Source organism: Rana temporaria, chromosome 5 (genome assembly GCF_905171775.1).
Source record: "Rana temporaria chromosome 5, aRanTem1.1, whole genome shotgun sequence".
Classification (NCBI taxonomy): domain Eukaryota; kingdom Metazoa; phylum Chordata; class Amphibia; order Anura; family Ranidae; genus Rana; species Rana temporaria.
In genome coordinates, this window is record NC_053493.1 from 301,684,489 (window position 1) to 301,756,577 (window position 72,089).

Below are 72,089 nucleotides of genomic sequence, written 5' to 3' on the forward strand. Positions count from 1 at the left end.
ATGCTCCGTTTGGAAATTACCCGCCGTGCTTTGCGTGAAATTACGGCGCCCCGACGTGTTTTTTGAACGGCGACGTGCGTAACATACTTTCGTATTCCCGGACGTCTTACGCAAAAAAAAATTTTTTAAATTTGACGCGGGAACGACGGCCATACTTTAACATGGCTGTTCTAAATCTAAGCCATGAAATAGCAGGCCTAAGTTTGCGACGGGAAAAGCCGACTAGCGGCGACGTAAGAGAATGCGACAAACGCGTGTACCTTCGTGGATCGCCGTAAACAGCTAATTTGCATACCCGACGCTGGAAAACGACGCAAACTCCACCCAGCGGCCGCCGGAGAATTACACCTACGATCCGAAGGCATACGAAGCCGTACGCCTGTCGGATATATGCCAAAAGCCGTCGTATCTTGGTTTGAGGATTCCAAATCAAGATACGACGCGGCAAATTTGAAAATACGCCGGCGTATCAGTAGATACGCCGGTGTATTTCTGCTGTGAATCTGGCCCCATATGCTCAAGTAATCTAGAGCCTAGCACAATTGCCTCTGGAACTTCTTCTTCTTCAAGTTTTTGTACTGAAGACAAATATTCAAAGTATTAAATGACCATTTACAATGCTCTGTCATTGTTGTTATTTTTTTTGCCCTGAACATTTACAAACTTGATATTTTGTAATACAACATGTTATTTTTATTTTTTATTTTTTTAACCACTTGCCGACCGCCGCATGCCGATGTATGTCGGCAGAATGTCACGGGCAGGCAGATTGGCGTACAGGTACGTCCATTTGAATCTGCCACCCAGCGGGCCTCTCGTGTGCGGCCGCGGGTCCCGGGAACTCCATGTGGTCAGCAAAAGCAGAGCAGAGGAATGCCTTTGTAAACCAGGCATTCCCCGATTCTGCTTAGTGACACTGTCACTGATGACCGTTCCCGTGATCGGGAATGGTCATCAGTGATGTGTCACGTGTAGCCACGCTCCCCAAACAGTTAGAATCACTTCTTAGGGAACGCTTAACCCCTGCAGCGTCACCTGGTGGTGAACCCCTTCACTACCAGTGTCATTTGTACAGTAACCAGTGCATTTTTATAGCACTGATTGCTGTAAAAATGACAATGGTCCCAAAATGGTATCAAAAGTGTCCGATGTGTCCGCCATAATGTCGCAGTCATGATAAAAATTGATGATCGCCGCCATAACTAGTAAAAAAAATAAATTAATAAAAATGTCATAAAACTGTCCCCTATTTTGTAGAAGCTATAACCTTTGCGCAAACCAATTAATAAACGCTTATTGCGATTTTTTTTACTGAAAATATGTAGAAGAATACGTATCGGACTAAACGTTGGATAAAAATGTTTTTAATATATATTTATTATAGCAAAAAGTTCAAAATTTAATTTTTTTTTCAAAATTTACTTTTTTTGTTCATAGCGCAAAAAAAAAAGATCGCAGAGGTGATCAAATACCACCAAAAGAAAGCTCTAGTGGGAAAAAAAGGACATCAATTTTGTTTGGGAGCCACGTTGCACGGCCGCGCAATTATCAGTTAAAGCGTCGCAGTGCCGAATTGCAAAAAGTGGCCCGGTCTTTAACCACCAAAATGGTCTGGGGCTTAAGCGGTTAAACAATAAGGGCCAGATTCAGGTAGAATTGTGGCGGCATAACGTATCGTAGATACGTTACACCGCCGCAAGTTTTCATCGCAAGTGCCTGATTCACAGAGCACTTGCAATGAAAACCTACGCGCCGGACCTACTGCGCATGCTCCGTTTCGAAATTCCCGCCGTGCTTTGCGCGCAGTGAAGTCATTTTTTCGAACAACGACGCGCGTAGCGTAATTCCGTATTCCCGTATTCCGTTTTCATCGGTTAACCGATGAAGCTGACTGATGGTCCGTCGCGCCTACACACCATCGGATAAAAAAAACAATAGAGTCAGAAAGCGGTGACGTAAAACACACGACATGCTGAAAAAAACGAAGTTCAATGCTTCGAAGCATGCGTCGACTTGATTCTGAGCATGCGTGGATTTTTAACCGATGGACGTGCCTACTAACGATCGGTTTTGTTCTATCGGTTAGGAATCCATCGGTTAAATTTAAAACAAGTTGGCTTTTTTTTTCCCGATGGTTAAATAACCGATGGCGCCCACACACGATCGATTTTGACCGATAAAAACGGTCCATCAGACCATTCTCATCAGTTTAACCGATCGGGTGTACGCGGCATTACATAGGAAACCATGTTAAATGGACTGTAGTGCAAATCTACAAAAAAATGCAAAAAGCACTAAAACTGCATTAAAGCGGAGTTCCGGCCACAATTGCACTTTTTAAATATAAATACCCCTGTAATACACAAGCTTAATGTATTCTAGTAAATTTAGTCTGTAAACTAAGGTCCGTTTTGTTAGGTTGTTACAGCATTTAGACACTTTATAAAATAGAAATTGACTGGGGCCATCTTAAAGCGGGGGTTCACCCTGTTAAAAAAAAAAAAAATGTTTTTTTTTATTAGACCATTACATTCGGCATCGTAGCGCGAGCTACGGTATGCCGGTCTTACATTTTTTATCCCCGTACTCACTGTGCTATCGATGATTGAAGAATCCGGGGAATGGGCGTTCCTATGGTGAGAGAAGGTGATTGACGGCCGGCCCTGGCACGTCACGCTTCTCCGGAAATAGCCGAAATAGGCTTGGCTATTCACGGCGCCTGCGCATAGCCTGTGCGCAAGCGCCGTGAATAGCCGAGACCTACTCCGGCTGTCTTCGGGGAGCGTGACGTGCCAGAGCCGGCCGTCAATCATCCTCCCTCTCCATAGGCACGCCCATTCCCCGCGGGAGTCAGAATCTTCAATCATCGATAGCACAGTGAGTACGGGGATTAAAAATTTAAGACCGGCATACCGTAGCTCGCGCTACGATGCCGAAAGTAATAGTATAATGATGTGAAGGAGGGTGAACTACCGCTTTAAGTGTGGGCATCATGAAGCCAGACTGTATGACTTCCTGGATTTCAGCCTTGTAAATCTCGCACATGCTCAGTGCTGCACAAGCAGTGTCAGATCAGGTTTCAGCACCTGTGCTGTCCAAGTCACATGATTCTTTGAGACTGGGGAGTGCACAGACTCCTGGAAAGTTACACCCACTACATTCCCAGGAGTCTGTGCGGTGAAGCTTAAGCACCTAGGTGCAGGAAGTGGGAAGATTAACTATTCTGCCTAGCAACAACACTTTGAAGGCATCTAAAAAATAAAAATAAAAATTCGTAAAGGACTAATGAATTTTTTTTAAAACTACTGATGTAATGTTATATTTATGGGTGGAACTCCACTTTAAATAGTGAAAGTTCAAACTGAGAAGTTTTTATAAATGCAATCGTGTAGGACTTGCCATTTTCTCAGATATAATTATTGGTTGCATTCACTCTGCTTGGTACCCCACAAATGTAAAAATATTTTTATTGAGATATGTCATTTGCATAAAATACCATAAACATTTCAACATCAGTATACATGAAAGGTAAAGGAGAATGTAAAAAGAAAACAGTATGATAAACACTAAAGTTACCATGAAGATCATCGATGACAAACATGTGACCATCTTTTTGAAGCTTCAAATGCGTGTATCAACATTTTATTTTTACATGTGCCATAGATAATATGTAAAAAAAAAAAAAGAGGACATTACAAAAATGAATCTAATGTAGGCCATACATGAGTCAAAAACAGAATTTTCGTTCTTGTTGATCTCCAGGTTGTTCGTTTTTCGCATCACATGTGATTTTCATGCTGCGATCAAAGGTGCCTGATACAACATGCTGATTTTTTTTAAAAACAAAGCTAACGATGGCACAATCATATACGGCATTTACGTTTTTCCATCTACGGAATGTTCTGTTTTTGACTATTGTCTATGACAGGGATTTTAGCCCTTTCCTACACTACTAAAAAAAGTGACTTTATTTCTGTAATTATTGCTGTTGGGGAGTTCCCTAACATCCTGTCTCATAGAACAGTGTTTCTCAACCTTTTTCCAGGCATGGTGCCCTTGAAAAGTATTTTCTTTCTCCAGGGACCCCACCAAGGCTTGGTTCACATTACTGCATTTCGAGGAATGTGAGCAAAATTGCATGCATTCCTCACATGCAGACAAATGCGTTGCTCTTCAGCAGACGCACAGGGGTGCTATTAAAGGAGTTGTAAAGGAAACATTTTTTTGGGATGAAATGACTGTTTACAGGGTATAGAGACAAATAGTTAACTGATTCCTTTTAAAAATGATTAAAAATAGATAAAAATCAATCATATAATGTACCTACAGTTTCAATTTCGTTTTTGCATGCTGTTTCCTGCTTCTGTGATGTACAGAGACTCAGAGCCAATACAGGGCAGTGATGGTTTGTAAAACGAAACTGATTGGTGTTGAGGGGTTTTAGACACAAAGTAATCACACCTCCTTGATTAGTGACCACAGAGAGAAAGCTCCCATTACTTTTTTCATCAGGAAACAGACAACCAGGAAGTGTTCAGAACAGAGAAGGATTACAGCAACATCAGAGCAAAAACAAACAATGAGGACATGAAACCAGGACTGCAGTAAGGTAAAGGAAGCTATTTAGCTAAAAAAAAAAAAAATCCTTTAGTGACCCCTTAATTCTTAATGGTATCTCCACGTAGAGCAAACACAGAGCAATTTGGATGCTGCACGATTTAAAAAAGTGTTGGAGACTTCTTTCCCTATGTTTCTGCAGTTAGAGCAGCCCATAATTCATTTTAATGCCGCGTACACACAACCGTTTATAATGTCATGGAAAAAAATGATGTTTTTCTCGACTCGATTCTTGTCAAGCCTTCCTTGCATACACACGATCGTGAAAAAAATGCTCGAGCAACACGTACGACGGCACTATAAAGGGGAAATTCCATTTGAATGGCGCCACCATTTGGGCTGATTATGCAAATTTCCCTTCTCATAACTTGCTTCTGAGCATGCGTGTTTTTTTTCCTGTCGTTAAAGCCTACACCAGACCATTTTTCATGACGAGAAAAACGACAACGTGAAAAACTACGAGAAAAAATAGAGCAGGTTCTAATTTTTTAATGGCCATTTTTCTCATCGAGAAAAATGCTTTGGAGCCTACACACGACCGTTTTTAATGACCCATTTAAAAAATGGCATTTTTCTCGTCATGAAAAACGGTTGTGTGTACGCGGCATTAAAATGAATAGGCTGAACTTGAAGAGAAGATATGGACAGCCGCACGTCAAAAAACTTTAAAAAGGTGGCCTTTAATGGTAAAAAGGAGAAAAGGCTCTACAAAGCACAGCAAGCAGTGGGGTATATAGCTGATGCGTTTCGCACTGTGGTTCAGTGCTTATTTATAGCTATGAATAAGCACTGAACCCCAGTGTGAAACGCGTTAGCTATTTCACTGTGCTTGCTGTGCTTTGTAGTGCCTTTTTTCCTTTTTACCATTAAAGGCCACCTTTTTAATTTTTTTTTGGTGTGCGGCTGTCCATCTCTTCAAGTTTTGCTTCGTACATTGCCGGCACCCATTTGGTTCTGAGAGGACACTGATTGCATAGTGCACTCTCCGGGAGCGTCAGTCTTCCCCTCTCAAAATGAATAGGCTGCCCCCACATGGAGCACGCAGCCACACAAATGTGAACCAAGAGTTCATTCACATGAAAAATGTTGTTCCTTCTATGTTTGATTTTACAATACACATGTGCAATACAATAAGTTTGATTTTCTCAAACCAGAACCACATTTACAGTTAGAATTTAGTTTGATGGAGACGAAATTTGCAAACAATAGTGAATTTGACACCATTAAAGTGATTGTAAAGGTTCTTTTTTTTTTACTTACCTGCTCTGTGAAATGGCTTTGCACAGAGTGGCCTAGATCCTCCTCTTCTGGCATCCCCTGCCGACGCTCTCTGTTAATTTTCTTCTCTGTGTGCCACTATAGGAAGCTGCTTCCTATGGTGGGACATGTGTGGGCTTGATTCCAAGCTGCGCTGTGCTTGTCTATTAACATACACAGTGCGGCTCAGCTCCCTCATCACTGGGTTTGATTGACAACAGCAAGAGCCAATGGCTCCCGTTGCTCTCACTGAGTCCTGTGAGGGAGAGAGAATAGTTGCTGAAGCTAGACTTAGGGGCATGCCCACCCAAATGTTAGTGGACTATCTCGGTACTGATAAGGAATAATAAAAACAGTTGCATTAAAAAGGATTTATTACAGATAAAAAATACAAAACAATCATACAGATCAAAGATTGGACGAAATCTCTACTAGTTTCGCTGGAATAGCGCTTCTTCAGGAGAGCCAATCTATAAAATACATAATACAATAAAGTCATACGATACAGTTCAGCAACAATAAAAATTACATAGAAAACAGTAGGGGTAGCTTACCCGATGAGTAATAAAACAGTTGCGGAAGGCGGACCGCCCAAATAGTTTCCCCCCGCGGCGGACATGGGGGATAATGCGCCGATCTCTGGGTAAAGGACATACAATTGATTGAAAAAACAATATAAATATATAAAGATATGAAATTTATAAATATAAACTATGGTCAGGTGGGTGGAGGGGGGCAGGGAGGGGGGGGAAGGTGGAAGGGGAGGGAGAGGGAAGGGAGGGAAAGAGGGGGGAGGGGAGGTAAGAGGGCAGAAAAGAAGGGGAGGGGGAGGAAAGGGAAGGTGAGGGAAGGAGGGGAAAAAGGGGAGGGGGGGATGGAGGATAAGAGGAGAACCGACCATGGGGGTATAATTGGGGGTAGAGCTTACCACCGCAATAGAGTCTGTGGGTACATTAGAAGAAAGGGCCAAATAAGGGAGGGAATCCTGGTGTGGTGCATACAGGTGGACAGGATGGATTAAAAGACGCTTCCTGGTGCGAGTGCCTAGGGGGTCATTGGGGGTGCTATATGCAGTCTCACTGGTAACTAACCAGTATAGTGTCAACCATAAAGGTAACCATATTTGTGACAGGGAATGCATGGTAATGCATGGACTCAAATTGATAGGCACCTATAGGTATCCCCGGGGCACTGCAACCCATGTCAGTCCTCGCTAAACACCAGGACGAGATCCATGCTGCTCATCCATGGGCAGAAGCCCATTAAATGAGCTTCCTAACCAAGAGACATTCAAGCTTCCCCGCACAAAGCAGGTGCGCGATTAACGCCGCTGCACCTGTGCGCTCGAACCAGTCTGGGGGCGGGAGGCCCCGAGGTAGGGAGGAGCAAGCGGGGATGAACTAAGGGGGACATCCCCACCAGAGGAAGCACAGGTCCGCCGCTGTGGGAGGGGCGGGCAGCTGGAGACCGCACCATATACCCAGGGGATGCTGATAACAACAAATGAGAAAAGAATAAACAAGAGTAGAGACATTCTTAATACAGTGATAAAAGTAGTGGGGGTGTAATCCCACCACATGATTACTGTTATTGTGGCAATATGTGACATAGTCACCTAATAACTGGTAGCAGGGCAAGAGGAAATTCTAATAGGCATGGCTGAAGGCATCATTAAAAATTTTAAATAATTATAAAATTAATAATAATTATAAAATTATAAAAAGTGACCAAGTGAATAAAAACATAACGGTGAGAAGAGGTTAATTTACATACAGAACCATGAGTGCTCAGAGTGTGAAAACCCATTAAGATAGGGACATCACATACATCCCTAAGTCCATATTAGAATTAAAATAAAAATTTGAGACAAGGTGCTAGAAGATGCTGCAATAAATATGCAGAACAATAGGTGAAGAGTAAATAGTTAAGAGTAAGTGGAGTGCATACCCGAGAGAAACATTGTTGACAAGGTAAGAGTGTAATTATGTTACTGAGTCACAAGATTATGACGAAGAAGTGCACTAGATAATTAATAGATGCCCAAGTAGGAGAAAAGGACCTTAATGTCGAGGTGCATATATATAGCAAAATTATAAGCGTAATAAAGAAGAAGAAGAAAGTCACTGTGTGAACAACGCCAAAATGAAATGTTCCAGGAGAAAAAGAGGAACCAAGAGGGAGGTGCAGCTGCATTAATGGAGCTAAATGTGTGGGTAACACATAATAGTTCCCATACGGTTGGAGATTAAGTCTAATCCGTTGAGACGAATAGCCTTAGATTAATCCATCCTGTCCACCTGTATGCACCACACCAGGATTCCCTCCCTTATTTGGCCCTTTCTTCTAATGCACCCACAGACTCTATTGCGGTGGTAAGCTCTACCCCCAATTATACCCCCATGGTCGGGTCTCCTCCTATCCTCCATCCCCCTCTTCCCTTTTTCCCCTCCTTCCCTCACCTTCCCTTTCCTCCCCCTCCCCTTCTTTCCTGACCTCTTACCTCCCCTCCCCCCTCACTCCCCCTCCCTTCCCTCTCCCTCCCCTTCCACCTTATATATTATATATTTCATATCTTTATATATTTATATTGGTTTTTCAATCAATTGTATGTCCTTTATTCAGAAATCAACGCATTATCCCCCATGTCCGCCGCGGGGGGAAACTTTTTGGGCGGTCCGCCTCTGCCTCCGTTTTATTACTCATCGGGTAAGCTACCCCTACTGTTTTCTATGTAATTTTTATTGTTGCTGAACTGTATCATATGACTTTATTGTATATGTTTTTTATAGATTGGCTCTCCTGAAGAAGCGGTATTCCCGCGAAACTAGTAGAGATTTCGTCCAATCTTTGATCTGCATGATTGTTTTGTATTTTTTATCTGTAATAAATCCTTTTTAATGCAACTGTTTTTTATTATTTCTTATCAGTACTGAGATAGTCCACTAACATTTGGGTGGGCATGCCCCTAAGTCTAGCTTCAGCAACTATTCTTTTGCCCCCACCCTTCCTCTTAATAAAGTAATGCATTAGGGTAACAAATCTGAAGTCTTTACAACTGATTTAACCATTAGAAATCTTAGGCCCCGTACACACGACCGGATCTGTCCGCTGGGATTTATCCGCGGATCAGTTCCAGCGGACAGATCCGGTCGTGTGTAGGCCCGAACTGACATTTTCCAGCGGATAAAAAACCAGCCGACGGATTACCAGCGGATAAAAATTTCTTAGCATGCTAAGAAATCTATCCGCTGGAATCCTGTCCTTCGGACTTATCCGGTCGTCTGTACAGACTCACCGGATAATTCCGCCCGATCCGATCCCTCGCATGCGTCGAAGTGATTCGACGCATGCGTGGAAGTATTTACCTTCCAGGGTCGCGCATGTCGCCGCGTCATCGTCGCGGCGATGGCGCGGCCACGTCACCGCGGATGTTTTCCGCTGGGATTTTGATCTGATGGTGTGTACAGCCATCAGATCAAAATCCGCCACCGGACATATCCGATGGAAACCGTGGAGACCGTTTTCATCGCATATCCGCTCGTCTGTACGAGGCCTAAGAAACACTCCAAATACAATTTTTACAAACACAATTCTACTGGTGTATGGCCAGCTTAAATTGCCCCTAGTATGTGTGTGTGCTTGTTAGGTAGGAACTAGTGGTGGCCTATCCATAAGGTCTACAATCTACATGCAGGGCCCCGGATGCATGGATTCCAATGAGGGGAGGGGGGGTTGAAGCACCGGGCTAGAGCCAGAGGCAGATGCACGATGAGGACACCGCCATGATGCCGGGAAGGAAACACGGGAGAAGCTGGCCGCCCGTCGCCCAGAAGGAAGTGCTGCCTGAGGTAAGTGTTGCGGGTGACCAACCGACCTTAGATTGTTAGCTCCTTGAGGGCAGGGACTGATGTGAATGTACAATATGTAAAGCATTGCATACATTGTCGGCACTCCATAAATATGTCTAATAATAAATAAAAAAATAGGTTTGGGCTGGGCATTTGCTTTTTTTTCAGTGGCAGCTCAGCATTTGGAGTAGACAGAATAAGCAGTCTGTGAGATGGTTGAGTTTAGTTGAGTTGAGAGGCATCTTAATATAGCGCTGTCTTACCCCGAAGGGTCCTGACGCAAGCCAGCCATTGACACCAGTGAACAATCAAACATGTATGAACTGACCATCTCACACTTATACAGTATGAATAAAGAGATATGCTGGCCTGGCAACTGCCTTTGTGTATCTCTGACACCCTAAACAGGACAATGCAAGACACACAAGTATTCCAGCGTAGAATGAGACAGCAGGGCCAGGATGACATTTGCAGGCAGTCTTGGTGCCAGCTTATCTTAAAGAAAGCAATAACAATTGCTCAAGGTCTTCCAATCTGCCTGATCACTTTCTCAATGAGTGAGGTCATTAGGATCTGTTGTGTGCTAACCTACAGACATTAGATTTTCTCTTTAACCAACCAAAAAGAGACTGTCATCAAATCTTTATAGTCACCTGGTTCTGAAAAATTAATTTATACTGAAAATGGTGGAACAAAAAAAGTCACGCAGAGCTGGAGGATCCCAATATAGATCTGTGGGACAGTGCAACTACATTATTTATGCATCAATTGAATACAAAAAGTCGTTATTATAATAATATTTTTTTATGCTGGGAAGAGTAAATCCTAACAACAGTCTGGTATGCGTTTTGCTCCTGGTACAAGTTGACAATTGCCATAATTTTTGATCTTTTCCATCACAATGTAAGCCGTGTTGTAGTATTTTAGTGAAGTTTGCAAACTTCCCCAGAGCCTGCCGGCTGTTACATCACCCCCGCGTGCGTTCCAGTTGTGCTCACACAGCACAATGCCAGGACTTATGCAAATTAACTTATCAGATGGTCAGTCAATATCTTAGAAATGATTTACTGGTCAACCAAATTACACATTGCCATTGTGTTCATGGGGTAAAAGCATTATATTCTTTGTAAAATGTTACATTTTATAGTTAAACTAACTTGATCTTTTAAGATGAATTAGACTTTCTAATAAGTGCCATATAAAATTTACAAATATATGTATATATATATATATATATATATATATATATATATATATATATTAAGCTCAAAACCAAAAATTGTATATGTTGCGGCTTACCATTGATTAGATTTGGTAGCTCTTTTCATCTTATACACCTCTTGTATTAGACCCCTTTAACACTGGGGCCGCCTGTGCATTCGCTGTGAAGCGCTACTAGTTTTTGTGGCGCTTTACAGCTGTTTAAGTGGCGCTTTTTGACTGCTAGCGGGTAGCTTTTAACCCTAAAAAAGGGGTTAAAAATTAACATGCTGCGGTGCTTCCAAATCGCTTTTCAGGCATTTTTCATTCATTGCCATAGGCGTGCGCACAGGGTGTGTCAGGTGTGCCTGGGCACACCCTAATCACCCCATGCGCATGAGCATTATCGCTCTGTGTACCTGCAGGAGGATGGGAAAGATCTGCCTCTTACTGGCTCTGCCAATCTTTGAGGGAAAGGGAAAAAAAGAAAAACAACTTTGGGGATAAAGGATTTACATAAATTAATAATAAAAAGCTGCTCATTGTCAGTGTTAAATAGTATGTCTCAATCCTCTAAATGCTATATCTGTAGGATTACTTGTTCTGTTAAAAAACAACAGACTTTCTGACAGGATCAGCAGGTGAAAATAAAAAAAAAGAAAGTCTAAAAATGAAAACGAAAGCAGCCATCACATCTAAGAATTGGAAAGCTGCAATATAATAAATGTTTGCTTTTAAGTTTCTTACTGCTTTAACCAAATTCCACCTCTCCCTCACAGCATAATAACATATATTGTTGATCAGTTGTTATGGTATAGCACTTTACACAAAATGCTTTGCCTTTTTAACCACTTGCCGCCCGCCAATGACAGATTGATGGCGGCAAAGTGGTTGTAGAATCCTGACTGGACGTCATATGACGTCCTCAGGATTCTGAGCTGCTGCGCGCCCCCGGGGGCACGCATCGCGGCGATCGTAGTTGCAGGGTGTCAGTCTGACACCCCGCAACACCGATCTACGTAAAGTGTCTCTCACGGAGACACTTTACCACGTGATCAGCCAAGTCCAATCACGGCTGATCACGATGTAAACAGCAAAAGCCGGTAATCGGCTTTTCCTCACTCGCGTCTGTCAGACGCGAGTAGAGGAGAGCCGATCGGCTGCTCCTCTGACAGGGTGGGTTTGTGCTGATCAATTATCAGCACAGCCCCCCCTGAGGATGCCCACACTAGACACTGATTGGCAGGCATTGTTTGGCACTGATTGGCATCCATTAGTACAACACATTAGTTAGTGTCCATCTATGCCCATCCATGCCGCCCATCTATGCCCATCCATGCCGCCCATCTATGCCCATCCATGCCGCCTATAAGTGCCCATCCATGCCGCCTATCAGTGCCCATCCATGCCGACTATCCCTGCCCATCCGTGCCGCCTATCCCTGCCCATCCGTGCCGCCTATCCCTGCCCATCTGTGCCCATCCGTGCCACCTATCTGCGCCCATCTGTGCCACCTATCCGTGCCGCCCATCAGTGCCCATCCGTGCCACCCATCAGTGCCGCATATTGGTACCCATCATCAATGCCACCACATCAGTGCCACCTCATCGGTGCCCATTAGTGCCACCTTATCAGTGCCAGTCAGTGCAGTACCATCAGTGCCCATTAGTGAAGGAGAAAACTTACTTATTTACAATATTTTATAACGGAAACAAAAAAAAATGTTTTTTTTTCTAAATTTTCTGTAATTTTTTTTTTTTTTTTGCAGAAAAAAAAATCCCAGAGGTAATTTAAATACCACCAAAATAAAGCTCTATTTGTGGGTACAAAATGATAACAATTTAGTTTGGGTACAGTGTAGCATGACCACGCAATTGTAATTTAAAGTGCAACAGCACTGAAAGCAAAAAATTGGTCTGGGCGGGAAGGTGTATAAGTGCCCTGTATGGAAGTGGTTAAATATCTAGCTAGCTGATTCTATTATATTCTAAAATGGGGAGGTACAGTTGTTTACTACTGTAGTATATAACAAGAGTGATTTTTAATTGAATTACAAGGTTAAGAAAGGAGGGGCACCCAGCATGGAGCCAACTCCCTTATCAGCCAATGCTATATAATGTAGATTTAGATTATATAAACACATTATAAAGTAAAATGTTTTAGGGTGGTACACGGAGACTGATTGTGGCAAGAGACAAGCAAATAGGGTTTGCCTGGGAGGTTGCAGCAAAAAACATTTCTGATCTTTGGACGTTTGTTGGAAAATATCTGTGGGAGCAAAAGACATTTCTTTTTATTCGCCAAAAGAGAAAAAAATTGTTCATCATGAAGAAGAACCGGAAAGGAGGTCATGGTGGATCTCAGTAGAGATACATATACAGTAAAACCTTGGTTTGAGAGTAACTTGGTTTGAGAGCATTTTGCAAGACAAGCAAAACGTTTTAATACATTTTGCCTTGATATAAAAGCGATGTTTTGATATAAGAGTAAGGTCATGTCACAACTGAGTTTAAAAGAGAAGAGAGGAGCCTCTAAATTTAGCAATATATTTACATTTAATGAAGGTACAACATTAAGCAACTTATTGCTACACTTGGAGGTGCCTCTCTTCTCTTGTATACCCTTTAAAAAAATGCTTTGATATACAAGTGCATTGGATTACAAGCATGTTTCTGGAACGAATTATGCTCACAAACCAAGGTTTTACGGTATGGGCAAATGTCCCAGCACTCTGCATTTATGTGACATCTGCGGCCAGCCTGGCATCCTCTTTTCATTGAAAGCTGACAGGATGGTGTTTGTTGGCAGCATAGGTGTGCGCACAGGGTGTGCCTGGACACACCCCGTGTGGCACATATCCCCCCTGTTTAGACCCCTGATATTTCCCCCAAATAAAAAAAATCAAATTTTTGCTGCTAAAAAAATTTAAATTGTAAAAAAAATTATAAAAATAAAAACTACTGACACCATCCACTGCCCTGCTGACACCAATCTCTGTACTTATGGCACCATCCACTGTTCTAGTGACACTGTCCACTGCTCTGCTAACACTGTTAGATTATATACACATGCACACACACGCATATGTGTTTGAACTTTGGGGTGCACACCCTAATGCAATAGGCTGCCCACACCTATGGTTGGCAGCAGGGGTCAAGTCCTGTGGAAAAAAGTGTGGGAACTCCCACCCAAGATCCATTCCCCAACCAAAAAAAAAATTGATACGCTCATATGCATATATATTTCACAGAAAATACTGGTGCTGGCCTGACTGGCCTCAGGGTGCTTGCTGGCTGGTCAATCTATATATATAAATATATATTATAGCAGGGTACAGTGTGTCAGTGTCAGGGCAGAATGCGTGTGACGGTGTGAGGAGAGGAGACGCGGGCTCACCCTAGCGTTGCTGTGCGACTCCGCCTCCGCGTGATGTCACACGCAACCGGCCGCGTACTGAAGGACAGGTGGCAGGCGAGGTTGGAGTCTGGAGGAGGAGCTCCGAGTCTGCTCGGCTCAGTTCGCCTGCCCCTGACAGTGACTCGAGTCGAGTCCTTCACCCAGCATCGCCGCTTAGTGAGGGATCGGCTCCGGCGGCTCAGCTGCTCGAGGCTGCTCTAGTCCTGCAAAGGGAACGGCGTTCCTGCTGTGAAAAAAGTGCAGGGATGCTTTTCCCACTCGTTAATGCAGATGTCGAGCCCTGGTTGGCAGACATTGATAGAACATCTCCAGGTGTCTGTGCTAGTCAATGCACCCCTAAACGAAAACAATCACATCTTGCTACCTTTCATCTATGGATATAGGACAGGTTAGGAAAGACAAGCTCCAGATAAGGGATGAGCCGAACACCCCCCCCCCCCCCATTCGGTTCGCACCAGAACCTTCGAACGGACCGACCGTTCACGCGAACATTTAGAACCCCATTGACTTCTATGGGACTCGAACTTTCGAATTCAAAAGTGCTCATTTTAAAGCCTAATATGGAAGTTATTGTCGTAAAACGTGTTTGAGAACCCGGGTGTTGCCCCAGGGAACATATCAGTATCAATGGAAAAAAAAGTTTCAAAAACGGTCTTTTTTCTGGAGCAGTGATTTTAATGATGCTTAAAGTGAAAAAAAAATAGAGAAAAATTCCTTTAAATATGGTACCTGCTGGGTGTCTATAGTATGCCTGTGAAGTGGCACGTGTTTAGAACTGTCCCTGCACAAAATGAGATTACTATAAGAAAAAAGTCATTTAAAACTGCTTGCGGCTTTAATGTAATGTCTGGTCCCTGCAATATGGATGAAAATTATTGAGAAAAATAGCACAGACACAGACAGTACACACACCACATAGCTTTAGGTGCACACTGCAGAGGACACGGGCAGTACACACACCACATAGATTTAGGTGCACACTGCAGAGGACATGGGCAGTGCACACACCATGTAGCACTGCTTTAGGTGCACACTGCAGAGGACACGGGCAGTACACACACCACGTAGCTTTAGGTGCACACTTCAGAGGACAATGACAGTACACACATCACGTAGCTTTAGATGCACACTGCAGAGGACACGGGCAGTACACACACCACGTAGCTTTAGGTGCACACTGCAGAGGACACAGGCAGTACACTACGTGAGAATACTGCAGCTAGCACAATCACCTGCCTGCCTGTCAGTAAATTAGGAAGAGCGGATCTAGCTAAACTATACAGTGTATAAATATATATACAACACCTGGGATGCATATACAGTATATGCATCCCAGGTGTTGTATATATATTTATACAATTGTGTACTTAAAAGTGGGTTATGCCTGTATATCCTCTACACACTGTGGGCCAGATCCACATACGTGTAGAACGGCGCAGCGTATCAGAGATACACTACGCCGCCGTACCTTACCTGGCGCATTTTCGAATCCTCAGCGATTTTGCGCCGTAAGTTACGGCGGCGTAGTGTATTTCTGGCGGCGGATTTGAAATTGGGCGGGTTGGGGGCGGGTTTCATTTAAATAAAGCGCGTCCCCGCGCCGAATAAACTGCGCATGCGTCGTCCCGAAATTTCCCACCGTGCATTGCGCTAAATGACGTCGCTAGGACGTCATTTTTTTAACTTAGACGTGAGTTACGTCCATCCCTATTCACGGACAACTTACGCAAAACAAAAAATTCAAATTTCGACGCGGGAACGACGGCCATACTTAACATGGCAAGTCTATGTATACGCCGAAAAATACCAGCTTTAACTATACGCCGGAAAAAGCCGACTACAGACGACGTTCGAAAATGCGACGGCCACGCGTACGTTCGTGGATCGTCGTAAATCGCTAATTTGCATACCCGACATGCAAAACGCCACCCAGCGGACGCCCAAGTATTGCATCTTAGATCCGAAGGCGTACGAAGACATACATCGGTCGGATCGAATCCAGAAGCCGTTGTATCTTGTTTTGAGGATTTGAAAGTACACCGGCGCATCAGTAGATACGCCGGCGTACTTCGTCTGTGGATCTGGCCCTGTAACTTTAACTGACTAGCCTGCCTGCCTGCTCTATCTACCTACAAAAAAATACATTCTCTCTCTCTGTTTTCTCTCTCTTAACCACTGCAACACACTACACAAGGCCGACCTGCAGGTGGCCTTTTATAGTGTGGGCGTGTACTAAACCCCCTGAGCCATAATTGGCCAAAGCCACCCTGGCTTTGGCCAATTATGGCTCTCAGTTTTTTGCGCGCTGTGATTGGCCAAGCATGCGGGTCATAGTGCATGCTTGGCTAATCATCAGCCAGCAATGCACTGCGATGCCGCAGTGAATTATGTTCCATGACACGCCACTCGAATTTCGGCGCAAACGGCCCAAAACGTTCGTAATTCGACGAACGATCGAACATACGTTGTTCGAGTCGAACATAAGTTCGACTCAAATACGAAGCTCATCCCTACTCCAGATACCTCCATCCGACTTGGTTTTCTAATTTGGCCAATTATTTTCCCTGATGATCCTCAGCCAGAAGTACCTACAGGTCACTCATAGACATGATATTATCTTCTGATCTGGCCAAGTGGCCATAAAAAAAGCCAAACCAGGGACTGTCTTCATTTATATGTGCATCTAGAGACACGAGTTCCCCAGTCTCAATGTGGTTGTCTGGATTAGGCAACAATCCCTCAAATCAACGGACACCCTCATTTGCAAACCTTGTCTCCTCCTTATGAGCACCATGTAGCCACTGTAGCAGGGAGTCTGTTTATTATTGCTTTTCTTTGTTTTTCATGGAACATTTGTAACCATTGAACCCTGTGCTCTGTTTGTTTATTTGCTCTACCTGGCCAAAAAAAAATCTGCAAGGTTTAATAGGCACCAGGAGAAATGATCATTGCAATGCTCTTGTGTTCTAGCAGTGCCATAAATACTACACAGCTGCACTGTATTAGTATTTAGTATTATTATGTTACCTTTTATTGTATTATTAAACTGAAGTCAGATTTTATTTGATTTATGTTTTCTTACCTGTAAAAATAAAGAGATCACAGGGTTCTGATTGGCTGATAGGGGAAACGCATATATTTTCTTTGTACTTTATCTAAGAGCAATTTAAAAAAAAATGCAATTTATTGTAATTTTTGACTGCAACCCTTGAACTTAGCATCAAAAATACTTTTTTTTTTTCGGTAAAAAACACATGATCGCTCTTTTATCCTCTCTTCACATTTTGCAATTGCTATTGTTTATGTTTTAGTATCAGATCTGTGTGGATATTTCTTTCCTTGGAAGAAGTTCTTGCTTTTGACCTAATACATTTCGATTTCACTGTATATTTTATATACTGTAACTTTATCCTACAGTTTTTTTATTGTAATGACTCATTTTATTTGAAATAAACACTGGGGTAGATTCAGGTAGGGCTGCGCACTCTTACGGAGGCGCAGCGTACTGTTTTAACGCTACGCCTCCGTAAATTACTTGCGCTACGCTTCATTCACGAAGCAGTAGCACCGTAATTTGCGCGGGCGCTCCGTAAAACTGGCCGGAGTAATTTAAATGATCCCGTAGGGGGCGTAGATCATTTAAATTAGGCGCGTTCCTGCGCCGAACATAGTGCGCATTCTCCGTCTGGAAACTTTCCCGACGTGCATTGCGGTAAATGACGTCGCAAGGACGTCATTTGCTTCAACGTGAACGTAAATGGCGTCCAGTGCCATTCACAAAACACTTACGCAAACAACGTAATTTTCAAAAATCGCGACGTGGGAACGACGGGTATACTTAGCATTGGCTGCTCCTGCTAATAGCATGAGCAGCCTTACGCAGAAACGGACGAATGCAAACGACGTAAAATGCGAACGCCGGGCGCGCGTACGGTTGTGAATCGGCGTGAGTATGCAATTTGCATACTCTATGCTGACCACTACGGGAACGCCACCTAGCGGCCAGCGTAAGAATGCAGCCTACGATACGACGGCATAAGAGCCTTATGCCAGTCATATCTTAGGCTGCAGTCGGCGTATCGAGCTTTCTGAATCAGGAGAAGTTGATATGCCGGCGCAACTAAGCAATTACGCTGCGTATCTATGGATACGCAGACGCAATTGCTTTCTGAATCTACCCCACTAACTTGAATGAAAAGAAAAAACACATGATCACACCATAATGCTAATATTATCCTAAATAATTTGTTATTACATGGCACCCCCTGCAAGATGACATGAAATGCTCACATTTTGTCATCTGCTAAATTGTATAGAGGAGAGGTGCCAGTCCTATAGATGTGCTAAAGCGCTGAGTAGCAGCAGTCTGGGTGCTGTGATGAGAGATAATGTGATAATTTCTCCACTCAGGTAGACTTGCACCAAAGGGACAATTACATTACTGATCACTCCTGCTGGGCTCTCCCTGCTGGCTTCATTCACAGAGGCTTTGGTGTGGAAAAATAAGCAGCTTTCCTGACATTTGCCTCTTTCTACGTAATATGCTAATGAGCTCAGCAGACAAGCTAATCAGCACTGGCTATATATATGTGGATAGCTGGAGATAAGGCTCAGGTCACCTCCAAGTCAGAGACCTCTACAGGGGATGGATGAGCAGAGGATGGACTGGAACTGCTGCAGGACAGACATGAAGACGACCTATCTGATCCACACACTGCTCATCCCAATAGCAAGGAATAACAGGGGCCCATTTAATAAAGCTGGTCATACACTATGCAATCTGATTGTACATGCTTTGTACAATCTCAGTTTAGACTTACCAAAATTGTGTAGTATAAAGTCATATCTAAACAATCCAATTACATAGCAAAGAATCATGCAGGCCCTTTATTCTACATGGTAGCTGGTAGGTCTAAAGAAGATTGTATAATCCAATTGATTAGTGTATGGTCAGCTTAAGAGAGACATTTTTCACCAACTTGATATTATTATTATACAGGATTTATATAGTGCCAACAGTTTGTGCAGCGCTTTACAATGCAAGGAGACACTACACCAACAGTACAACTCAAAACAAGAGGATTAGAGAAGCCCTGCTCCTGAGAGTTTACAATCTAAAACTTGAAATCGGGTTCAGGTGTGGATCAGTATGATTATTATTATTATTATTATTATTATTATTATTATTATTATTATTATTATTATTATTATTATTTATAATTGATGATGATGATATAATAATAATAATAATAATAATAATAATAATCATTATTATTTATATATGGTGATGATAATGGTGATATAATAATAATAATAATAAATATAATTTATTTATTATTATTATTATTATTATTATTATTATTATTATTAATAATACAAATAATAATAATAACAACTTATATACTTAATAATATAATAAATAAGTATAATAGTTATTATTCTTATTATTATTAATAATAATAATAATAATAATAATAATAATAATAATAATAATAATAATATTATTATTATAAATTATATAATAATCATTATTATTTTTATTTATAAATGTTAATGGTGATACTGATATAATCATTTATATAATATAATAAATTAGTATAATAGTTATTATTCTTATTAATAATAATAATAATAATAATAATAATAATAATAATAATAATAATAATAATACATCATATTATTATTATTATTATTATTATTATTATTATTATTATTATTATAAATTATATAATAATAATAATTATTTTTATTTATAAATGTTAATGGTGATAATGATATAATCATTTAAATAATAAATAACTAATTATTATTAATTATATTATTATTTATAAATGGTGATGGTAATGATGATATAATAATAATAATAATAAATATAATTTATTTATTATTATTATGATTATTATTAATAATACAAATAATAACTTATATACTTAATAATATAATAAATAAGTATAATAGTTATTATTCTTATTTTTTTAATCCAAAAACAAGTTTATTAATCACAAATTTGACACTTACAGTCCAAAGTACCGCAATCATAACCAATATAGCAGTTATTATTCTTATTAATAATAATAATAATAATAATAATAATAATAATAATAATAATAATAATAATAATAATAATACATAATATTATTATTATTATTATTATTATTATTATTATTATTATTATAAATTATATAATAATAATTGTTATTTTTATTTATAAATGTTGATAGTGATAATGATATAATCATTTAAATAATAAATAAATAACTAATTATTATTAATTATAATAATTATAATTAATAATATTACTATTGTTATTATTATTAGCATCGTCATTTATACATAATAATATTTATTATTGGTATAAGGTTATTTCTGATTGCACATCTGAAATAAAGAGCTGCATTTAAAAAAAAATTAAAAAATAGTACATCAGATTATTTGGGGTTTATTTTCTAAATGTAGACGGTTCACTTTAGTTTAGAATAAGGAAAAGCTGTGTTTACTTCAATAATTCAACCTTGTACACACACAATTTCTGTTTTTTTTTTTTTGTTTCTTGGTTTTTGGGTGTTTTTATATCTTGCACGTGATTAGATATTTATAGTTAACACCGTTTCACTGTATTTACTAAAACAAGAAAAAAATAATGAATGTTCCCTTTTTAATGCAAATACTCAATGAACAATCTCTACTCCCAATCCACAATTTGCAAGGTGAATGTACATTTGGTGAAAAGGGTAAAGCTTTGTTCACTTTGAATTCCCAATCACGGAAAAGAAAAAAAAAATGTTTTTGGTTGAACTTGATTCACCTTATTCACTAATTAGGGGAACAGTCAACTCTGCTAATTTAATATTCTCTATTTATGTAATAACACGACCCTAAAGTTATTCTGGCACAGTGTTTTCAGATGCAGATAGCAACATTTACATACTGAACTGATTCAAAGGTTTTCCTAATTATTTTGTTTTTGTTTTTGGAGACAAGTGCTTACTATATTAATTAGAGTATAGAGGACTGTGTTGGAAAATTGCCGTTTGCAATAAAAATGGGTCAAAAACCTGAAGGATGGGGAAGAAATTAAAGACGAGAGAAATTTGGGTTGATTTGCTCAAGGAGTTCATCTTCAATCAAAAAATGCGTGAATATTTTTTTCATTTATCCAATCACGTGAAAAGCACCTGAATATAATATAATATAATATAATATAATATAATATAATAGAGCATTATGGTGTGCGTTTAATAAACGGTGTTATTTCTTGCAAGTGAACAAAAATTAATTTTTCACATGATTGGATAATTAACCTGAATATTTAAGCGATTTTTTTTTTTAAAGTCAAGATTATCAATTTATTAGTAAAAGTGTGCAATTTAAACTTGGGAAAACATTATTTGTCGCAAATAAAAAAATGTTTTTCATTGTTAAAAAATGTGTCTTTCTATCCTGTTTTCTTCTGTTGCTGTTTGTTTTTAGCTGGCAAGGCATTCGAAGGTGTAAATCTTTTTTTTATTGGGAATCATTGTATTACAAATACATGATAGCCATGTAATGTACATTATCTGTGCTTATAAACTCCAAATAAATATTTTTATAGGGCCACATAAATTCACACCAAAAGCAGCTTGTCGGCGTGTCTTCTGGAATTAATCCCCCACATGGCAATATCAATCAGAAAGGCATGGGCACACAAGGGTTAAAGCTAATTCATGTGAAGGCTCCAGACAGAGAGGGGAAGAAGATGCGCTATGACGTCACCATGCTGACATCGACCAGACAGCCGAAAATATGGAAAATCAGCGGCTTTGCTGCGCCCTGTCTGTGTGTATTGTGGCGAGCAGAGTGGATTGCTGGCTGATTTATGTTGGTACAATGTTATCTGGGGGAGCTGATACAATAAGAAGAGAATTGTGTGCCTTGGAATTCACTGCCTGGCTAATTAGACCTATTTAGACAGCCCATATTCAACAATTAAATGTTGATTGTCTTAAAATAATAAATTACACCGGTTTACTGGCTTTGTATTCACAGAAAGGTCTGTCTGGGCATCCTTCATCAAAGAAAGGGGAGAAAATCAAGTCAATAAAAATATATATATTCCACCAATCTGAACTGTAACTGGGTGGAGATGTATCAATTGTTATAGCTCGATTAGTAATTACTTTCCCAAAAAGAGGAGACAGTTACTATACAAAGGGATTACTTTTGTTTAATCGGAGTCACTTAAATCATTCTCCTTATAGTTTAATATTTTCTACCACTGCTACTACTTTTACTACTAATAATAATAATATGTTTTAATATTTCAAATCATCTATGGTAAAAAAAAAAAAAAAAATACTACTGTTACTACTACTACTACTACTACTACTACTACTACTAATAATAATAATAATAATAATAATAATAATAATAATAATAATAATAATAATGATACATTGTAATATTTCGAACCATCCAAATTACAAAAGTCTATTACTACTAGTACAACTACTAATAATATTACTTCTACTACTAACAATAATAACCATAATATATTTTAATATTTGACCATCTCCATTCAACATGACTATTACTACTTAATAATAATAATAATAATCATTAATATTTGTATTATTGTTACTATTATTATTATTATTATTATTATTATTATTATTATTATTATTACTACGATTGTTTCGTTTTCCTTGTCTGACTATTACTACTTAATAATAATAATAATCATTAATATTTGTATTATTGTTATTATTATTATTATTATTATTATTATTATTATTATTATTATTATTATTATTATTATTATTATTATCACGATTGCCTCGTTTTCCTTGTAGAAAACTTACTGCTCGCTATCTGAAATAAAAAAAACAAAAAACGGAAAATAAATTAGAGACTTCTAGAAATTGATTAAAATAAGACATTACAAATATGTTTACACTGCTCGTGGCGAGCAAATTCATATTATGCCATAGAATTTCAAATAGGAATCGTAGAGAATAAATGTCTTGATTATTAAACTAATTAGAAATCTTGTTATATTATTACATAATAGACAGCTAAGGTTAGCAAGAGCAACAATTGTCAATTTACTCTAAAAATGTAAAATAATATTTGCAAAGAAGTTATAGGCAAGGTTAAATTTTAACTTTTAGCAATTGCGGTAAGAAAGGTTAAAGTACAGGAGAAATAACGTATATCTAGATCTATCTATCTATCTATCTATCTATCTATCTATCTATCTATCTATCTATATACATATATAAATATATATATATCTAACTCTATATATATATATATATATATATATATATATATATATATATATATATATATATATATATATATATATATATATATATATATATATATATTACATATCTATCTATCTATATATTTAATCTGTCAATATATGTATTAATATATGGCATGTATATCTATCTATATATCTAACTCTATATATATATATATATATATATATATATATATATATCCAACTCTATATATATATATATATATATATATATATATATATATATATATAAAACTATATAAAACGATATATAACTATACATATATATATATATATATATATAAACTATATATATATATATATATATATATATAAGTGTGTGTGTGTGTGTGTGTGTGTGTGTGTGTGTTTTATGTATCTGGTAAGAGTGCTACTAACCTTAGTACAGGATTACATTGGACCCCCCATTGATCCCCTGGTAAGGAGGGCATGGCCCCTAGAGAGGAGAATGCTGGGTACTATGGCAGAGCTGGTGACAGACCTGCTCCTGATAACCTCATTCAGGGGACACTCACATCTTTTTATTTTCACTCACTTTCCTGCTCGGACAGTATCAGTGTGTCCACAGAGGAGATAACCAGCAGCTAAAAAGTGCTTTTGCTGGAGGTGTCAGGGGACTAGCAGCCTACCTGTGTGACCTGCCTTTGACTTACCTGTTCACAATGAGAAGGAGGAGTCTATTTACTGACATGTACTACTCAAATAGGGACCTGTGATCCAGCCTGGGTCCTATGTATTTTCTTTCTCCTGAGATCACACCATAGCTCATGTTTCAGCCTACAGGACAGATATTCTCAGCGATTTGGATATATGATCTGATGATTGGAGGCTGTTTATTCTTCCATTTAGCAGGTAAGGATATAGATTTATTTTTTTATTTTTTATTAGTATTATTATCTGTGGGGCTGCTGTGAGTTGTAAAGCTTTGATCATGTGTTTGAGAAGAGACTCGTGTTATTGTAGCCCCCCCCTTGTTGGATAGATCCATGCACACACCCCATAGTGGGCTGCCCACCCTCCCCATGCTATGGCCATCAGTCAGCCTGTCTCTGCTGCCTGGGTGAGGCCAGTGCAGTGTTTACAGTGGGGCTCCATGTAAAGTGCTAGGACTGGCACCCCTGGTGAGCGTTGTGTTTATTTAGAGCTGCATGAATCCAATCAGCAGTTGCAGCAATCTGAAGGCAGAGAGCTGTAAGAGGCGCCTCCTCCTCCTCTTCCTCCTCCTCCTCCTCCTCCTGCTTCACATTGCAAAGAGACAGAGGAGCCCCACAATCGCCTCTGCTGCCCTGATCTGCACTCTGTACGATCGCTGGATCTCTCTGCACCATCAATGGGCTCTGCCAGGATATAGGTTAGCACATGTCCTTTTTACTTTTCTATATGATCTGGGGATATGCTGATTTCTGATCTAGTAAGTTGAGTTAACTCTTTTGCAGCAGAGACACATTGGGAAGTGAGGGGTTAAGACTGGATGCAGTACCTGGCCACCTGGCTGCGGTGCCAGGCACCGATCTGTTGGGAAGTCAGTGTGCCAGCTCTTTGCTCAGCTCTGTTGATAGTGGAAATGTGCCATTTGTAAGGTGTGTTGCCTGAAACACGCAGGCAAATGTAAACGTTGGGAGGCCCTAAGTAAATGGTGCTGCCTGGCACATAGTTGCTGATGGAGGTATATTGGCTTCCCCTGGCTCTCCCCTCCCATAGATCTGAGTCAGAGAGAGTGTGTGGATGGGGCCAAGCACCTCTCCTACACAAGGAAGGGAAAGGCACAGCAACTTCCCAGAGCTGCAGGATATGGTATATAGAATATGGTATATAGAAAGTACTACAGAGCTGACTTCAGACAGACTCAGGATTGGGGACTGTTGGTGACAATTCACTTTGTAGCCTTGACCATGAGCAGTTCTCTTGCTGAATGGACTTCATGGGGTTAACCTGATGGGATTGTCATTTGATGATATTTGCTGTCTGATCCAATAATCTGCTCCTCTATTCATACTGGTGATGAGATTTGGTGTCTGGGTATTTAGGTGTTGAGGGACTTTTTGTGTAATATTTGATGTCTCCTAATTTGGTGTCTGATCCAATAATCTGCTCCTCTATTCATACTGATGATGAGATTTGGTGTCTGGGTATTTAGGTGTTGAGGGACTTTTTGTGTAATATTTGATGTCTCCTAATTTGGTGTCTTCTTGCTTTTCTCCATGGACTGTCTCTAAAAGGAAGCACGCGTTTCGGTGCCCATTCCTCTCACCTGGATGGACCATCCTGGGGATTCCTGGTCCGATGTCAAAAGACTCAGCATAGGAAACACCTTGTACTCTTCTAAAATCAAAGAACCTGACAGCTCGTCCTCATCTCCATCGTCTTGTTCTCAGGGGGACCTGGGTTCCAGCAGAGCTCACCAGTCGGACAACGAGAGGAACCAGGCTCTACAGGAAGGCAGGTCGCCTACTACTGCCCACCACCTGGGTCTTACCCATTTCTCCACCCTACCCAACCCGGAAGACGTCATACTTTTCAGGGATTTAGATCACATCAACAAACTGATCTTACCCAACAGAGACTCAAGATATAGTACTTTGCCTGAATCTCAAGGGGACATGTACCAAACCCTGACCATAACTGCGACTCAGGGGCCTGTCAGCTATGATGGCTCACCTGGAAGCTTCATGCACTCCGCTGCCAGCTCTCCGGTCTATGTGCCCACTACCAGGGTTGGATCTATGCTTACACCCATCTCCTACCTTCCTGGCAGTGGCCATTCCCAAGGTTCCCACTCTGTGAGCAATCACTCAGTGTGGTCCCAACCCGCATCAGAGACCTCCTCATATAACAGCAATAGCCCACATGCCTCCAGCAGATACCATTACTCTCCCAGTCCACCCATGGCCAATGGGACCAACAGGGACGCTGGTTACAACAATGGCATCACCGTGAATGGCAGAGATCAATATACTTCCTTGGCTCGGCCTATAAACGGATCCTATGCTAGTCCCTACTCGTCTTATATGCCACCTCCTCTGCCTACAGCCTGGCCTTCTGGACCCTTTGACAACTCCATGCTGCATAGTCTTCAGAGCAGACCAGGGGGCATCCCTATGAGAGGACATCCTGGAGGTAAGGACAATGTATCCAACAATGTATCATTATCGGCCTTGGGGGTTAGTGTTTCATATGGATCTTTTCCTACAATATAAAATGTATATCTAAAGATATAGATATGTCCCAAAAAAAAAAGGTACATCATTTAAGTGTTGAAGAGTTAAAGATCTGTCATGGGGGAATTACATAAGACTGATATATTTATGTACACCTACATGTTTACTATTTACGAAAGTCAATGAGCCTATACCGTCTTTCAAATGATTATCACCACATATATATATATATATATATATATATATATATAAAATAGCCTGCTAATGGACGAACTGAAATAGGTATATGTGATATATTTATTTATATATAGATAGGACGTGAATATTTTTGAATATTTAATCTCATGAAGGCCACGCTAAGAGATCTTAGGTATTATTGGGGATAAAATGTTCATCATTAGATATTAAGCTTTTTGGTTAAACACATATTTCGTTATGATCCGAGTTTCGGTCAGTGTGCACTTCTTTCTTCGTGGCATTTTCTCCATGTCACTGTATATATATATATATATATATATATATATATATATATATATATATATAAATATCTCTCTCTCTCTCTCTCTCTCTCTCTCTCTCTCTCTCTCTCTCTCTCTCTCTCTATATATATATATATATTTATTTATATATATATATATATATATATAGATATATCTATATCTATCTATATATCTATATCTATCTATCTATCTATCTATCTATCTATCTATCTATCTATCTATCTATCTATCTATCTATCTAATAGAGAGTTTCATGTTAAAATGTATACCTGTCCCAATTAATTTATAGAATTATATTTAGTGAGAATAGAGCTATGGAATTATCGATGTGTGTTACTGTATTTACAGTGAAACGAGATACATAATATTTTTTATTTAATATCTGAAATTATTACTACTACTATTACTCCTGCTCCATCTGCCAGGCTCCAAGGCATGTTCTTGTGTCTGATGAGTAACTACAAGTCTCAGCATGCCAACCAGATTATCTCCAGTGTCATATCATCTCCAGATCTGATCTATACCTTAGGCTGGCCATACATTATACAATTTTCTTCTGTAGATTTCCTTTAGATTTACCAAAACCATCTAATAGGAGGTCAAATCTAAACACTTTAAAATTTGTGTGGAATCAGGCAGGACCTTATACTACACAGTTGAAGGTAAATCTAAAGGAAATTGAATAAGAAAATTGTATGGTGTATGGCCAGCTTTAGGCACTATTGCCTATCACCAGTCATCCAATTTTTAGAATGGGAACATTGGTGAAGTATTAAACACATGGAGGATGTAACTGTCCAATGACACGCTATCCTTCATCTGCTGTGTCGCCATGTCACACCATGTTATCAGATGTCTGGGACCACTTTAATAGAAGAAGACCCTATAGAATAACACAAGGAGTGGAGAGTAATCCCTGTCCCAGCGGTGTCACTCTCCTCCAATATGTGTCACATGGCTGAGTGCACTCTCACTTCCTGCTGTCACCCTGACTGGCCTTCCATTGCACTCTACAGGGGCTGAGCTGGCTGGAGGAAGGAGAGTTCAAGCAAAGCCCTTCCCTATAGCACACAGTTAACATGTTATTTAAGCTTTCTATGAAATCTGAATAGTAGCTGCTCCAGTTTAACTTGATCTCCAGTTCTAATCAATCAGCTGCTATGTTTCATAGTTAAACAATTTCCGTATGCAGTCTGGTGATGTGTGGCCCTCCAGCAGAGGCTAAGGGCCAATAGTGGTCAGTGGTTATATGATTGATTGTTTCCTTTACTCTTCACCAATATTTATATCGTTTCATTTGGATTTTGCTGCAGGAATACCATTTTAATTTTACAGGAATATTACAGGTTTATGCTAAGACAATTTTTAATTTTACCGGATCTGCGTTTCTAATTGCTATAAAGCATTATTGTTATTTTAAGGTAGTCAGTTTACAATCTAGTGTATGTATCCCCTGTGTAGTCTTTCTTCATTGTGTGTGGACTTGATCCAAGCAACCCAACATGGCTGATTTATTGGAGCAAAGAAAATTGGAGGTGGTCTTCTAACCAATCCGATTCTATGTTTCACTTTTCCCTCTGAAAATGAACAGCTGATTGGTTGAACCACAAGAGCTCTAATTTCCTTTACATTGTATTATTTGGCAGACTCATTCTAATGTTCATTAATTATAAATAGTAAGGATAGTCCACTGAACCTGCCAACTGTACCCAATGAGTACCCACTGCTGAGCATTTGTGGTTTAAGGCTTGAAAGGAGAATGAGACTCAAATAATATAAATTATTAAAGAAGCCAAAAAATATTTTTATTTTCGTTGAATCTGATTGACTATTTGAAGCAAGATGGAAATTTCTCCTTTAGTAATTCAGTTAGGCGAGTCCTTGGCCTTTTTATTCATCCATATTATAATATCCCGGTAATTAGAAGGATATATAAGGTGTAGAAAGGATGAGCTAATATTTGCAGTGTTTATAATCCAGTAGTATGAATTGAACATATAATAAATCTCTATTAGTACATGTATTGTACTGGAACACCATATATTAGGAGCAAAAATGGATCCCAGCACCTATTACAAAGACCCCTGCGGTCTTAGCTTCTCCTAGATACATCACTGATCTATAAGAATTTATCTGCAGCAAAACATCTACATATAACCGACAGCCCTATTACAACAGACAGAAATAGAGACTTACTAAACTCGAGGCGAATTACTAAAGTTGTAATTTCAGCCTTCAAACAGATTAAAGTCATATCGGACTACAATTACTTTCAAACACGCAATCGGTTTAAAGGAAATTTGAGAGTAAAATGTAAATCCCTCATTAGATTTAAAGTAGAACTAAAGGCATAACTTTGTTTTTTTCTCCCATCTTGGCTAAAGCAAGGGTTATAACACCTTAGATTTTCTATTTTATTTTTCCACCTGTGTCCCATTGCAGAGATTTCCTTTCACTTCCTGTCCTATAGCCAAACAGGAAGTGAGAGAAAATCCCTGCAAATTAAGGAAAATTCCTTGGGGACCCCAAGGTCACCAGAACTAGTGTCTCCATTGGATGATTTCCCTTCTTATTATTTTTTCTGAGGACAACCCAACATTTTGGATTTCTTTTACTTTCACTATACTATGATAATGGTAAACAGGTCAAAAAGAGTGGGAGGATCTCCTCAATGGGGGCACAGACAGCAATAAACACTAACAGGGGTTCTAATCCGCCTCCACTCTACGCACAACTATATATATATATATATATATATATATATATATATATATATATATAGTTGTGTTCTGGTGACCTTGGGGTCCGCAAGGAATTTCCTTAATTTGCAGGGATTTTCTCTCACTTCCTGTTTGGCTATAGGACAGGAAGTGGAAGGAAATCTCTGCAATGGGACACAGGTGGAAAAATAAAATAGAAAATCTAAGGTGTTAGGTGTTATATATATAGTCTTTAGTTATACTTTAATGTTTGAGGGTGATTTACTAAAGAAGTAATTTGCAGAGTAGTATGAATTAGAGTCTGCCATCAGTTTTAGGTGAAATTAACATTTTTTGTGTAACTTTTATTAGCTTGATATGTAACATAAGTCCAAACTAGAGCTAAAATGAGCTGCCATTAGCTGGGCAGGATATTGATCTCTGATCATTGCCATCCAATGTAGTGTGAGTGGATACATATTTCATAAACATTCCTACATGGTCAATTAAAGTCTGCTTTCCTTATTGCAGCAAGACTCTATAGCTGCCTACATCCTCCAGCCAGATATACCTATCAATATAACTATCCATACTTGTGGCAGGACCCTCCTGATCTGACTGCTATGTACTGGCAGGCCTATGCATCCTACCTCTCCCCAGGTGACAGTAGTGACATCCCATAAGGAGACTGTCACACTGCTGTGAATCTGCTCCTGACAATCCTGCACTCTTTATATCATTTATTTATTGGTCACCACCAGGATTCCTGACACTGAGATCAAACTGTAGCTATTTTTAATATGGCAACAACCATCAATCTGATAAAGGTACTCCTGGGAGGCAGTATACTCGATCTTTGCGATAATTCCCAGGTTTATCAGTGAGATAATACCCTTTGATCGATGACATAGTCGTGTGTACACGTTAATCTGAGGACTCATACTGAATGACTTGTATGAAATCATATGAGGATGATCCACATGAGGCAATGCACTGGTTGATCCAGGAGACAGGCTCTGTATATAACAGTACATAGATATGCTGAAGAACTTTAACCTGAGAGGCCATACATATATGTTGATAAGATCATAGTCTGACCTGTGCTATGACATAATGCAACACTTAAATACATAGTTGATCTGTTATATTTGGTGGTAATCTAGAATATATTTTGAACTGAGGCTCAATTCACAAAGATACCATACTAGGAAATTATTATTATCATTATTATTATTATTATTATTATTATTATTATTATTATTATTATTAAGGATTTATATAGCACCAACAGTTTGTGCAGTGCTTTACAACATGAATTAGGAGATTTTTTTTTAAGTGACAGTTATTTTCATTTAGGCCCAATAAAATTTGGAAATGAAAGTTGCATGGCTAAAACACACTTTTTACTGTGTTTAAACTTTGTGAATCGAGCCTCAGTCTAGATGTATTTTTTTACATTTTAATTCTCTTCCCTACATCTTGCATTTAAATATATGTTTCTGATTTTTTTATTTATTTATTTCTTTTAGGTCATTATTTTAAATTGTATTTATGTTAATTAGGCCTCATTTACACAACTGTAAAAAAAAAAACACACACACACACACACACACAAAAAAAAGAATATTTTTTTTCTGCATCTAAACGCAGCTGCATTGTTTGCTCTATGCATACTGGGCTAAAAACGCCTGTTCCTTTGGTTAAAAAAAAATTGCTCATAGAGCATTTTTGTACACAGTTTAGAAGAGTTTCGCGTTTTCCTGCCAGAAAGCTCCAATCAGAAACGCAAACCACAAGTTTTTTTTTTACCTAGGTTGAGCTCACAATATGCCCCCAATTGTGCCAATGTGTATGGGCACATAGGATAACATTGATCTGCTTCTACAGACAAAACAAACAACTGTAGAAGCAGCAGATATTTTCCAGGTGCTAAAGATGAAAATATTAATTCATTTTAATACAATTGGAGAGTGCAACATTTGGTGCAGTTCTGCATAGTAACCAATCAGCTGCCATTTTTTTTTTTTTTTTTTTTAAACTTGGAACAAGCTGAAGTTAGAAGCTGATTGGCTACCATGCACTCTCCAGTAAATCAACCCCACTGTGTTCAGATCAAAATCCAAAAATCCTAAGACATATGCACATGCCAGGCATTCTTGTATTTAAAAAAAAAAAAAAAAACATTTTACGCAAACAGATCAAGTATCATTACATGGAGGAACTAAAACATCATTAAAATGTTTACAGCCATGTGAATGTAGCCTAATTCTGATTGGTTGGTTGAAAGGTCTTTTAGTTGGTAGCCTAGTGATTGGTTACACTGCCTGACCACAACCTTAATCCAGTTTATATAATGAGATCAAATGAGCGACTGGTTCGGGATCCCATATAACGGAGTTGTATAAGATAGGAGAGCTGACCACCATCTGTCAGGGTGTAGGTACCCCATGTGCCATGGCAGAGCAGAGGGCACCAACCCCTGTGCCATGGTGTATGAGGTATACAATGAAGAATCAGCATTGTCCTGTCTCAGTATCCTCACAGCTTGTAAACATTGCAGAGTAGATCTGTCCCCCTTCCAGAGATTATTCATTTGTAAAACCCTTGACAGTCTGTTTATCATAAAATTCCTAGGAGAATTTCCTTTACAGTTGAAGATCAAGGAGCCGTCACAGTAAAACAAAATATTTTCATTTCCTTACTTAACCTAGCTGTCTAATTCCCCCCCCCCTCCCCCCAAAAAAGAAAAAATATATATATTTTTTTTATATATATATATATATATATATATATATATATATATATATATATATATATATATATATATATATATATATATATATATATATATATATATATATATACTTAGATACTTAGATAGTATATCACCTATTATTGAGGAAACACTGAACAAAAACAAAATTGTATATATATATTTCCGAATTTTATTTTACACTATTATATATCCCAGATTTATATATATATACATATATATATACATACACATATATATATATATATATGTGTGTGTGTGTGTATATATATATATATATATATATATATATATATATATATATATATATATATATATATATAAATCTGGGATATATAATAGTGTAAAATAAAATTCGGAAATATACCAGTGATTCTGAATCTAATTTATTTTTTTCCTTCAACAAAACTCTAAAAGCATTTCGTTATCCAGCATGAGACAACATTTATTGTTGTTGATCCGGATGTTAATAAGTGTATTATTTATATTATTATTATTGTTTCTCGAATTAAACTTTAAAAAATATATATATTTTTTATATATATATCTATATATATCTATATATATCTATATATATATATCTATATATATCTATATATATATATCTATATATATATATATATATATATATATATATATATATATCATATAAAATAAACATTTAGAACAATCTAGCAAGCTCCTAAAATCTTGCCATTATTCACCTGTACAATAGCCAAAATGTTTTTTTTTTAAAAGAGAATTTCGTTTTCTCTTTATTTCGGCCTGAAAGGTCAACCTTCTGCAGAGTTTAAACCTTAACTGGGGTTATTTCCACCTATTACTCATTTCTCTAAATTGTGCAATATAACAGGGACTCATCCAGGGTCTGACGGATTGCTGTTTAACTCTAACGTCCTTGAAGTGTCAGGATTTTATGGATTGCTAAATTAAAAAAAAAAAAAAACCTGTCCCTGCTAAAAAATAACTTCTGTTTTGTAAAATTGCCATTTCCTGGAATATTAGAAACCTTTCTATATTAAATTTGCTCTGTCTGCGTTAAAGGTTAGGAAATTAGTATTTTTATTGTTATCATTATTATTATTATTATTATGACTATTATTATGTTATATATTACTTGTGCTAAATCATTATGTGCGTTTGTTTAATGGTTAAAGAAATACAAATCTAGATAGATTGTTGTCATTTTTTTAATAATAATAAAAAAAAATGTGTACTAAATATTTACAGTAAATGATAATATTTATACATAATACATTACTGTTGATACTACTACCACTACTAGTATTACTACAGTTTTTACAAAGTTATACTAAATCTAGTAGTTTTTCTATATCAATGTAACAATCTTCTATGATCAGATTTATTGTATTTCGCTAATCCGATGATGATGATGATTACAAAAATAAATTGATAAAATGTCCTTCATTTATTAGTAAATACAGATTGCAATGTGTATTTATTACACGAGTTATCAAATCTATTCGTCTATACAAAGGCTGACAGCTGTAACATATCTACAAGCATGTAGCATTTTTTTAAAATACTCTTTATTATATATCAAAGGATACACAATAGATACAAATAAATGTTCTCCTTTGTAACTATTGGATTTATAAGATCTGAAATGGATTGTGTAGAAATCAGTCAGTAATTAGTGGTAAAGGAAATATTGGGGGGTCAGTGCAGACGGGTTGATTTAGGCAAATAAACTGTTGGCAAAGGGAATTTTCCCCAGAGCCTAGCGAATAAGGTAAAGCAATGCTGACATCTACCATCCAATCAAAAATACAGTTTTTTTTATTTTCCTGTATTTGATTGGGGTTTTTTTGTATAGTGAAATTTCACCATATTGTTAAACTCTGGGGCAAGTTCCCTTGTAAAGAAAACAGCCTATTTGCCTTTAGTAAATCAACCCTTTAATATAACTTATCTAATTATTGCAAGTTGTGACTTGAGCTGCTATTAAAAATATAAATGTAAGATTTAATCTCAATCAGCCTGTAGAGTGTTATATCTAGTCCTGGGCATAATGAAATGCTGCGACTTGTGGTCCCACTGAAACTGACTAGTCATAACACTGCGGATTGTGATCTGCGGATGTTTGAAAGATGTTTCATTTAAACTTGGAAATTAGGATTTATTTTCTACCTGTGGAAGAAGATAGACTGAAGGAAGAAATGTGTCCAGGACTGGAGGAGCTCTTATAATACCAGATCACTTTTTTTCATTTTTCTTTTCTGTATTTTGATTTTCTATTTTAATGTGATGTTATCTTATGTATTATTGTAGCTACAGTATGAATTACCCTCTAAAATGCTAAACAATGATTTCACACGTTTGCTCCATTTAAAAAAAAAAAAAATGATCAGGATTCTTCTTTTTATTAAAGTGAAAGTCCCTTGTAAAAGTTTCCTTAAAGTAATAGATCGCACATGTATAGGAGATCGGAACTGATCGCTGTGTCTGTTGCCCACAGATGTCCTGGAGGAGCTCCCGGAGAGCAGAGAGTGTGTGAACTGCGGCTCAGTGCAGACCCCCCTATGGAGACGGGACGGCACCGGCCACTATCTGTGCAATGCATGCGGCCTGTACAGCAAGATGAATGGACTGAGCCGACCGCTCATCAAACAACAGAAGAGGGTGGTGAGTGATCGGGCAGGGCTGCTGCTGCTTCATCTCTTATATAGGAGACAGGATCTGTTATGTATGACCACACTGATATAGACATCATACAACTCTTCCAAATCAGCTCTCACTTTCTTTCCTTAGCTATTAAACCATATCCATTTCTACAGCATCTATAAAGATTTAGACTAACCACACACTATACAATCTGATTATACAATCCACCATCAAATATGAAGTACAAGAGTCTGCTTTGATACTAATTGAATAGATTGCTCAGATTTGTTGTTAAAGTAGAACTATGGGTACAACTTTTTTTTTATTTATTTTACACACGACCGGTTTTCTCGGCAGAATTCAGCCAGAAACTCGATGGGAGACGTATTCTGCCGGTCGTGTGTACACTTTTCGCCGAGGAAACCGACGAGGATCTCGTCGGGCCAAAAAGAGAACATGTTCTCTATTTCCTCGTTAGTCAATGGGAAAAGTTGGCTCGCCGAGATCCTCGGCGGCTTCACAAGGAACTCGACGAGCAAAACGATGTGTTTTGCCCGTCGAGTTTCTCGGACATGTGTACGGGGCCTCAGGGAGGGTTATAACACCTGTCAGATTTTTTTTTTTCCATCTCTGTTTCATTGTGGAGATTTCCCTTCACTTCCTGCCCCATAGGCAAACAGGAAGTAAGAGGAAATCCCTGCAATTTTAGAAAATTCCTTGGGAACCCCAGATCATTAGAACTAGTGTCCCCATTGGAAGATTTGCCCACTATTACTTTTCCCGGGAAATTTTCTTTTACTTTTAATTATAAAGGTGAACAGGACAAATAGAGAGGACAAATCTCCCCAATAGGGGCACAATGAGCAGTAAAAACCCACAGGGGTTCTAATCCCCCTCCACTCTATCCAAAAAAAAGAAAAAGTTTTGCCTTTAGTTGTACTTTAAAGTGGAGGTTCACCATAAAAAAAAAAAAAAAACACACAAAAATCCTGCAAAAAAATAGATTTTTTTTTTTACCTACCAGAAATGGCGGTTGCTATGCGGATCATCCTAATCTGCCTCATCCCCATACCGTGGTAGGTCTTCTTCCTAGTCCTCCTCGTGTTGTCTTCTGGGGAATGGGGCGCCGTCCCATTCACAAAGCGCCGCAAGACTCACACATGCGCAGTAGGAAACGGGCAGTGAAGCCACACGGCTCCACTGCCTGTTGCCCTTAGTGAGGATGGCAGCATCGGGAGCTGCTGGGATCAGCCTCGGGGGGCAGACATTGCGGGCACCTAGGACAGGTAAGTGTCCTTATTAAAATTCAGCAGCTTAAGTGTTTGTAGCTGCTAACTTAAAAAAAAAAAAAAAAAAAAGGCGGGGTGGAACCCCGCTTTAAGTTTACAAATCCTGTATAATATTAATAATAATAATAATAATTCACACAGCCATAAAAATGTTGCTGATGCAAAAGTTCCTTCATGCTCCCTTTTTTTTCGATCCGTTCTATGCATAAAATTGTCCTGTTGTCTTTTTCAACACCAGAATGCATATGTCCTCGGGATTTTGTGTTAAAGCGGTAGTAATCCGGTGCAATAAAAAATATTTCCCTGCAAAATAATAGCATAATGTGCTAGAATGACTCACATACTAGCACATTTTGAAATACTTACCTTAGAACAAAACCCTCACCGCTGATAGGGCTTTCATCTTCACCCGGTCTTGCTTCCGGGTTCGCAGACTCCGGCTGTGCGAGAGTCACTGAGCGCATGCGCCGATGACGTCACCGGCTGCATCCAATGTGACAATCTCCTAAATGGTGCCCATTTTGGAGATTTTCATTTTACCTACAGGTAAGTCTTATTATAGGCTTATTATTTACCTACAAGTAAGTCTTATTATAGGCTTACCTGTAGGGAAACAAAATCACAAAGCGGACTTTACTCCCCCTTTAAGGATCTGAACTCAGGGCATGTTTACACACCTGTGTGAATGTCTCCATTGAAAACAATGCAGTTGCGTTCAGATCCGTAAATAAAAAAAACGCTTGAAAAAGCCTAAAGCCTCGTACACATGATCAGAATATTAGACGAATGATCGTCCATAATTTTTTGTATGCTAGTCTTATATGGAAAAACAATAGGTTACTAAAATTACGAAAAATGCTCCTACGACAGAACACAACTTCCCAAGTGATGTAATGTATTGTATTGTAATGTATTTTTTAATTTCCGAGCATGCGTGGATTTTTTTTATACAAATACCATACTAATTACATGAAAATTGTTCATTCTGTTATCATACGAGAACATTTTTCATGCATGTCCCTTCGGATCTGTCATAATCGGCTCTCAAAAGCTGTGTAGTAATGATCAGATTATTGCACGGTCGCTCAGAAATTAAATAGGTCATTTAGGCGTGTCCTATTACATATTTTTGGCAAATCTAAATGAGATTGTACAGAGACCCGTACAATCAGATTGTTTAGTGTATGGAAATCTTTACTCTTAAACTGCAATATAGCATATCTCTGGAATTCTAGTAGCCCGGTTTTATATAGCTCTTTGCAATTAGGCTGGAAACTGCCACCAGCGGGAACGTTTCATCTATATTAAATAAGGTCATTGTGTTCTACTATGTATAAAAGGTCATTCAAGCTGAGTTACAACCTGTTTTGCGGCTTTGGGTTGAAGAATAGGAAGTGAGGGGAGATACTCCCCAAATACTAAGGGCAAATCCTAAGGGCAGCAATCATTTTGTAGAGAAGTGTTAGAACATCCGTCCCCCCAGGTTTGTCTTTTTTGCTATCATTTACAATCATTCACCTTTCAAAGTGAACATACACTTTGCTAAGTGAATAGCCTCTACTCAAATAGTAACTTAAAGTAGTAAACATTTAAAAAAAAACTTTCCCTGCAAGGTTAAAGTGGTTGTAAAGGCAGAAGTTTTTTTTTTTTTCTCAGGCCTCGTACACACGACTGGTTTTCTCGGCAAGAAAACTGCTGGCAGAGCGTTCTTGCCGACATTCCTGTTCGTGTGTATAAGTCCCCGTACACACGTCCGAGGAACTAGACGGGCAAAACACATCGTTTTGCCCGTCGAGTTCCTTGTGAAGCCGCCGAGGATCTCGGTGAGCCGAAATTTGCCATTGAACAACGAGGAAATAGAGAACATGTTCTCTATTTCCTCGCCGAGGTCCTCGTCGGCTTCCTCGGCCGAAAGTGTACACACGGCCGGGTTTCTCGGCAGAATTCAGCTCCAACCGAGTTTCTGGCTGAATTCTGCCGAGAAACTCGGTCATGTGTACGGGGCCTGAGGCTTTCAGGTTTCTAGTTGGGAAATCTGGCCAGAATCTCGACGAGAAAAATAGAGAACCTGCGCTCTATTTCTCGTCGAGATTCTTGTTGGCCTGTTTCCCGACGAGAAACCTATGAGTGTGTATACTTACCTGTCGCCGTGGAAACCCGCGCATGCATCAAAGTCATTTCAAGCATGCGTGGATTTTCACGGCGACAGGTAGGGTGAAGCAAGATGGCGGCGATGGCATCGAATGTGACGAGCGCATGCTCGTCATACGCGATGACGTCACCGCGTTCTTGCCTTTCAAGACAACCGCGGTTCTTTTGAAAAGGTCAGTGTATACACTCGGGCGGCAAGAGATTCTTGACAAGAATCTCGTCGGGAAAAACTACGTTTTTTTCCTGACGAGATTCTTGTCCGTGTGTACGAGGCCTTTCTGCATTCTATGCAGTTAGACATAAAGCATTCTTTGTGTAGCAGCCCCCCTAACACTTACCTAAAGTGTCCCTATCTGTCCAGCAATGTCCACAAGTGTCTCAGCCATCACAGATTCCCCTTCCTGATTGTCTGAAACACAGCAGCAGGCAGCACCATTGGCTCCCGCTGCTGTCAATCAAAGTCAAGCAGCCAATCAGGGGAAAGAGGGGGTGGGGTCTGGTTAGGGCTCAGTGGCTCGGGTGCCCCCATAGTAAGCTGCTTGCTGTGAGGCACTGAACAGGAGGGAGGAGCCAGGAGCACAGAGGGACCAGAGAAGAGGAGGTTTGGGGCTGCTCTGTGCAAATCCACTGCAAAAGAGCAGGTAAGTATAACAGGTTTGTTATTTTTATAGGGAAAAAAAACAAGAGAAAAACATACTTCCTGGTGCAGCATCTGCCTGATGCTGCAGCTGTCCCCTGCCGACTCTAATGCCCCGCACACACGATCACTTTTTCTCATGAAAGAAAACGTTGTTTTTCATCATGAAAAAAAACGACGTTTTTCCAACTTCATCATAAAAAACGATGTTGCCCACACACCATCGTTTTGGAAAAATGATGAACAAAGCGCGGTGACGTACAACACGTACGACGGAAATCGAAAGGGGAAGTTCTATTCGCCTTTGGGCTGCTTTTAGTTGATTCCTTGTTAGTAAAAGACGATTCGCGCTTTTTTGTCTGTTGCAGCGTGATGAATGTGCTTACTCCATTCTGAACGGTAGTTTTACCAGAACGAGCGATCCCGTCTCATAACTTGCTTCTGAGCATGCGCGGGTTTAAAACGTCATTTTAGCCCACACACGATCATTTTTTACAACACAAAAAATGACATAAAAAATTGAAGCATGTTAGAATTTTTTTTTTTTTTCCGTTTTTCAGAAGACGGAAAACGATGTGAAGCCCACACACGATCATTTTAAATGACGTTTTTAAAAATGTCATTTTATTTCATGCCAAAAAACGACCGTGTGTACGCGGCATCAGCCTGAGAACTGAGCATTCAGATGACCGCTGATTGCTCAATTCTCAGTCATCCCAGAGTAGAGAGACAGAGACTGTTAGCCATCGTCTATCTGTTGTGCCCCTTGAGAGTTCACTGGAATGCCATGCTGGGGAAGGGTGGGAGCAGCTGTCTCAGGCTCTTAGCTACTTGCTGAGAGGCTGAGCCAGCAGCCAATTAATCATCCTGTGGATCCTGACAATATGGTCGGGATCCTTCCAGACCCTGAATCAGCTGTCGGCTGATTCTGGGTCACAGGTGAGCACAGGAAAGTGCATTCCTGTGACTGAGAAGAGAAGTGTGGCCAAAAAAATCCTTGCCATTCTTCTCCTTTAAAAGGGTAAAACTTAGGGGAGGTTCGGGCACTGGTGGTAGGTTAACTACTTAACAAAACAAGGCACCCAAAATGTGTGTGATTTTCCTGGAACTACTCTTTATATAAACATGGCAAAATAATCATGACATTCACAGTTCATGATCATCTGTATTGCTAAAAAATCTAAAAAATCTGTGAATATTCAGAGATTCAAGATTTAGTTATACCAATTGACTGGCATTTTAGTCCTCCAGTTGTCGACTTGCAATCCTATGTCTGTAAAATTTTGTTATAAATTAATGACGCCACCTTTTATATCTTTGCAGCCATTTTATATATATATTTGTAGGATTTTTACCTGTTTCCTATTAGGCCAAAGACCAGACTCTTATCTTTCCTTGAACAGTAGTTAAATGTTCCATCGTGGAATATGTGGACCAGCGCCATAGCTATGCGCTGAACCTGTAGCATTTGCATCTGAAACCTTGATCATGTTTCTAAACCTCAAGGTTCACACTGACAGCGGGAATGAAATTGTGCGAGGTCAGCTGAACTCGCACAATTTATTTCCCACATGTCGGTCCCGCCTTCAGAGATGTCTGTGTGGGTTGCTGTACAGATGTCTATGGAAATCGCCCCCCAAAGTCACCAAAAGTAGTGCAGAAACTACTTTCAGGAATTGGTACGGTGCCGCAAAAATGTGGCATCGCACCGGTTTGGACGGTGCCATTGCTGGCAATTGCCGCTGATTTGACATGCAATTTGACATGTCAAATCGCATGCCAAATCGCTTCAATGTGAACCTAGGCTAAAGCTGAGTTCACACTATTGCGAATTGGATGCAAGTTTCCCCGAGCGGTGACAGGAGAGTGTGACCGGCTCTCAGTGAAGCCGGTTCACACACCTCCGGGGCAGCCGTAAAAAGGTCACGTGCGTCTTTGGCTCCATTTCAGGTGCGGATTCAGGGAAAAATTTGAACCTGATTCACCCCTGAAACGGAGAACAGGGACGCACCGGACCCCCTGCTGTGAGCCGATCCACACAACAGTGTGAACCCAGCCTGAATGATTCAATAAATGACTAAAATGCCAAGTTCTAAAAACCAAAGTTAAGATATTTATTGATTAAATAATGTTACCATTGACATAAATATTAGATTGTTAAGCACACATGCAATAAAGTGTAACTAAACTCACATTTTTTTTTTTTTTTTTTGGATAGAGTGCAGATGGATTAGAACACCTGTCAGTTTTTACTGCTGTCTGTCCCCCGGTTAGTGAGATTTACCTTTTCTATTTGTCCTTTTTTACCGTTATAATTGAAAGTGAAAGGAAAAAAAAAATCCCAAATTTTGGGTTGACATCAGAACACTAACAGAGGATAAATCTTCCAACGGGGACACTAGTTCTGATGACCTTGGTGTCACACCAAAATTCCCTCACTTTTGAGGGTTTTCCTCTCACTTCCTGTTTTGGCGATGGGCTTCTAGACAGGAAGTGAAAGGAAATCTCCCCTATGGAATACAGATGGCAAAAAACCTGACAGGGTTTGTAACCCTCCCTTACTTTATCCAAAATGAATAAAAGTTTAGTTACACTTTAAGCATGAAAGACTGTAAAATCAGGATACAAAAATTTTCTACAGCTAAAACATTTCAGCTCCCTGAATATCAATACAATTGCACTTATATAAAAGCTGCTTTTGAGCAACTATTTACTTAACTATTTTGAGGACCTTTTATTTTGAGACACTTATAAGGGAAAAATATGGGTCAATCAATTGTATGGGTATTATTAACTGCTGCATGTCCGAGCTCTATTGTCCTGGTGACAGGTTCCCAATAAAACCTAGCTTACGTAAAAGAGCACTATCATTAAAAATATGCAATAACTATATACAGGCATACCCCAATTTTAATTACACAGTGGGGTTTATTTACTAAACCTGGAAAGTGTAAAATCAGGCTCACTTCTGCACAGAAACAAATGAGCTTCCAGGTTTTATTACCAGGCTTAATTGAACAAGCTGGGGTTAGAAGCTCATGGGTTTCTTTGCAGAAGTGAGCCTGATTTTGCGCTTTCCAGCTTTAGTAAATAAACCCCATTGTGTACTTAAAAGTGGGGTATGCCTGTAATATTTATTTTTTATTGTTTTAACATAAATAATAAACCACACAATGTGCTGATTAAAATGCCTTTTACAATTTTTTTTTTTAATATTTTGTTTTTATTATTTATGTTATATTTGTTTGGGTATTTGAATGTAGCAGCAGTGAGGGGGTTTTCATTTACCCTTTATTAGTCATATAATTAGATTAATATTCCATTGTACTTGTTCAAGCATGAGGATATATTCATTTTTTTATTTTTATGCACCCATACCTGATTATCTCCATTTTTACATGTAAGCCAAGCTGTCCAACAAAAGTGAGGCTCCTTGCACAATAGCGTTTTTTTTTTTTTTTTAAGTTAAAAAGAAACTAGAAAAAATGCTGATAATAGTGTTATTGTGCCAGCTTGTAGTAGCATTTTAGTAGCTTAAAGCTATTAAATGTAGCAACAAAAAAAGCAGAAAAATGCAGCTATTCTGCATTTGTGCACGTTTTTGAGCAATAAGCTTTTGAATGCTGCCTTAAAAACGCAAGTTTTGCAGCATTCTTGCATTAGCGTTTTTTAGTAAAACTATACCACCTATAGTTTTACTAAAAAACACTAAAAAACGCTAATGCAAGAACGCTAATGCGTTTTTAAGGCAGCATTCTACAGCTAAAATGACTGGCATTTTTATAACATCCATTGTGCATGAGGCCTTAGGCTGTATGCATACTAGCCTAAGAAAACACTCCTAGCAGCAGATTTTGAGGATTTTTTTTCTGCTTCTAGAAGCTAATAACGTTATCCAATATGTCCATGCACTCTATTTTTGTCTAGAAGCGTTTTTGAAGCTTCAGCTACTAGGAGTACGAACAAAAAAAAAAACAACGTTTTTTTTTAAACATTTTTGGGAGTGATTTGACAGCAGAAAAAGAAGCTGAATATGCGTAACTGCTGTTAAAAGCTGGCACAAAAACACTATTATTAGCATTTTTCATGCATTTTTTTTAGCTTAGTGTGCATGGGTCTGTGCAAACTGGGCTTGAAAAAACAAAATTTACCCTTTCAGAAAAAAATATGCAAATTTTGAGTGTTTTTTTATTAGCATTTTTTTTTTTCGGCCAGAAAACCACATAGAAGTAGAGACAAGCTTTAAATCTTCAACGAGATTTGAGAGTTCAATGAGAGTTGCTGTAACAGTTTATACTTAAGGAGAGTAAAGGCCCATTTAGATCTATGTGTGTGCTTAGAAGGTACATTTTTGTACATATAGGCCGGTGCATTGTCATACCTCAACATGCATTTTCTTTGTGCTTTGATGTGCATTTTCAGTTTTTTTTATTTATTTGGAATTTGGAGTGGATAGGGTTAACAGCCAATGATGACTAAGGTTTGTTAATACTTTTTGCCAACACATCAAACCAATGGCCTTGACTTACTGTGCACTTTTCAAGTGCGTTTGCACAATTTTTTTCTTAATAAATATGATTGTGGTAAAGCTTCAAGAATACACAATCAGGTGTTGCCAACCTCGCGCAGCATTTTTTACTGACAAAACATGGTAAATGTACCGACAGAGCACATTTTTTACTGACAACCTGAAAATTGTCTCAACTGCTATTAAAAACAAAGACAATCGATATTTAAACAGTATAAACATAATATAGAAACACTAACAATACCCTTAACGAGTAATTTGCTTGGCATACAATAAAGCATAACAAATTATCAGCCCCTGATATTTACAAAACATTTAAAAAAATTACAGATTTTTACTATCTGTCTGTAAATTTACCGACGGTTGTCAACCCTGGGTGCAAGGAAAAAATGTTTTGCTTGTGCATGATTGGATGATAGAAATCAGCAGAACTTTACCACATTGCTAACATCTGGGGAAAATGAGTGCAACTGGACATGCAAAGCTATTTGCCTTTAGTAAATCAACCCCAATGTTATATGCATTTGATGTGATGCCTTTGACTTCTATTGGTTTCCCAACACATTAAAATGCAGAAAAAATTGGCATATTGTATTTTTCATAGCACACTGCCCTGCGGTGTTTTGATGGGAACAAACACCATCTTTTTTATTATGAACCATGACTTACGGTATGTGTTTTATTGCACCAGGGTCATGATGAGTCTTGATGGTCTATTTTATGTGAATGCATGCACGCAGGTTAACCATTACTTTAAATAGTTCTAGTTCTTATCTGTGTAATGTGTTGATGTGTGTTGTCCACCGTTTGATGCATCAGAATGTGTTATAGGGCCTACTGATAGCAACGATAAAGCAAAAAAAAAAAGGCATGTCTTTAATTTTCAAAAGCTCTGAGATGGGAAAACAGACACCATCATCATTATAATGAGGAACCGAGACATCTGTATAATGCATTGATGTCCGTTGTTCATTGTTTGATGCATCAGCAAGGGCCTATTGATGGCAATGGCAAAGCATGGAACTTTATTTTTTGTCCCAACCATTATCACTGTCATTATACTGGACAGCTTGGACTGCAAAATGGGGAGAAATGGTAAATGGGGGAAAAAATAAAAAAGTGAACTAAAACATTAATTAGCTAAACAATTTACTAAATAAACTATATATATATATATATATATATATATATATATATATATATATATATATATATATATATATATATATATATATATATATATATATTCACTATATGTATATATCAACATACAGTATTTTTCATTATATTTATCCCCTAAACAAAAGAGAAAAAAAAATATTTAACGGTAGTTCTGAGCAACATGTGTTCTGGATGAAGATACCCTATAAGAGGAAATCATCTTCAGAAACAGACATGTATTTTTACCTAATAGGTTGTAGTTTTCAGGTTATCTGGGCTGGGAAACATTTAATAAACAATTCCCTAAATGTATTATTATGTGACCATAGTATAATATACAGTATATGATGCCATAAAACAAAAGAACGGCGTCTTGTGCTGAAGCGGTTGTATAACAAGATTGTACATAGCTCTCAGAATGTGTGTGCCACATAGAAATAGACATTGTCTGGGTAATTTACTATTTTTATTATCCCAGAAAACCTGTATTTGGTAAAGTAACCAAATAGGTTGAATATAAATGTATATATAACCAAATCGGAGAGGAGACTGCAATGGTAAAAAGCCAGAGGTTTCTAAGGAACATTTTCCGAAGTTGTTTTAGGGCTCACAAAGGAGAACTGAGTGGGCATCAAAGCCTTGACATTTGTTCCACTTAGCAGGGTAATATGATAATAAAATGCCATCTTCTATCAATGACTGAAATATGTGCCAAAGTCTCCCTATCTGTGCAGATGTTGGCATATTTCACATTGTGTTCACATTTGTTAGGACGCTTAGTGCAGCCGGTGTCCTTCAGTTATACCGGTAAAGGGAAGTCAGATGTGTTATAGAAAATGTTTTGGTTGTTTTGCTGAGCGCACTGCAAAGCAATTCAATAAGAACATATCCTACTGAAGGATTTGCAGTGCCCTTGAAAACTAAAAATACTACAAAATCTATATATATTTTTTTTTAATCAAACGTATTACATACCTTGATGATGAGTATGATCTAATATATGTATAGGAAAAACTTACTGCATGTCTTAGCACTTAATAGATCCAGAAATATATGCACAAGAAGTTATAAGCATATCTTTCCATTCCTGACTTTCATTAAAATAAGTCAATTTCAGCAGATAATATATCTGGATCTACTGAATGTTTTTACACAAAGTTTTCTTTGGAACGATCCTCTGCTTATACATGTTTTAATCATATTTTCACTCTGAATGGCCCAGGCTTGTGATAGCCTCTTGTGAATTATTATTATTGGGAATTGTTACACAAACCCAGTAAAAAGTTTTTTTGTGTTCCATAGACCAAAGATGTTGAAGGGACACTGGGAAAAAGTTTATCCAATTAATAAAAATAAAAAAATGTATAAAAAAAGATCGCAAAAAGATAGCAACCAATATGGTAAATATCTTTTTTACTTGATGACGAGTAATAGAGGTGGTCGGGTTGATACGCTTTATGCCTGGAAGAACTTTTATCTTCCTTTTACTGGAAACAGAGATAAACGAATGACTTTGGATTATCTGATAATTGCACTGCACACCATCAGGAATGAGGTTCAGATTCCCTGCTACAATGCATTCAAAGCAAAGCCTGCAGGTTCAAGATTCATGGTCCCGGTGAATTTCTTGTGCATATGCACCTGGGAGAATTTTTTAAACCACAATTGTTCTGCATGCCATTTAAACTATGGCGAGCAGGTTGCAAAGGGCCAAAAAGGGTGATTTTGGATAAGACAGCCCACTCACTATACAAGGAAGGAGTGTAGAGGGGGACGCACAAAACAGCCATGGTGTCACTGCATTAGAAGCTTCTATAGAAAATGCATAAGCTTTTACTTTACTTTACTTTAATTTTTTCCAAAAGTGCAAACCTCAGGTGGCGTCTGCTCCCAGCATGGCGGCCCCTTTAGGTTTCAAGTGCAGCATTTATTAATTTACCATTTGTTCTTGGATTTGCTTTTTTTGCACTTAAAGCACCTGAAGTTATATCCGTCACATTTACTGCAATCCCCTATCTCTATAGATAAAATAAAAGTTAGACATACACAGATTAGGCCTAATATCCCTGATTAAAACTGTTCTATTGCTGTATCCCTTGCAGTATACATATTCTTGTGATAATGTCACAGCCTGTACTCTTTATCTCTAGTAGATTTGGGCCTAGCCTGATGCTGGCCAATTTCACATTGGAATCAGCAAATTACTGGCAGCCAGTCAAAGCAGGTCTGTTACTCCTTAATAAAATAACACGTGTCACTTCTAAAACTACCTGTACATTGTTTTTCTCAAAATGGAAATCAATCAGATTAGGGTGTTGCTTCTCTATGTAAGCCATATTAATTGTAAAGGTAAAAAAAAGTCAGGCCCCGTACACACGACCAGTTTCCTCGGCAGAATTCAGCTTCCGACCGAGTTTCTGGCTGAATTCTGCAGAGGAAACTGGTCGTGTGTACAGTTTCGGCCGAGGAAGCCGACGAGGAGCTCGACGAGGAAATAGAGAACATGTTCTCTATTTCCTCGTTGTTCTATGGGAGCTCTCGTCCCGCCGAGCTCCTCGGCGGCTTCAGTGCTGAACTGGCCGAGGAACTCGATGTGTTTGGCACGTCGAGTTCCTCGGCCGTGTGTACGAGGCTTCAAAGGCAAATATGCACTGCAAGTGTGTGTTGTCGTTTGTATGTTAAAATACTGTTCCAAAACTCAGGCACAGTTTCTAATTTTTAATTAAAATAAAATTCAAATTAAGTTTGAGTATTTTCAATGTTCCTTTCAGAAAAAAAAGTTGAAAGATCCCTTTACTGCTGTATGATATTTTTTGAGATATATATATATATATATATATATATATATATATATATATATATATATATATATATATATCTCATATGTATTGCATTGGTACATGTCCCCTATGTGTCCTGATGCTTTTTTTGGACAGCTTACAAGCCCTAAAATTGGCCAGAATTAAATTACAGGATTTGCCCCTACAGTCTTCAGTGAGATTCACTACTAAGTTCAATCATCCATATTTACTATTCCCATGTACAATATTGTTTCTTAGTCTATGTTGGTCTCCTTTAGTTCTTGCAAGATATTAAAGCATGTACAGAGAAAAACACCTGTTTTATTATATTTATTTAATTTGCTAGAATAATCCGATATATTTCCTTTTATTTTATCTAGCCATCTTCTAGAAGAATTGGCTTGGCTTGTGCCAACTGTCATACTACCACAACAACGTTATGGCGTAGAAATACAGAGGGAGAGCCAGTATGCAATGCCTGTGGCCTATATATGAAACTACATGGGGTAAGTATTATTATTGCTACCTTGTAACAGTCACATCCCTGCTTAGCTTGTTGTGTGTAAAGTTTTTCCCGATGTGGCCTGCTGCTTTTAAAACACGCTTGCAGGTTGAATCAACCACTGGTGTTTTATGACTATTGTGGACCCTGGTGGTGAGATTACCAGAGCTCCCAACTCAAACTTTGCAAAAAAACAAACAAAAAAAGGGCAAAATTACCTTAAAAACAAACCCTATGCCGACATCCTGACCCTTGTCCTCCACTTGGTAAATATTACAGACCCAACCCTATAGCACTACCTAATAGTATACTCTTTTCTACTCTAGTATACTCTAATCATTAAAGCTGAACCCCAGGAAAGCGGATAAACACAAAGATTAATTTTACATAATGGGGCTGTTTCACCTGCCAGAGGATTTATATTTCTGTCTATCCTGTCCTGGGATTTATAGATCCTTGCCAAACAGCACAGGCAGATGGAAGACACAACTTAGATAAGGAATACAGTGGTGTCCTCTGTCCACCCACAGCCTGCTGTGGACAATGAAAGAACAGCAGGACACTAATACAATCACCGCCATTACTCACTCTGCTCTTTCCTTCTATCAGTAAGTTTTGTGTCAACACGTTGGCATGCAGCACACTTGATTGGCTCTAAACCCATCCCCTCCCTCTCCTAGTCTTGCCATACATAAAATGTTTTGCCATATAGGTGACCGCAAGAGGCTGGTGTACTGGTTGCATTCAAAAAATAATTAAATTATTTATAAATTAATACATATCCTTCCTTGTTCAATTATTAATAATTGACATACTTTTACATTTTTTTTGCTGTTTTTTTCCTGCTTTCTGTAGATCACAGTGCATTCTGCACCTTTGTTTGTCACAATAAAATAAAAATCAATTATTGAACACTGTTCTATATGTTGTGTTGATCAGAAATGGATAGGAAAAGATATGTTGGGATTGTAACTTGTTCCCTTTACACCCTTCCGTCTTACTAACACGCAGAACATGCAGAGCAGATACCTAATCACTTATTCTATTGGTAATAAAGTGAACAGGCAGGAACATAGTGTAGAAAAAAATAACTTTAATCACATAATATAACTGCAATGTTAGAACAACAGCAATCTTTTCTATGTAAAAACGTGTAGGATGCTCAGGTGCATATCTCTTAGGCCTCGTACACAGGACCGAGAAACTCGTCGTAAAAGAAACATCGTTTTCCTCGACGAGTTCCTTGTTAGGCTTGTCGAGAATCTTGTCAAGCTTTCTTTGGGTACACACTGTCAAGACAAAATCTCATCATTCTCAAACTCGGTGACGTACAACACGTACAACGGCACTATAAAGGGGAAGTTCTAATGCATTGGCGCCACCCTTGGGGCTGCTTTTGCTAATCTCGTGTTACTGCGTGTTAAGTAAAAGTTTGGTGAGAGACGATTCGCGCTTTTCAGTCTGTTACAGCGTGACGAATGTGCTATCTCCATTACGAGTGCTACTTTTACCGAAGGTGCGCTCCCGTCTCATACTTTATTCTGAGCATGCGCGGGTTTCTAAGCATACACACGAATGTGTTTCTTGTCGTAAACCAGCCCGACGAGAAACATGATGAGGAAATTGAGACTCCCGACGAGGAAAAAGAGAACTTGTTCTCTTTTTTTCTCGTCGAGATCCACGACAGTTTTCTTGACGAAAAACATACACACGACCGTTTTCCTCGGCAAAAGAGCTCTGCCACCAAGTTTCTTGATGGATTTTGTCGAGCAAAACGGTTGTGTGTATGAGGCCTTACAGACTACCAGTACTCCTAGGGCACTTTCACACTGGTTCGCTTAAGCTGCCAGTAAAACACCTATGTGTTAATAAAGCGCTTTTGTAGTGCTTTTGGTGCAGTTTTAAAAGAACATGTGATTTAAAAACGGCACCAAAAAGGGGTGTTTTTGAAGTTGCCATTCATTTCAATTGAGAGAAGCATTTTTTGTAGCTCCCTAAATTTGCTCCAAAGATGCTGTAAGCAAGATTTTTTACACTGCAAAGAAAATAATTTTTCTTAAAAATTTCAGGGGCTTTTTAAAAAAAATAAAACTCAGTGTGAAAGGGCACTTAAAGGAAGGTTATAATGGGGTTTGTTAAAACTATTTTATGCATTAAAAATGTTTTACCTAATCTTTTTGTTGAATTTATTTTTACTTGTTTAACATCCTAATTTTAGAAATGTGCTTCAGAAACCATATAATAACTACAACTTTTTTTTTTTTATAGATTTTTTTTTGCATAGTACTGGGGAGGAGATACGTTAAGTTCTGTTTTTATTTCTGAATGTGCCCCTGTTGAGTTAATTTTTGTTCACTTCATGTCTCCTTGTCACTAGGACAGGAAATGAGGGGAAACCTTTCCAAAAGAGACACAGAGGGCAAAAACCCCACTGATTTTATTAGAAAAGGGAAAGTTAGAACATTTATTGACACACTGTGCATTATAGTTTGTCAGGGTAAAAGAAGAAATCTTTACACAAGGGCACAAACAGCAAAATAAAAAAAATAGAAATAAAAAATAATAATAGCTGAAGCTTTTCTTTAATACCATGTCCCTTTTTTGTGTTTGCGGAGAAATCTGTGATTAAAAAAAAAAAGCTAGCCCAGCAAAAGCTGCTTCCTTTTGGATTGCTTCACAAGGAAGCCTCCTAAGCATGTTATCATTAACAACAACATATTTCAAATTTCTGCATGGCTTCAAAAAATCACATTGAAGCAGCAATGTAAATTGAAACTGTTTAAAAATGCTCAATATAAATACATTTTAATAATATACTTTTAAAATATAATAATTGTTCCATTCCTATTGTAGGTACCACGGCCGCTGGCTATGAAGAAAGATGGAATTCAAACTAGAAAAAGAAAGCCAAAGAATCTAAATAAGTCAAAAGCATCCTCTAGTAATGGTACGTAAGTTCTCATACATGTTACTATATACATTACATTGGTAGAATTATTTTGCATCCTTCATTGTTGCATGTTTAACTAACCCTGTAGTGCTGTATCTGAGACGTGACATTAGATTATGAAAAACAGGGAAGGTGATTTATTCTAGGGAATCACTGTTTTGTGTGTACATTGGATATGTGAACCCTTTAAAGGGAAACTATAGTTTTTAATTTACAGTTTGAGTAATGCTTTCCTAAACCCCCCGTACACACGGCCGAGAAACTCGACGGGCAAAACACATCGTTTTGCTCGTCGAGTTCCTTGTGAAGCCGCCGAGGATCTCGGCGAGCCAAGTTTCCCCGTTGACTAACGAGGAAATAGAGAACATGTTCTCTATTTGGCCCGACGAGATCCTCGTCGGTTTCCTGGGCCGAAAGTGTACACACGGCCAGGTTTCTCGGCAGAATACGGCTCCGATCGAGTTTCTGGCTGAATTCTGCCAAGAAACTCGGTCGTGTGTACGGGGCCTCAGAGTTACTTTTAATAAGACTTAATAATTTTTTCTTGCTTTCTGTATCCTATTTTGATTATTGTACTTCATATTCAAATGCTCTCTCTAGAGGCCATTTATATATCAGGGAATGCTTTTAGCATTTCCTGCACATTGTTCACCAGATGCACATATATAAAGTATTTACAAGCTAAACACAAAAACAAGGCTTTAATGCTAATTAATTAAATGTTTTGCATACAGCTCAACTCATTTACTTATACTGTACAGTGGAACCTTGGATTACGAGAATAATCCATTCCAGGAGAATGCTTGTAATCCAAAGCACTCGCATATCAAAGCGAGGTTCCCCATAGAAGTCAATGGAAATGAAGATAATTTGTTCCGCATTGACTTCTATTGCATGCATTACCGCATGTGGCCAGTGGTGAGGGGTGTCTGAGAGCCTTGGAAATACTCAGGGACAGCTCGGCTGAACACGGAAACCCTCGGAAAGGCTTGTAAACACTCGGGAATTGAGTATTTCTGAGTATTTCTGAACGGCTCCGAACCGTTCCGAGTGTCACCGGCGCCCCCGCACCTCTGCGGTACTGCACACCCAATTGGCTTGAATCCTGCTCGTATTACAAGAAAACACTTGCAAACCAGCAAAAAGTCAGGATTTAAAGATTTCGATTTAATTCCATTGCCAAAATGCTTCAATGTTACTTCCGCGCCCTCTGGCACTTCAGGCTGTGGGCAGTCCTTCATTGTCATCCTACAATGATGGGCTATTAACTCTGCATTAAACGTGGATGAAGCAAGCATTTGACTGTGGCCAGAAGCATCTTGGGGAGGAGGCTTTGCGGGACAGGTTGCACCTTGGCACCCTGCTAGAGCGAGTAACGAGTATTCCTCTACTCTCAAGCCTCGTACACAAGACCGAGAAACTCGACGGGTGAAACACATAGTTTTCCTCGTCCAGTTCCTTGTCAGGCTGTCAATTTTTTCCATTCCCGTTAAGGAAATAGAGAACATGCTCTCTTTTTGGCTCGTCGAGTTTCTCGACAGTTTCCTCGACGAAATTGTACACACGACCGATTTCCTCTGCAAAATAATATCTCCCAGCAAGTTTCTTGCTGGTTGTTGCCGAGAAACTTGGTCGTGTGTACGAGGCCTCAGGGAAAAGTGTAATTCTTGCAGTATGAGAGGCCCCTTTAAAAGTTAAATTTTTTCTTGTGCCCACAGTTAGACTTTAAGCAGATTCATAGTGTGAATTGAGTCACTGTTCATAATAAGCAGTATTTTAATTCCTATGCGTGCCCCAAGGACGTTTTAGAAGAGCTTTTGCTACCTGTGCATGACTTTTGAACTGCTCAAAAATAAAATTATCATGGGTTGCACTGATTCTTATGACAGTATAAGGGCCTCTGTTGATGGAATTTGAGCTTGTAACGATAAGTAAATGCAGCCAGCTTTAAAGTGTGTGTATTCGGTATTGCATTTGACCTTCCTATAAGTTGCTTCCCCTTGTTTCAAGCTGCATTCGCATTGAATTGCATTAGAAGAAAAATAGTTGTAAAGTGAACAAAGGTCTGTTATTAACACACCCTTTATACAGTATAAGTGCATAGGACACACATCTGTCATCGAAATCACAAGTCTTTTTTTGCTGTCTCGCCATAAATGAACAGCTTCACTTATACTCATCATCCAATATTTTTGGAGTATATTGCATTATGGAGATCATCTTGAACAGCTCTAATTATTTTCATCATCATAGGGTCCCTGTTCCAAGTTTCTTGTACCCCCGTAGGCCTGGATCTCTTGCTTGTGACCATGGCCCACAGAGTGCCAGAGTATTACTTGCTAGTGTTTAAGGTAGTGCAGGGCAGCTATGCTTTGATATGGAAGACACTCTACCTGTGTGCAGTTCAGCATATAGTGCCAGGGAGGAAGGATTGTAGGAACCTCTTGGCTGACTCTATAGTCCAAACAATACACAGAGAGATGATCTCTTGAAAGGCTTGTCATAGTTCTGTGTTGTTCTCCAAGAAGGGAAAGGTGAAAGATGTAAGAAAGTAGAAGAGAAGAAAAAGAGGAGATAAAATAGAGAATATAGTAAAATAATAGAGTAAAATAGAGGGTGTTTGCAAAATACTAAGACAAAAAAGATTGTGGAGTGTGAAGAGATGGTGTGATCCCACCCATAATCCCCAAAAATTTAATGCCTGGGTCTGTTCAAAATGGTAGCAATGCTCCTTCCTGGTAATCGGCTTCTAGATGGGCACCTAATGTAGACAAATTTCCTCTTTGTGAATTAACTTTGTGTGTTCAGTGTTACTAAACTGTTATATTTAAATAAACAATTGTACTTTTTGCAGGTACCAGTAGCCACCAAATCCCTATGACTCCAACTTCCACAACGTCACCAACGAACTCGGATGACTGTATAAAGAACGGTTCTCCTAACAATCAGAGCACTGCTTCTGGGGTAAATGTCATAATGATAGCTTAAGAATACAATACACTGTCTTATCTCTCTCCCTATCTTATCTAGGGGAAGTTATCTCAGCAAACATTTAGCTTTCTATACTTGATAGTATGTTTGCAAGAATTTCATCTGTTCTACTCGAGCACATGGAAAATATACGTATTCAAACAGAAACTATATATTTACATGCTGACTTTTTTTTTTCAACATTCTACTATCAGATACGAATATGGTTTCGGAAAGAACAGGGAGACAGAGAATTCCCACCTAATGATATGATAAGGTTTGATGAGTTCTTTAATTCTGCTGAGTACCCTCACTTGGCCTTATCATCATACTCTAGCTCTTTCTTTGCTATATTGGCTAGTTATGGAACTAAACTACTTTTCACACCCTACTGATGGTATACAGTAGTTTCCTTGCCATTCAGTCTCCAAACCAGTAAACCAAAATACCTGAAGTCTTGCAAGTCCCAGGGTGACTGACAGTTAGTGAAGTGTAGTATGATGTCAATGTCATACTGCGCAATACGTCATGTTTTATACCATTTGTTTCTATATGCAAAGATACGCTTGATGCTCTCCAGAAGCACAGGAATAGGTGTGAAGGCTCTATATACCATCTAACAGATACAAGATAACAATTTCTTGGATCCCTAAAAAGGGTTTTTTACCCTTCCCTACTCTATGCAAAACTTCTGGCTACTTTAATGAAGAAAAAAATGACAGTTAATAATTTCCCCACATGAGTGTTTTGTTAGCCTAGAAAACATGGTTACATTTCTAGCTTATTTCATTTCCTCTTAACCACGTAATCTAACTGGATCTTTACATTTCCCTTATAAAACTAACATTCCTTCACATATCAACCCCCAAGGAGACTTCCAATAGTACATACAGTGTACAAGTAAAGGGTACAGGTATAACTGTATTTTGGTGATGCAACCTAAGGAACACAGATGACAGTTGTTTAACTTCTGCTCTGTATCATTACATATGCTCCCAGGATAATAATGCGTGTAGAAAACCGCTGGATTACAGCAATCTGTACAGCATTGCTGAGTCGAACTGAAGGAATGCTAAAAGAATTTACTGTTTAGGGCACTAAATGGATTTATTGCAAAACAGTTCCCAGCACTGTGAGATTCTGGCATAAATCCATTCACTAAAATGTGGTGTCAGCAATTTCATCTTCATACCACAGATATTTTATCTACACACCCAAATCTTCACACACAGGGATGCTCAGCTGTGTACCAAAGCCTGCCATATGGATTTTCATGTTAATACGTAGAGTTTTAACATAATACATTAACTATTACTACATGAACGTTTGCATGAAATTCTAGAGCAAAGTTAAAAATTATTGATTAACATATCAGACTGCCACGCAAAACCCACATCTTGAAGGTCCATCATATTTAGTAGCATTTGTTTTTTAATAAGCTTAAAGTATGCTAATTGGGAACTTTGTAAAAGAGTAACATTTACTTCTGTCTCATTGCATCTATGTTAATGTATTTGCAGATGATAAAAATTATCTCATAATAGACATAAAATGCAATCAGTTGCAAGAGCATAGCCAGAGCGTACCTGGCACAGGCAAGGAGGGGGGGGGGCTTCCGCCCCCCGTCGCTGGCGTGCGTCACACCCTCCAGCAGCAAGAGAGTTAATTAATATTAGTGGTCAGAATGAATTATTATTCAGGCCAATGAAATTATCTAATGCCAAGGCGCTTGACGTGCGCAAACATGTTACGCGTGTTTACAAGCATCAAGCAAATTTGCCGCTACCATGAGGAAAGGCATCTAGGAGAGAGGGCCAAAGCATTCAGTGTGTGTGAGGCCTTAAGCTTCCCATAAAAAGAAAACAAACAAACAAGTCCTTCGTTTTACGAGACTCGGTTTGAATCTGAACAATTTTAGAACATTTACCTCACGCTCTATCATTAATAAATCTATTGGTGGGCCGCCTTTTCCTGACCAGCTCAAGGAAAATGTCCTCCCTATCCCTTTATTTGAAATGTCTCCTGTGAAATAAGCACTGGTTCACCCTGCTAGCATAAACCACCCTAATTTATAAATCATTCATATTATATTAAATGAAATGCATGACTGGTTCACTTTAAGAAGGGTGGAGTATGGGTAATTAATCAAAACCGCAAAATGGGAATAATGGAACTCAATAATATTGGCCTTTTTACTGCAATTCCATAGTTATTAGATCCTTGCAAACCTCGATGCCATAATTTACAGTGACAACTTAAGTCTAGCTGTGTGGAATTCCTAGCGGAGTGTGCCTGATATGTCTGGCTGTGTGAATTCCTTGGAGAGGCAAAACACATATCTATCTTGCAGCTTGAATTTGGAAGCCTTTTCACAAAGTAATAGATATTTTTGAGAAAAGTAATGATTTAGGTTTCTAGTGCAGCATAAATAACAACAGTAGATAGAAAGGTCGTGTCCCAATCTCAGTAGATTCTTTTATATTCACATCTCCTCTCTCCTTATAAATAAATTGTTGGCAATGACCAACAGCGTGTTAGAGTATTTCTCAACATGGCGGATAAGGAAGGTACAAAGGTGCTGCTACAACGGCTTGCAATAGTTTTAATGATTCCAAATATTTTACAGCACATACAGTTCATCCGCAAGCATAAACCAAGATTTTGTTTTATGAGTTGTAATAATAACTTACTTCCAGTTACTGCTGGATTTATTTTTTCTTACTGATCTATTGTGCAACCTTCAGAAACACATGTAAAACATTTTATTACCATGAGTTACTTTTATATCATGGATATTTATGAAATACTCAGTTTAGAGAGCAGCAATATAAATTTAAAAAGTTTAACCATGTTGCCCAGCAGCAAACTTTAAAAACACGAAACTGACACCTGAAAACAGATTGAGAAATGTTGTATTTGTACTACTTATGGGAGAATATACTATATAGAAAAACAATAATGTTGTTTTTCATATGCAGAAAATGCTGAAAATGTATAACAATGATTTAGTATAAATAACTGTAGTATAATACACATTTATTAATTATGTGGATGGCCTACTCTGTACAATTACCTTAGGTGATGCATTTTTAAAACCTTACCAGAATATCAACATGGCTTTCTATAAAAAAAAAGTAAAACAAAAACAATTTTTGTAATACTTGTAAAAATTGTATTTCCCTAATTATAAATGGTTTGGGTAAAAATACTCCTATACTAAATCAATCTCTCTCTGTCTGTTTATAAATATAATTTGTATTTGTAATACTGTATATATATATTACACATACAAAAATAATATATATATATATATATATATATACATACACACAGTATATATATATCTTTCCTTATTTGTTGAAATACAGTAAGCAGAAATACATAAAAGTTTCACAGTATCCACATTACAATTGAAAATGAGCATTCATTTTCATTAGACGGTTGATTATTGATTCTTTGTCTATTTTATTATCTAATTTTATTTGGCAGATACAGGAAGTTAATAGGTAATAAGTTCAATATTGAAGAAAGAAGAATTAAGCAGGCTATACACTAGTAAAATTCCATTTGAAATGTTTCATTTTAAGAATATTCATTTGATTTTCTAATAGTTAGTGGGATCAAATCAGTGTTTATTTTCAGTTGTGGTGACAAGAAAATTCAAAGAAGCGGATGAAAATTTTTGCTGGCATAAACAAATTTTTAACACTGAATGTGATTTTTGTTTGGGAAATTACATTAATTCCAAAACTTTATGTTAAAAGAAATTGAAATGTTGAATTAATTTCAAACAACATTCATCCAGTCATCGAATGTACAAGGAATTTTCATACCTACAATAATTTCTAGTGCGTAGCCAGCTAGACTGAGGTATGGGAACGTGTTGTGTTCTTGAAATATTAAAGGGGTTGTAAAGGAAATTTTTTTTTTCCCTAAATAGCTTCCTTTACCTTAGTGCAGTCCTCCTTCACTTACCTCATCCTTCCATTTTGCTTTTAAATGTCCTTATTTCTTCTAAAAAAATCCTTACTCCCTGTTCTTCTGTCTGTAACTACACACAGTAATGCAAGGCTTTCTTCCTGGCATGGAGAAAGCCTCTTGAGGGGGGAGGGGACGAGCAGGAGTGCCAGGACGCCCACTAACACACAGCTCCTTTCTCTATCTGCAAAGTAGAGAGCGTCCTGACCCTCCTGCTCGCCCCCTCCCCCCTCAAGAGGCTTTCTCCACACCAGGTAGAAAGTGTCGCATTACTGTGTGTAGTTACAGACAGAAGAAGTGAGGATTTCTCAGAAGAAATAAGGACATTTAAAAGCAAAATCGAAGGATGATACATTTTCCTCTACAACCCCTTAAACACTTGTATAGTTTGTATTATATAAAATGTTTGTCCTAGACCTAGAGCCATCTAGAGTTAGGTAAAGACAAATGTTCAAAGGTAAAGACGATGACGGTGTTTGAAATGTTCAGCTGACCTGAAAATGTCCCTTAAAAAGTTGCTTTAGTTTTGATTGCAGAAAAATGTATCCCTGAATCTTTGTTTATTTAAACATATGTTAGATTGTGTGATGTGATCAGATGTGAATAGAAGATTGTATTATAGCTAAAGAGTAACATACATTTTTCTACATTTCTCTGAAGGTGGGGTCGTCCATGATGTCTTCACAGCAAAGTGGAAGTACCAGTCCAGATAACAACACATTGAAGTACACAGGACAAGATGGCCTTTATTCAGCAGTCATTTTGGGATCCTCATCTGACGTTGGGGGATCAGTTAGACAAGATACATGGTGTGCTTTGGCCTCAGCTTGACTTTTACCACCAGAAGGGCAACCTCTTCATTCATGAGTGCTTTTTTTAGCAAGTTGATGGACCCAGAATGCTCAAAGAACATTTTCTCAACTTCCATAAAGAACATTTCCTTCACTTTTTCATTTTTAGTGTTTCAGTTTAAGTGGAGCTTTGTGGGGAACGTAATAATATGATCTTCATCTATGCAAGAGGCTTGGGTCTGAGACACACACCTTACTTATTACTTACTTTATAAACCATCATTGACTGAATGTTCAGACATAGATGAATGCAATAACTGTGTTTGAAAGCCTGTATACTCCAGCATGCATTGAGAAATGCTGCCTTTTGAGAAGAAACTTGACCCAGTTTTCTTTTTAAGGTTCACAAGTAATGGATTTTCTTCCTGCTGCCTTATCTACTATGTTTGGTTGGATCCAATGTTTAGATCTCTATGATAATTTCAGTAAAGGTTTACAGTCACTCCTGTCACTACACCAATCAGATTACTTATAACTACTGCAATATAAGCTTCTGACGGGGAATGCGATATTGCTGGACAGACATACAAAGATCTTACAGAATCTTACATTTAAAGGAGATGAGCAATTAAAGCACCATAATGAAAAAGATCAACATGGACTATAGCAGTTTATAAAATAAATCCTGCACTACTATATCCTTATGGTGCTAGCCAGTTGGGTTTTTCATTATACATATGACACACTACTAGGTGAAAACAAGGAAGTATCTATTATTTAATCTTTCTGTTGTATGTCACGTCCTAAAAGTCACTTTCCCCTGTAATCCAGCAAAACAAATGACATGTGGCCAGCATACACTGGCAAGCCTACACTAATTAACAGCATGTACCCATAAAAAGTAAACTGTATTAAGTTTTTACTGCGACTTGTTATGGCGAGCTGTATAGAAATAATCTGATCCACCAAAATATTAACTACCATTCAATGTCATATCAGTTGAGAAGTTTGCTAAATCTCATTAAAAAGCAAACAATTCTTTAATATATAGCTTAATTCAATTCTTTAGAGAGAGAGAAACACATTAATATCCTGTTAGGAAGCTAAGTACCCCACTACCCCCCTTTCTGAGTTGCATATTTGCTTCAAAACCACTCCTGAATTGTTTCCATCCAAGTCTATGGGGATCCACTGTGCAGGTGAAACCAGTGTACAACAGAATTTTAGAGAAGGATGTGATGGAGGTAGGTATGCTTCTGGGGAAGGGGAAAGTAGGGTACTTTAGGTTGGGGGTGAACATAAATGATAAGTGCATTTGTTTGAAGTTCTACTTGTACTTGAAATACGTGTGAGTCATCATCTAGATCAGGGATATGCAATTAGCGGACCTCCAGCTGTTGCAAAACTACAAGTCCCATCATGCCTCTGACTCTGGTGTCATGCTTGTGGCTGTCAGAGTCTTGCTATGCCTCATGGGAATTGTAGTTCTGCAACAGCTGGAGGTCCGCTAATTGCATATCCCCGATCTAGATGGTTAAAAAGAAATGCATAAAATACGATATCATTTTTTCCAGTGATGGACAGTCGGTCGGTCATTTTTTAATTTTGTTTAACCTTAAAGTGGAACTCCAGCCAAACTTGTATTTATTAAAAATTAGTTTTTTTGTTTTTCAAATTTTTGTACAGATTATGCACTGGTTTAAACCACTCTCAATTTTTTTTTATTTGTGCCTGTGTTTATATCAACCTAAACTGATAGGGGTTCTAACTGTTCCCTGCTTTACTAATAAAAACATTTATTGCTGCCTGGGTCTCCACTGGAGAGATTCTTCTTACTTTCTATCTTGTTGACATAACCGGAAATGAAAGAAAAACTCCCGGGCAGTACTAAATCCATTGCAAAGGTTTTTTTTATCTACTTTTCCCCACTCTATTTAAACTTTAAAAAAAATTGTCTGGAATTCTGCTTTAAAATGACTGGCTGTGTGATGTGAATGCATATTTGTTTTTTCCAAACTATTAGTATATCTTTTCAGTAATGATGGTGACCAAATATGTAGAGAAGGTCTTGTATTTTCACCCGTAGTTACAGTTATATTTAATCATTTCCATTCCCATACAGGTGTACAGAAATTATGGTTCAAACAAAACTTGTATCCAAGACATTATGCAGCATTTCTGAAGCTAATGTTCAGGTGGAGGGTTTTTGTGTTTATGAAGTAATGTGACTGGTTTAAGCCATCTCTATTTACGTACAGGGTAGAAAATTGTATTTTTTTTCCATAATACAATATTTTTTTTTGAAGAGAAAAGAAGTGCAATTTTCATTGCAGCAATCAGTGTTAAATCATTTACATAAGATTTAACAACTTTTGTATCAAATGTATACAATGTAACTTAATGGTACTTTTAATTATTTAATAATGTTAAGCTGGCTTTTTTTTTTTTTATAATGTTCCCCGTTTGTGACAGGCAAACCTTTTTAGAAGAATGAAGCTAGCATTTTGTGTTTTCTATTTCTCTAATTTTAATTTTACTTTGAAGAACAAAGATTCTCAGGAAAATGGTCTTTATTGTTAAAAAATGCAAAGAACCCCACTACCTATTTGCTGTCAGATGTAAATGCGTACAAAAGAATGCTATATATTTGAGAAAGTTCATCTGGTAAATATGTATATATGTTTTACGGTAATGAACCAAAATTAAGCGACTGGCACATTGCTAAGTTGGTTTATGTTTTTTTTTTTTTCCATTTTTTTTTTTTTTTAATGGGATGTTGTTTTGAACAATAGACCTTCAAAAATAATAAAAATAGCATATTGTTTTTATTGACCCTTGTCATGTTTGTCTTGGTAATGACATTATACGCCAAAAAAAAAACAATGATAAGCTATCATAGTTTTAGCAATTCCAAGCATAAATTGTGCATATTTTTTCTTAAAACGGGAGTTCCCCCCAATTTTTTTTTTTTAACATTAGATTGGGCCTAATTACGGGAAGCAGAATCGGGTGTTTTGGTTAAAATCAATGCAGTACTTACCTTTTTTGAGATAGATGTTCTCCCGCCGCTTCCGGGTATGGTCTTCGGGACTGGGCGTTTCCTATTTGATTGACAGCCTTCCTACGGTCGCATACAGCGCGCCACGAGTTGCTGAACGTCGGTGCGGCGCTATACGGCGCCTGCGCACCGACGTTCGGCTACTTTCGGAAACTGGTGACGCGCTGTATGCGACGGTCGGAAGGCTGTCAATCAAGTAGGAACGCCCAGTCCCGCAGCCCATACCCGGAAGCAGCTGGAGAACATCTATCTCAAAAAAGGTAAGTACTGCATTGATTTTAACCAAAACACCCGATTCTGCTTCCCGTAATTAGGCCCAATCTAAGGTTAAAAATTCAGTTTTTGGGTGAACCTCCACTTTAATGCCATGTACACACGATCAGTTCGTCTGATGAAAACGGTCTAATGGATTTTTCCATCAGTTATCCGATGAAGCTGACTGATGATCAGTCGTGCCTACACACATCAGTTAAAAAAACAATCGTGTCAGAACGCGGTGACATAAAACACAACGACGTGCTGAAAAAAATGAAGTTCAATGCTTCCGACTTGATTCTGAGCATGCGTGGATTTTTAACCGATGGACGTACCCACAGACGATCGTTTTTTTTCTATAGGTTTTTTATCCATCAGATATTTAAAAAAAAGTTCTTAGTTTTTTGACTGATGGATAAAAAACCGATGGGGCCCACACACGATAGGTTAGTCTGATGAAAACGGTCCATCAGACCGTTTTCATCAGACGAACTGATCGTGTGTACGCAGCATAAGGCCTCGTACACACGATAGGTTAACCATAGGTTAACCGATGAAGCTGACTGATGGTCCGTCGCGCCTACACACCAAAGGTTAAATAACCAGTCGCGTACACACGATAGGTTAGCCAGAGGACAACGGTCTGATGGACCGTTTTCATCGGTCAAAACCGATCGTGTGTGGGCCCCATAGGTTATTTAACCTTAGGTTAAAAAAAAAGCCAACTTGCTTTAAAATTTAACCGATGGACGCCTAACCAATAGGTCAAAACCGATCGTTAGTATGCAAAACCATCAGTTAAAAACCCACGCATGCTCCGAATCAAGTCGACGCATGCTTGGAAGCATTGAACTTCGTTTTTTTTCAGCATGTTGTTGTGTTTTACGTCACCGCGTTCTGACACGATCGGTTAGTTAACCTATGGTGTGTAGGCGTGACGGACCATCAGTCAGCTTCATCGGTTAACCGATGACAACGGTCCTTCGGACCGTTCTCATCGGATGGACTGACCGTGTGTACGCAGCATTAGAGTTTGCAGTGACAGTGAGTAAGCGATTTTTAACTTGTTTCAAAAAAGAAGCAAGTGTTGCTAGTGCAAGTGTTCTTTTCAACGAACACTACTTGACATTGACAGTACATGCAGACAGAAGTCAAATGGCAAAGTACACCCGAGGGCTTGGCAAAATATCATCCTTATCTTGAACAGCACACTAAACTAAAATAAATGCACTGTAGTATCTGCTGTAAGCATTGATGCTGGTGTGGCTGTTTATTAGTGTTGCTCAGTATGAAGGACTAGATAGTGATTTTGTTTTTTACACAGGCCCTTTGGTCTAGCGTGGGTAGCATCCCAAATATCCCCTTATATATGAAGGCAGTAAAAAACACAGAAAAAAAATTAATAAAAAGAACCAGTGGAGAGGGACCATGCAGGTATACGTGCATTTTACTTATATCAAGACATTTCTGTCACACTTGTGTCAGAGTGTATTTGTATAGCCTTAAAAACACACAAGGGTTGATTTACGAAAACTGGAGAGTGCAAAATCTGGTGCAGCTGTGCATGGTAGCCAATCAGCTTCTAACTTCCACTTGTTCAATTAACCACTTAAGGACCGGAAGATTTGCCCCTTTAAAGACCAGGTCATTTTTTGCTATACGCCACTGCGTCGCTTTAACTGACAATTGTGCAGTCGTGCGCCGCTGCACCCAAACAAAATGTCCCCTCCCTCCCCACAAATAGAGCTTTCTTGTGGTGGCATTTGATCACCTCTGCAGTTTTTATTTTTTACGCTATAAATAAAAAAGGATCAACAATTTTGGAAAACAAACAAACAATATTTTTTACTTTTTGCTATAATAAATATCCCCCAAAAATTTTAAAAAATTATAAATTCTTTATCAGTTTAGGCCATGGGAGCTCATCCATCTGTGGCCTTCCAGCTGCTGTGGAACCACAAGTCCCATGAGGCATTGCAAGCTGCTGACAGTTACAAACATGACTCCCAAAGGTAGAGACATGATAGTTACGCAACAGCTGGAGGGCCACAGGTTGAGCACCCATGGTTTAGTCCAATATGTATTCTTGTACATATTTTTGATAAAAAAATTGCAATAAGTGTATATTGATTGGTTTGCGCAAAAGTTACAGTGTCTACAAAATAGGGAATAGATTTATGTTTATTTTTTTTATTTTCTTTACTAGTAATGGTGGTGATGAGCGATTTTTAGCGGGACTGCGACATTGTGGCAGACAGTTTTGACACCAGTGAAATTTATACAGCGATCAGAGCTAAAAATAGCCATGGATTACTGTATAAATGACAATGGTAAGGAAGGGGTTAACACTAGGTGGCGATCAAGGGGTTAAGTGTTCCCTAGGGAGGTGTTTCTAACTGTGGGGGAAATGGACTGAAGACTCGTACACACGACCGAGGAACTCGACTGGCGAAACACATCGTTTTCCTTGTCGAGTTCCTTGTTAGGCTGTCAAGGAACTCGACAAGGCAAGTTTCTCCATTCCCGTCGAGGAAATAGAGAACTTGCTCTCTTTATGGCTCGTCGAGTTTCTCGACAGTTTCCTCAACGAAAATGTACACACGACCGGTATCCTCGGCAAAAAAATATCTCCCAGCAAGTTTCTTGCTGGTTGTTGCCGAGAAACTTGGTCGTGTGTACGAGGCCTGACAGGGATTAGAGAGAGATCGCTGTTCCTGATCACTAGGAACAGAGGATCTCTCTACTATCTGTCTGTTTACATTAACAGATCCCCATTCTGTCTCTCTTCAGAGCGATCGTGGGTCGCCGGCGGACATCATGGCAACCGGCCATGCACATCAGCCCCGGTGACACACGTGCCCCCTATAGCCCTTAAAAAGCGGCCGCCATACAGCTACGGCTATTTACGCAGGGGAGCCAACCTGCCGCCAAATAACGATGGCGGCTGGTCGGCAAGTAGTTAAGATTTAACAAAAAAAAACTTGGAAGCTGATTGGTTTCTATGCAGAGCTACACCAGATTTTGTACTCTACAGTTTTCTTATATCAACCCCACAGTTACAAGTGTCAAAAAATGTCTTGATTTAAATAAAAACACAATTATTCATGCATGATTTTAAGTAATACTAAGGGCAATTTTTTTTGTTTTAAAATAACAAATATGTTATGTTACTTACCTTTTGTATGCAATGGCTTTGCGAAGAGTAGCCACGGCCCTCCTCTTCTTGGGTCCCCCCGCCGGTGCTCCTGGCTCCATCCATCCCCTCAAGTGCCCTTGTAGCCAGCCGCTTGCTATGAGGCAGTTTGTTTGCTCCCAAGCAGTCCACTGCATCCGCATAAGAGACACAGAGGGGGGCTCAATCCCACCCCTGCTCCCTCTTCACTGGCTCAGATTTACAGCAGCGGGGGCCAATGTATCTGCATCTAAGCCAATGAGGAGTGACAAACCCAGGAGAGCCTCAGCTTTCGTGCACATTGCTGGATCGGGATCGGGCTCAGGTATGTATTTGGGGGGGAAGGGGCTACGAGGGAGGCTATGTGCAAAGTTTTTTTTCCCTTTTCCCTAATTTCTCTGCAGGTTGTGGAAACCTTGCATGAAGATCTGTACAAATTAATGGGGTGGGCAACTACATGGCAAATGAGGTTTATTGTAGAAAATGTTTAAATAATGCATTTGGTTGGCAAAAATATGAATGCAATCTACTCACTAGAAGGAAAACCTCTGGGGGAATCCAGGATGGAAACGGACCTGGAGGTCCTAGTAGATGACAGGCTCAGCAATCACATGTAATGCCAAGCTGTTGCAAGCAAAACAAATAGACTATTGGCATGTATTAAAAAGGGGATTAACTCCAGAGATAAAATGATAATTCGCCTTCCTGATCAAAGCATGAGGATTCCCTCAGTATCAAAAGAAGTACCTGTGTGCCCCTTGTGGCTGTGCTTTACTCTATGCTGGTCTCACTGGTTGATCACTGCTATTTCCATCTGGAGGCCTCTGGCTGCGCCAATCGGATCATTGTTGCTACATGGCTGTCTGTTTTTTACAAAATCACTCTGTGGCTGTGACATGTACTTGCATTTATTTTGGCAGCATATAGAAACAAAATTGCTCTACACACCCTAGAAGAAGAAGTTTACGGAAATGAGATGGGTGTGGTCTGTGCCACTTGCCGTGGTGACTCTATGACGGTAGTCCCTGGACCTCTCTAGAGTTTTGTTCTTCTGTTTTCTGCCATATCTATGTAATTCAGATGTCTATAGCCACCTATTGATTCAAATTTTAATTGTTTATATTTCAATACATTTTGTATACTCCTTTTACATACTCCTTGTGTACTACTACTTGGGCCTTTAAAGTCCTGTAAGGGGGAGTTCCTTCTCCACTCGAATTTCAGAAACTGGCATTGCTGCACAGCCATTGGCTGCCTTTCAGCAATGCAGTGGCGCTGAGGCTGAGCCGGGCTGCACACTATAAAGTGAGGTGATGCGCAGTGCGGATGACAGGCCTCTCCCAAACCTGCCCCCCCCCCCGGCTGGCCAACTCACCCCGATGGCCACCCAAGCCCCCCGTCCCCCCCGCCCCCTTCACTGACCATTAGCCACTTCACTCTATTTCTCTTATAGGCAGTACCAGGGGTGTTGCTAGGTCTACAAAAGATCTGGGGCTAGAGCCCAAAGCAAAATAAAGAAAGTCATAAGCTTGGGCAGGCATACACATGCATCCCCCACTTGCATCAGGGCCCCCAGAGAGCCTCCCCCTTACATCAGGGTCCCCAGAGAGTCTCCCCTTACATCAGAGGTGCAGTGGCATCTGATAGAATGCCCATAGAATAGTAGTAAGTGAAAGGAAGAATGCCCTGGTGTTGGTGGTGAATGGAAGAATGAACATCCTGGCATGACCCCAGTGTCAGTGGCTGGTGGGATAAAGAAAGCCCCAACACTGTTGTTTGTGGGTGAGAAGAACAAAAATGCCTTGGCATTAAAGGTTAGTGATAGGAAAAGATATCCTGATGTCAGTGGTCAGTGATAGGAAAAAGGTGCCCTGATATTGTTTCAAAAAACATTACATACACAACAGGATTCACATAACACTATGAGTTAGCTAAAGAGAGATCAGCTGCTCACGTTGCACCTCCTTTTATCTGGCTGAAACCTCAAAGGGTTTAAAGGATTTTTTTCTCAGCCCTGGCAACGTGGGTGGGAATCTCACATTACAAATCTCAGTGAGGGGAGTGCTGAGCCCTGATTGGAGGGACACCTTTCAGTGCCAGGAAAATCTGCTTGAAGTGACTCATACAGATAACAGCTGAACGAGGCAGCAGAGTGAAATCACACTCTTTGGATAGAGGCAAGTACACAGTATAGAAGGATGTGCTTTGTTCATACTTCATGTCTGAGGTTTACAACTACTTTAAAGATTTTTGGTTTCTAATTTTCACACGTTTTAAACTTATGTTTTATTTTAATTTTTTTCCTTTTTTTTCTTCTTCTTACTACTTCAGAGAACTTTGTCGAGAGACTTATTCAATTTTTACGTTCATTCACTGTCTCAATCACAGTTCACATCATTGTGGTATTTGTTCAAGACTTTATTCAATTTCTTCTATTTACGGAGTATGCAAAAATGAATAATTCTATTCTTGCCCTACCCTATTTCTCCCCCCCTTCCCACTCCCCATATGGTTTGCTCTCTCCCCTCTATCTTGGTTCCAGCCCTGTCAGACCCTATCACCCTCCATCATCTTTTCCATATATTTCTATAAGGCCTTGAAATCTATCCATTTTTACGCTTGCCCCATTTCTCTGCTGGCGAGATATTCCATTTTACTAAGGTATTCTATTTGTTCTTTTTATTATTTTTTAGTGCTGAACTTGTGATTTATGTTATTTTGTCTTTTTGCCAGGAGATTTGTGTCAGCAGCTGTGTTGCTATTATTAACACTATCATTCATTAGCGTGGCTATTTTTGGTTTTTATTTCTCATATGCTTGTCACCATATAAAGTGCCAGGACAACCAGTGGGGCATAAAGCCACCTACACTTCTTACTGCTGACTGTCTGTAAAACATACCTGTAAATATTATGTGATGCAAGACTGCCACCATGCTTGCCGATGCCATCCAGCCAGGTCCTCGTTGTTGACATCCCTTAAAAATTTGTATATTTTGGAGGAGAGGACACAAAGGGGAAAGCATGCACCAAGACCTTCTTCAATGTATTGCAGTGCTAGACCTGAAGCTATTAACCCCTGCAGCATCGGAGGTTCAGAGCTGCGATGAAGACCAGGCATCACTGGAGATATCTACAGGATCCATAAACCTGCAGGATATGGGACATCCTGTATCAGGTAAATAACTAAACTTCAGCTTTAAAGTGGTTGTAAAGGCAGAAGGTTTTTTTTATCTTAATGCATTCTATGCATTAAGATAAAAAAAAACTTTAGTATGTAGCAGCCCCTCAAATACTTACCTGAGCCTCATCTCAATCCAGCAATGTTGCATGAGCACAACGTCAATCTCTGATGAAACGCGTAGGGAGGACAACGTGCTGACGTCATCAATACCCATTAGTGCCAGAAGCATGGGCACTCTTTGTACATGCCGGCCAGCAATTTTCTTTGCATATTTTTAACTACGACAATGTGAGTGTAACCTAAAGCCTCGTACACACGATAGGTTAACCAGAGGACAATGGTCTGAAGGACCGTTGTCATAGGTTAACCGATGAAGCTGATTAATGGTTCGTCACGCCTACACACCATAGGATAAATAACCGATCGTGTAAAACACAACGACGTGCTGAAAAAAACGAAGTTCAATGCTTCCAAGCATGCGTCGACTTGATTCTGAGCATGTGTGGATTTTTAGCCGATGGTCGTGCCTACTAACGATCGGTTTTGACCTATCGGTTAGGAATCCATAGGTTAATTTTAAAGCAAGTTGGCTTTATTTTAACCTATGGTTAAATAACCTATGGGGCCCACACACGATCGGTTTTGGCCGATGAATACGGTCCTTCAGACCGTTGTCCTCTGGTTAACCTATTGTGTGTACGAGTCTTAACCCTTTTTATAATAAATTGCATTTGGATTTTACACTATGTGGAGCATCTTTTATTTCTCACGGACACCCCAGCAGGAGGATTCTTTCAAAGGTCCATTGAGGTCCATTGTGAGTCTGCAGGAACATCACTTAAAGTCCCTGGTGGGGTAATCAGCCAAAAGTGTTCATGTTTATGTTTTTTCTTTTATCAAAACATTTTTGTATTGACAAGGAAGACAATAAAGTGCTTTTACAATATAGGTTTTGTAAAGCATAGATGTCAACCATCAACATTTGCATTGAATATAAAATATAGGATCAGGTACAAAGCATCACATCATATGTAAGGCATATCCCAAAACTTTAAATTTTTTAAAACACAAGGCAAAACAATTAGGCAATTAGGATTATTCCACAGTGGAGTAAAGTCCATAGGGCCTTTGATAGATAATGCCTCCCTGACTGCCCGCCAAACCCTCCTATACTGGCCTTTTTATAATAAAGTAGTCCAGTACTGCTTGCAAGCGGGCATTCTTTCTACACTTAAGATGGCGGTGTTTTTTAGTGGTCAGTCACACAGGGGACTGTTTAATGATTCAGTGTCACCCTGATTGAGATCCACATATGACGTGTTACCTGCAAGCTCAACTGATCATTTCTTTTATCATATGATTGGGACTTTTTTGTTCATTTTGTACTTTTACCATTTTGTGAGATTTAATATCATTTGTGTTTAGCGCAACTCTGTTCTATACTGATGTTGCACGAGAGCCTCGGCTGTACGGGACTCTCCGTCATGATTATCTGAGACACAGCAGCGAGCACCATTGGCTCTTGCTGCTGTCAATCAAAGTCAGTGAGCCACTGAGAAGATGGAGGAGACGGGGCCAAGCCACAGCTCTGTGTCTGATTGGACAAACAGAGCCGTGGCTCGACTCGGCTGCCCCATAGCAAGCAGCTTGCTATGGGCACACTTGGCAGGGGGGAGGGGCCAGGAGCACCGGTGATGGACCAGGGAAAAGGAAAATTGGGCCTGCTCTGTGCAAAACCATTACACAGAGCAGGTAAGTATAACATGTTTGTTATTTTTAAACAAAAAAATGACCCTTTAATATCACTTTAACTTAGTGAAATAATGCATGATAACATACATGCAGTAATGCACCACAACAGAGTGAAAATGTGCAAAGACGCTTTTCTATAATTACACTGGGCTGGATTCAAGAAGCAATTGCGCCTGTGTAACCATAGTTACACAGGCGCAATTGCTTACTTGCCCCGGCGAAACGAATGCTCCTGATTCAGGAACCTTGTTACGCCGACTGCAAGCTAAGATATGCGCGGCATAAGGCTCTTATGCCCGCATATCTTAGGCTGCATTCTTGCGATGGCCGCTAGGTGGCGTTCCCGTTGTGCTCAGCATATAGTATGCAAATTGCATACTAACGCCGATTCACAACATTGCGCGAGCCCTGCGTACGCAGTTTACGTTGTTTCCGTACGGCGTCTTTCGCATAAGGCTGCCCCTGCTATTAGCAGGGGCAGCCAATGTTACGCATACCCGTCGTTCCCGCGTTGCGAAATTTGAATTTTACGTAGTTTGCGTAAGTGATTCGTGAATAGCGCTGGACGCCATTCACGTTCACTTTGAAGCAAATGACGTCCTTGCGACGTCATTTGCCGCAATGCACGTCGGGAAAGTTTCCCGACGGAGCATGCGCTCTACGATCGCCGCGGAAACGCGCCTAATTTAAATGATTCCCGCCCCCTACGGGATCATTTAAATTGCGCGCGCTCACGCCGGGCAATTTTAAAGAGCGCACACGCAATTTACGGAGCTACTGCTCCGTGAATCGCGGGTAGCGCAGTAAATTTGCGGGGGCGCAGGGCAAAAAGTTTTTGTCCTGCGCCTCCGCAAAAAAAGCGCAAAGGTACCTGAATCCAGCCCACTGTACCTAATTTGCGCATCCCTGTATTACATTGATAAAAATAATACAATTGGGTTGTTTGTCCAGGTTCATCGACAGTGCACTACGACAGTGTACGTGCATCATTTTAAGTATCTGAGGCCAAATGAATCACCACTACCGTCATATGGATATAAATGAGAGCAGGGAAGTGTCCCACTGTTACTTACAAAGGACTGACGGAAAGTGTAGGCAGTGCACAAATTATAACAACGTGTAACTGCCCTATAACCTTATGCTGCAAATCATGTAAATAAAACAAACATGAGTATAAGTAATTTAGAATTCAATGTGGGTAAAGGAATTTGAGTTATTCATAGAAAAAAAACTATGACTGTGTTACTGCATGTGGGAGTTTGACAAAGGCAAGCCACCACTATCCCATGCTACCACCCTGTTTTTTCACATTTCAAAAATTTCTGAGGTGCTGAGTGTTTTTTTCCCAGTAAACTCCCCAATAATCCCTGACATCTGGCATTTCTACCACAGCTTCACTTTCTGAGTTAAGCTGATCAAACCTCAGCATGAATGTCGAAGCAAAGTAACTGGAATTTTTCTCACCCAAGAACCTGTTTTACTCATCAGGTACAGTATATATTTGTGCAATTTAA

General features: G+C 39.0%; 1 protein-coding gene and 1 long non-coding RNA gene across 5 annotated transcripts; one reads left to right on the forward strand and one right to left on the reverse strand.

Moving 5' to 3' along the window:
• Nucleotides 1-6,230: 6,230 nt before the first annotated feature.
• On the reverse strand, nt 6,231-17,539 carry LOC120939652. The gene is made up of 2 exons (XR_005749336.1): nt 17,422-17,539; nt 6,231-6,513 (listed from the first exon to the last, which is right to left on the reverse strand). It is a non-coding gene; the product is annotated as an uncharacterized LOC120939652 (long non-coding RNA).
• A 6,629-nt stretch (nt 17,540-24,168) lies between these two features.
• GATA6 (GATA binding protein 6) lies at nt 24,169-59,807 on the forward strand. 4 transcript variants are annotated; one of them, XM_040354059.1, is made up of 8 exons: nt 24,169-24,495; nt 25,863-26,760; nt 35,253-35,419; nt 41,694-41,744; nt 48,346-48,471; nt 51,321-51,414; nt 54,272-54,381; nt 59,026-59,807. In XM_040354059.1, exons 2-8 carry the CDS (start codon nt 25,899-25,901, stop codon nt 59,194-59,196), a joined length of 1,581 nt encoding a protein of 526 aa, XP_040209993.1. In that variant the 5' UTR covers nt 24,169-24,495; nt 25,863-25,898; the 3' UTR covers nt 59,197-59,807. The 4 variants fall into 4 exon arrangements, with proteins under 4 accessions (XP_040209993.1, XP_040209992.1, XP_040209990.1 ...); XM_040354058.1 differs by lacking the exon at nt 24,169-24,495 and adding an exon at nt 24,825-24,994; XM_040354056.1 differs by lacking the exon at nt 24,169-24,495 and adding an exon at nt 25,082-25,437.
• Nucleotides 59,808-72,089: the final 12,282 nt, after the last annotated feature.

Excerpts from the sequence above, each read along its gene's own strand:
- GATA6 (XM_040354056.1), top strand. The coding sequence starts at position 25,369 with ATGGGGCCAAGCACCTCTCCTACACAAGGAAGGGAAAGGCACAGCAAC. Across the intron at positions 25,438-25,862 it reads TCCCAGAGCTGCAGGATATG|GAAGCACGCGTTTCGGTGCC; the intron begins GTATATAGAATA and ends TGTCTCTAAAAG. Across the intron at positions 54,382-59,025 it reads ATCAGAGCACTGCTTCTGGG|GTGGGGTCGTCCATGATGTC; the intron begins GTAAATGTCATA and ends ATTTCTCTGAAG.